A 65009-nucleotide genomic window follows, 5' to 3' on the forward strand; every position below is an offset into this window, starting at 1 on the left:
TGTGTGTGAGACAGAGAGTGAGTGAGTGTGTGTGAGACAGAGTGAGTGAGAGAGACAGAGAGTGAGTAAGACAGAGTGGGTGAGTGTGTGAGACAAGAGAGTGAGTGAGAAAGAGAGTGAGTGTTTGTGTGAGTGAGTGTGTGAGACAGAAAAAATGAGTGAGACAGAGAGGAGTGAGTGAGACAGAGAGTGAGTGTTTGTGTGAGTGAGTGTGTGAGACAGAGTGAGACAGCGAATGAGTGTTTGTGTGAGTGAGTTTGAGACAGAGAGTGTTTGTGTGAGTGTGTGAGACAGAGTGAGTGAGAGTGAGTGAGTGTGTGAGACAGAGAGTGTCTGTGTGTGAGACAGAGTGAGTGAATGTGCGACAGAGAGTGAGTGAGTGAGTGTATGAGACAGAGAGTGAGTGAGTGAGTGTGAGAAAGAGTGAGTGTGTAAGACAGAGAGTGTATGTGTATGAGAGTGAGTGAGTGTGTGAGACAGAGAGTGTGTGTGTATGAGACAGTGTGAGTGAGTGTGTGAGACAGAGTGAGTGTGTAAGACAGAGAGTGAATGTGTGTGAGACAGTGAGTGTGTGTGTGAGACAGAGTGAGTGAATGTGCGACAGAGAGTGAGTGAGTGTATGAGCCAGAGAGTGAGTGAGTGTGTGTGAGACAGAGTGAATGAGACAGAGTGAGTGAGACAGAGTGAGTGTGTGAGACAGTTTGTGTGTGCGACAGAGAGTGAGTGTGTGCGACAGAGTGAGTGAGACTGAGTGTGTGTGTGAGACAGAGTGAGCTAGTGTGTGCGACAGAGTGAGTGAGACAGAGAGTGAGTGAGTGCAACAGAGTGAGCGAGACAGAGAGTGAGTGAGTGTGTGTGTGTGAGACAGAGTGAGTGTGTGAGACAGAGTGAGTGAGACAGAGAGTGAGTGTGACAGAGTGATTGTGTGTGTGTGTGAGACAGAGTGAGTGAGTGTGAGACAGAGTGAGTGAGACAGACAGAGAGTGAGTGAAACAGTGAGTGAGTGTGTGAGACAAGAGAGTGAGTGAGACAGAGAGTGAGTGTTTGTGTGAGTGAGTGTTTGTGTGTGAGACAGACAGTGAGTGTTTGTGTGAGTGAGTGTGAGACAGTGAGTGTGAGTGAGACAGAGTGAGTGTTTGTGTGAGTGAGACAGAGAGTGAGTGTTTGTGTGAGTGTGTGAGACAGAGTAAGTGTTTGTGTGAGTGAGTGTGTGAGACAGAGTGTGTGAGACAGAGTGAGTGTGTGAGACAGAGAGTGAGTGAGACAGACAGAGTGATTGTGTGTGTGAGACAGACAGTGAGTGAGTGTGTGTGAGACAGAGTGAGTGAGAGACAGAGAGTGAGTGAGACAAGAGAGTGAGACAGAGAGTGAGTGTTTGTGTGAGTGAGTGAGTGAGACAGAGTGAGTGTGTAAGACAGAGAGTGAATGTGTGTGAGACAGTGAGTGTGTGTGTGTGAGACAGAGTGAGTGAATGTGCGACAGAGAGTGAGTGAGTGTATGAGCCAGAGAGTGAGTGAGTGTGTGTGAGACAGAGTGAATGAGACAGAGTGAGTGAGACAGAGTGAGTGTGTGAGACAGTTTGTGTGTGCGACAGAGAGTGAGTGTGTGCGACAGAGTGAGTGAGACTGAGTGTGTGTGTGAGACAGAGTGAGCTAGTGTGTGCGACAGAGTGAGTGAGACAGAGAGTGAGTGAGTGCAACAGAGTGAGCGAGACAGAGAGAGTGAGTGAGTGTGTGTGTGAGACAGAGTGAGTGTGTGAGACAGAGTGAGTGAGACAGAGAGTGAGTGTGACAGAGTGATTGTGTGTGTGTGAGACAGAGTGAGTGAGTGTGAGACAGAGTGAGTGAGACAGACAGAGAGTGAGTGAAACAGTGAGTGAGTGTGTGAGACAAGAGAGTGAGTGAGACAGAGAGTGAGTGTTTGTGTGAGTGAGTGTTTGTGTGTGAGACAGACAGTGAGTGTTTGTGTGAGTGAGTGTGAGACAGTGAGTGTGAGTGAGACAGAGTGAGTGTTTGTGTGGAGGAGACAGAGAGTGAGTGTTTGTGTGAGTGTGTGAGACAGAGTAAGTGTTTGTGTGGAGTGGAGGGTGTGTGTGAGACAGAGTGTGTGAGACAGAGTGAGTGTGTGAGACAGAGAGTGAGTGAGACAGACAGAGTGATTGTGTGTGTGAGACAGACAGTGAGTGAGTGTGTGTGAGACAGAGTGAGTGAGAGACAGAGAGAGTGAGTGAGACAAGAGAGAGAGACAGAGAGTGAGTGTTTGTGTGAGTGGAGGAGGAGTGAGACAGAGAGTGAGTGTTTGTGTGAGTGAGTGTGTGTGAGACAGAGTGAGTGAGACAGAGAGTGAGTGAGACAGAGTGAGCGAGACAGAGTGAGTGAGTGTGTGTGAGACAGAGTGAGTGTGTGAGACAGAGAGTGAGTGAGACAGAGAGTGAGTGTGACAGAGTGATTGTGTGTGAGACAGAGAGTGAGTGAGTGTGTGAGACAGTGAGTGAGACAGACAGAGAGTGAGTGAAACAGAGTGAGTGAGTGTGTGAGACAAGAGAGTGAGTGAGACAGAGAGTGAGTGTTTGTGTGAGTGAGTGTTTGTGTGAGACAGACAGTGAGTGTTTGTGTGAGTGAGTGAGACAGAGAGTGAGTGAGTGGGAGTGAGACAGAGTGAGTGTTTGTGTGAGTGTGTGAGACAGAGTGAGTGTTTGTGTGAGTGAGTGAGACAGAGAGTGAGTGAGACAGACAGAGTGATTGTGTGTGTGAGACAGACAGTGAGTGAGTGTGTGTGAGACAGAGTGAGTGAGAGACAGAGAGTGAGTGAGACAAGAGAGTGAGACAGAGAGTGAGTGTTTGTGTGAGTGAGTGAGTGAGTGAGACAGAGAGTGAGTGTTTGTGTGAGTGAGTGTGTGTGTGAGACAGAGTGAGTGAGACAGAGAGTGAGTGAGACAGAGTGAGCGAGACAGAGTGAGTGAGTGTGTGTGAGACAGAGTGAGTGTGTGAGACAGAGAGTGAGTGAGACAGAGAGTGAGTGTGACAGAGTGATTGTGTGTGAGACAGAGAGTGAGTGAGTGTGTGAGACAGTGAGTGAGACAGACAGAGAGTGAGTGAAACAGAGTGAGTGAGTGTGTGAGACAAGAGAGTGAGTGAGACAGAGAGTGAGTGTTTGTGTGAGTGAGTGTTTGTGAGACAGACAGTGAGTGTTTGTGTGAGTGAGTGAGACAGAGAGTGAGTGAGTGGGAGTGAGACAGAGTGAGTGTTTGTGTGAGTGTGTGAGACAGAGTGAGTGTTTGTGTGAGTGAGTGAGACAGAGAGTGAGTGTTTGTGTGAGTGAGTGAGTGCGACAGAGAGTGAGTGAGTGCAACAGAGTGAGCGAGACAGAGAGTGAGTGTGTGTGTGTGTGTGAGACAGAGAGTGAGTGAGACAGACAGTGAGTGAGGAGAGTGAGACAGAGTGAGTGAGACAGAGTGAGTGAGACAGAGTGAGTGTGTGAGACAAGAGAGTGAGACAGAGAGTGAGTGTTTGTGTGAGTGAGTGTGTGAGACAGAGAGTGAGTGTTTGTGTGAGTGAGTGTGTGAGACAGAGTGAGTGAGACAGAGAGTGAGTGTTTGTGTGAGACAGAGTGAGTGAGACAGAGAGTGAGTGTTTGTGTGAGTGAGTGTGAGACAGAGAGTGAGTGAATGAGTGAATGAGTGAGTGAGAGAGCCTGAGTGTGCAAGGTGGTGGCAAAATAAGAGAACATATACAGTCACATATGTCAACTATAGAGGCAATAAAAACAGCATATTTTGAGAGACCGAGCAAAACAACTCTCAGGACTTCTAGTCCACCTTAGCATTGACAGCTAATATTTGCATAACTGTGTGCAACATGATAATTTAACAAGACTATTTGAGGTAGTACAACCAAAAGGCAATCATTTTCTCCTTTTCATCCCACAAACAACTGACCTTACAAGTTTTTAAAAGACACACTTAAAAAAAAAAAAGAACAGTAACTCCATGACAACTATGTAGCCAAGATAACGGGTGGCACTTTTGAGTAATATAAAAAACAGCTATGACTGTCTAGTCCATCTGTCCATCAGCCGCACAGAGACCGGAGTCCATTAACTCTTGAAGAGCAAAGGTCTCCACCAATGTTCATTATCACCTTTTGTATTACCTCGAACATGTACTTGAGCCCTTTTGGGTAATGGATGTTGAAGACGTAGAGCAGACCCATCAGCAGGGCGAATGCGTTGGGCACATCCTTCAGGTCCCAAGAACGATATGCTTCTCCAGAATCAGTGCAATATCAATCATCTCCTTGGGGACAGGGCGTTGAGGATCCTCCTCTGTAAACACCAAGATTCCTACGTTCATTCCTTTCACTGCCTCACTCTCTTCGTTTGGCTAATGACACAACAAAGTAATAAGAATAGATTGCAAATCAGCATTATTTCCTCAACACATGAAAATTCAAGATGCATAGCAAACTTAGGTATGAAAATGTCTGATGCAAACTAATGTAAACCTATGTAAATGGAAGAAATTCAAATACATTACAATGTCAAATTAATTGAGCAAGGAATCCTGTCACTGCAACTTTGAACAATTCACTTGTTCTCCATTTAAGCAGATGTCTTTCCACGTCTAGATTTTTATAACAAGACATATTTTCTAGATATCCTATAACTACAGGATCATGACTTCATTTGGATCAAAAAGATTGAGATTAGCAAGTGATATGGATTCCAGAGTGGCATTGATTCCTCACATACCTTACAAATCTTGAAGAATTGGGAGGGATCCTCTTTCTGGAAATGGGCCAGGCCAAGGAGAACAACTGCTCTCTCTCTCTTTTAGTTCTGGACAACAGAAGAGGGATACAGACCAGAAAGGACATCAGTGCTTCATAAATAATAAAAAAAAAATGTACACAACTTTGTATATGCAGGGAAAGGGGCAAGTAGTTCCATTGAATCCATGCTGAACTTTGTAATGCCTTATTACTTTGCGTTGATTTGTTGAGGAAAAACTACAAAACTTACAGTTCCACTGCATCAGTCATGACACTGAATTAATCTTTGGTCAGTTGATTCTGAAGAAAGAAATAGAAACAAAAATACTGCATTAGCGTGGCTTAAAATACAAACAAATAGCATAGGTGTGTTGTCAGACAAGCTTGTTATTTCATGAAATGTAATGCAATTTAAGGACTATGCCCTATGTTGGAAGGCTATTTTATACCAATCAAAAATAATGCATTGGTCAGCCCTTTCCCTAGTGTACTAAGGCCTACATCTATCCAAAGAAAACAAAGCAAGTCAGTCTGATAACCCTCACTTCAACACACACACACACACACACACACACACACACACACACACACACACACACACACACACACACACACACACACACGTAGCGTGAGTAATGAATATTTCAGTTCAGATTGAGAACTATAAATAGTTCACTTCTTCAATATTATTATTATTGATAATATTCACGTTTACGTTTCACTTCATTTAGTTATTAAAATGACGGTTGGGGAAGAGGATATGAGAGACTATAAATCTTTAGCCAAAATAATCACAAACTCACTACGTGAATTTATATTACATTCTAAGTATTACTTAGGTAGCTCCCTCCGCCGTCCCTCCTACCTACCCCGACCCCTTCTAGCTACCTGCCTGATCAGTGCTGCTGCAGATGAGGAGAAAGCAGAGGGGGGCTGCGCCTCAGTCACAGACTGTTTTGGCGGACACAACAGAGAAATACCTTGCCTGCTCGCCGGACAATACTGGCGTCTTTTCAACAGAAAGTCGCCAGATTTGTGGCTAGTCGCTTTCGTGAAAAACGGGGGTTTGAAAAGTCGCTAAATCTAGAGCAAAAGTGGGCGCACAATTCATGATAAAAAAATAGTATATTGCTTGTTTAAACTAGTTAACGTGTTTCAACGTCATAGCTCATTTGCCACATCTGACCATATGCAAAAGATACGTTATCAGAACATGTTCGGACAAGCGTGCCTAAATTAAACCACCTCAGCCTGCATATTTAGCCATGACAGAAATTCAAAAGAAAACAACATTTCCCCATGCATGCCTTCATCCATAGATATACAGCCTTCATCGAACAAACCAGCTAGCTAGTCAACATAAGGGCTAACTAACTTAACTAACATTCAGAGGATTAGTTCGTTACTTGCATAACTTAGTTGAAGGCAAGTTCAGAATTTCTCCACATAATCATTACATAGCTAGCTAGCTACTACTAGCTAATTAATGAGCAATGTTTGTTCTTTTCCCGTAATTCTCTCTCTCTCTCTCTCTCTCTCTCTCTCACACACACACCTAACATATCACTTAGCTAGCTAAGTTTTTGAAACTAAGGGCTTGCACGTTATACTGTAGGTTTGAATGGTCAGTTCACAGTATTTCGTTAAAAACTTTAGCTTAGTAAAAACAAAACTCAAACTATGCTGAAATATTAGACCATAGAAAAAGTTAAAAGTTTACTTACGCCAACGGTCAGCTCGCTTCTCGCGCTCGGTCCTTCAATGGAGGAGACGTTGACTAACGTGGTCTGCCGCTCTGCGCATGTGCAAAATGACGTAGCGTGGTGAACCCTGGGTGAACTTCAACTTACATTTGAGAAGACAAGCATGACTCAGTTGTGTCAACTGTGCATTAGAATTTCTGAGCAAAACACAGATATGTGTGTTATCTTAACAAAAGTATTGAAAAGTTTTGAGTTGAAAGTTGACTTGACCCCAAAACAGAAGTTGAGACAACAAAAAGGGGAAATAATTTTTTACAGTGAGTTCATGGCATTAATATCACTCAGCATGAAATCACTATATTTAATTAATGGTGAATGTCAATCTGTATTTTTCTTCCAAATTCAAAGTCTGTAGATTTTTTTTATTGTTTTAATTGTGACAAGTTCTTTTGTAGGGTTTCTTTAGAGTTAGATGTAAGACTTTTGTAAGACCTTTTTTAATTCCACATTCAATTAACTTAAAGTGATGGTTCTGAGTAATTTCACCCTAGGGTCCTTTGCACCATGACCTCGAGCCAAACACCCCCCCAGAAGCTTTTTTCAGCTGGGTCGAATATTGGGAGAGTTAGCGTAGAGTAGCGTTATCAGCTGAATAGCTTAGCGCAGGGGCTAATGGACCCAGGTTTGTATCTCGTAAATGACCCCACTAATTATTGCCCGAAATGATACCAAACTTCTACACTAGTACAAATAGGTTATGCATTCATAAAACGATGGATTGGAAAGTTTGTAAGTACACCAGAAGTTTATGTAAATAACACTTGCCTGCTGGCTTCTGCTCTCTGCTGTTGTTGTTGCTGCTGCTGCCGGCAGTAAGACAAGTGCTTAGGGCCGTCTACAAATTACAACATCGAAAAGAGATACAACAAAAATATTTATTAATTTCACTTTTTTTTTAAAGTAAGTGCTGTAATATAACTAGCAGGAGACAAGTTATAATTGAGGTAAGTTTGGAGACATTACCTTATTTAATCATTAAATTAATAAATATTTTTATTGTATCTCTTTTCGGTGTTGTAATTTGTAGAACGCCCTAAGCACTCAGTAGCAACAGCAGCAGCAGCAGCAGAGATGAGAAGCCAACAGGCAAGTGTTATTTACATAAACTTCGGCTGTACTTACAAACTTTCCAATCCATCGTTTTATGAATGCATAACCTATTTGTACTAGTGTAGAAGTTTGGTATCATTTTGGGCATTATTAGTGGGCTCATTTACGAGATACAAACCTGGGTCCATTAGCCCCTGAGCTAAGCTATTCAGCTGATAACGCTACTCTACGCTAACTCTCCCAATGTTCGACCCAGCTGAAAAAGCTTCTGGGGGGGTGTTTGGTTCAAGGTCATGGTGCAAAGGACCCTAGGGTGAAATTACTCCAAACCATCACTTTAAATAACGTTTTTTTTTATGATTATACTGGCCAAAGTGATGGAAAACCAGTAGGCAAGAAACAGCCTAAATGATTTGACATGTTACACTTTTTCAATACTTTTCAGAAGTATATAAGAATACATTCGTAACGATAAAATGAATTAAATGAACAAAACTTGGACTCGGATTAGTGGCATTAAATCGATCGATGGTTCAACCAATGTAAAATCATGAATTTATTCAAGTTTATCAAAGCTTTTGCTTAAATTGACACTTGCCCATTATTGGTCAGTCAGCTTCCTGTCTACTCTATCTAGCTGTAGCCACAGTGTTTGCTCCAGGTTTAATGATGCTGACTGAAAGGTTGTCAAGAAGAAGGTACAGCAGCAACTACACTTTCTGACAATGCTCAGGAAAAACAGGCTGGGAAAAAAAGCTGCTTGTGGCCTTCTACCGCTCTTCCATCGAGAGTGTACTGGCGTGCTGCATCTCAGTGTGGTACGTCGGCTGCTCAGCATCAGACAGAAGAGCTCTTCAGAGGGTCATCAACACAGCACAGAAAATCACTGGCTGCCTTCTGCCCTCCCTGGTAGACATCTTCAGCTCTGGCGGCCTTAGCAAAGCTAAAAAACGTTTTAAAGGACTCTTCTAAATCAGACACTTCCTGTTTGACCTGTTGCCCTCTGGCAGGTGCAACAGGTCCATCAAAGTACGAACCACCAGCCTAAAGAACAGATTTTTTTTCCCTGGGCCATAAGCACACTTAACTCCTAAAAGTACTGAATCACGCATCTCACGTGCAATATGATGTCTTTCAATAATCTATTAATCTGGTGTAATAATTATAGTCATACCAGTGAAATGTTTACATTTATTTTAGTGCAAAACAAACTGTTATTCTAGTGCAAAATCACATTGGATTTGGATTTTGTGATGCTTTCAATATTTAAAACTTGTTCCATTTACTTTAATTAAATCCTGTTCACATCTGTAATACTGCAAACCTTTCACCTTGTGACAGTCCACATAGGCCATTAAGGCTTTTATATTGGAACAGAGTAAAGGCTAATGACGTGACTCATATTTTCAGAAATGTTCTTATCTTAGTGATAAACTAAGATAAGAACATTTCAAATCTCCGCATACAGACACTGTGTCACTTCCTTGGCTCAGTATAATGGCACACTCCCTTCTTTTGTCCTGGTGCAATCCACCTACGTATGTGAATGTTGAAAGGGGTTCGACCAGTGTGACAGTAAGTTATGACAAACAACTGAATATAGATTTGTGGTTAAGTAATAATGAAGTGAGTAGAAATGCAGAACAAAAATAATTGCATATTGAAACATACTGAATGAATATTGTATATGATATTTGGAGTTATTGTAGTAAATATAAAAAAGATGATACAAAACAATAATGTTGTGAATAATGTTCCATTCCACATTGCATTTTTTGTAAAAGTCAAAGGAAAGTAGTTGTCATCCGTTTCAGTTGTGTCCTAAAATGTGTGAACAGACCTTCAGAGACAATCCGCCCATCCTGACTCTCTAATCTTATTACACATCATCTAAATGAATGGAATGATTGATGGAAAATATGTACATCGTTGTGTGTCTCATTAAATCTTTAGAACATTGAACATTGTACCATTAACCATCAACAACAACAAAATGGAGACACGTTTTTTTAAGAGGAACCAAAGACAGGTGGCGCTGTAGGATCTCTGGTGAGCTCTAGGGCCCTATCTTGCACTCAGCGCAATTGCCTTTGTACACCGACGCATGTATCATTCCTATTTTGCACCCGACGCACAGCGGACTTTTCCCTCCACAGACGCACGTCGGTAAAATAGGGAATGTATTTGCGCTCCTGGGGGCGGTTCAGCGAAACGAGGAGGCGTGTTCCGGCGCAAACATTACTTAGTGCTATTTTGCAGTTTCAGAAAACAATTCCGCCACTGACCAGGAAAAACCTGGTCTAAAGTCAGTGGCGCTAGTCTAAAGTCAGTAGCGCGTTATTCAGATGCTTTAGGGACCATGCTTGGCCGTAATGTAGCGTGTGCACAATGCACATACACTTCTCTCAAATAAACGGACGCAGCAGTTCCCATTTTTGCAAACCATACATAATTACAAGGAAAAATATTACTGGAAATGCGCTTCAGGTGTTTGGATAGGTCAGAAGGCACTTTACAGTACAGTCCTCAAAAAGTTGCAGCATTCTTTGTGGGTTGTTGTGTTTTACACAACATTTCCATAAATCATGGATGTGTTGATGACATAAATGAGGAAATATTAGAGGACTTACGTCCTGCTGCATCCGCCGCATCCACCCATGCTCTGCAGCGCCACGTTTCATCCCGCAACGCCCTGCTGTGATGTTCATACGCACAGAGTAGTCAGGATCCGGTATAGGAGACTGCACTACTCAGTATGACACGATGTGCCCTGCTATGACATGAACTACAACGACTACCTTCAAAGTCACTGTTCCATTATCTTTAATGTGACTATTATCGCCACTGTTCATCACACCCCCAACCGGCCCCGTCAGACACCGCCTACCAAGAGTCTGGGTCTGCCGAGGTTTCTTCCTAATCCACCTACGTACATGAATGTTGAAATGGGTTCGACCAGTGTGACAGTAAGTTATGGCAAACAACTGAAAATAGATTTGTATATAAACTTAGTGACATAGAATAGACAATTTTTTATTATTATTGTATCCTGATCATCACAAAGACCAATTTTTTTTACTCAAGTTGTACAAAAAGGTAAGGTAAGCTCACAGAATACACATATGTATAATAATATAAATCCCTTTAAATAACAAATGTGACTGGATAATCATACAGGGCATTGTGTTCGATTTAAATGTTATTTGTTTCTACATCATATTATTATAGCACAATAATTTAAATATAGTGAACAGTTTACGTGGTATGTAATGGTGTGTCTGATATACAAGGTTTCAATTGTCATTACTCTCATTTTTAAGCCATTTATTACAGTGATGACTATTTTCTTCAGTGGGCCAAGTGCTTAAAGTTGTCTCTCTCATGGATGGACTTTCTGGGACGTCAAACAGAGAAATAAGGAAAAGTACCAGTAATGGCCTGCCCTATTAAGGTTGAATAGTGTGCCATTGCAATCAACATCCATTATCAGTGTGTGTGATCAACCCACTTTTGAACTTAATATATGGAAGTTCTTTCCAAGCCAAATATTGTGATCATCAGAAGTCCTCTTGAATTTTTAATGGGAGCAAAGTCCTTTATATATTAGTAAAAGAAGTCTTTTTCTTATGGTATTTCACATGGGCATGACCGCTGCACTATTGCTGGCTTGACAGTAGCCATGACAGCATTACAAGGAAAGATGCAGTGATGAGACTGATCTTGTGGCTTACTCCACTTGAAACTTCTGTAAATGTTGAAAGAGGAAAAACATTGAAAAGCATTGCTTTAATAAATAAAAATCAAATCTGGAATTTCTTTATGAACTAAATATTTAATATATATAAGGTAGCATTTAAAATTACTTACGTGTGCCATCCACAGAAATGGAGGTGGTGTCAACATTGAAAACTGTAATGTTCGAAGCTGCCCTAACCAAAACATTTCCAATCTGAGCGCCATTAGGAATGGATGTGGATGAAAATGCAAGGTCCAAGTTGTTGATGATTGATCCACTACTGCAAAAGGAATGACCAAAGAATATTGTTTTATTTGTATGAATTTATGACAAATACTCTTAAGCTTCTATCACTATAGCATGAACAAATTACCTGAATGAAATCACTGTCAAGAAGCGGAATGAAGAAAATGCTTTTTTGTAGAAAGGTTCAAGCTGCAGAAATTAAAAAAACAAATCATTTGTAAGTACATTTTATTGGCTTGTGTTTCTTCACTTGTGCCTTGATTTAATTATGGTATTTCATTTGGTAAAAAAAGTAATAACAATATCTTAATCTTAGACAACTACATAATTTATGTTCTATTTAATGTATATAGAAGAATGATTTATATAAGGTGTATATATAAATATATACATATATTTAGTGTGTTTACACCGGGCTATTTTAAATTTAAATAATTTAATTATATTTTAAATATGTATAATTAAAAATACGTTTGGATGGATTTTATTTATACAGTCTTGCTTCAGCACACTGATGGGAAATATACTTTGTGACAATTGTAAGTGAAAATCAAATAGATATTTAATATATATATATATATAATTAAATTAAAAAAAGATGGCATATTGCAGATTCTGTAAAATTATTGATATTTAGTCAGATGTTTCAAATTAATTAAGATGCATAGATTTTTCTCAGCTTTACTAAAAGAGTGACTTACTGTTGACTTTATTATTGAGGCTCGACTTGTAAATGCTGCAGTTGATGGATTCTGCAAGTCAATCGTAAATGTTTCTCCAGCAGATCTGAAAGTCAATAGCCTTATTGTGACTGCCTCAGTAGTTGTAGTTGTAGTTGCAGCAGTTGAAGTTGTAGTTGAGGCTGTTGTAGTTGAGATCATTGTATTTGTCGTTGTATTTGCAGCAGCTGGGATTGCAGCTGTAGTATTTAAAGTGGGGGTTGCAGTTGTTATTTCTGTAAAAATAAAAAAGGAAAAATAAATTATGGTAGCCAGATGGCCTTATTTTAAACAAACAAACATACACATCACTGTAGTCTAGTTAATGTTTCTCAAAGTGGACTTCATGGTTATTATGATTATGTATGCTCTTTGGCAAAACAAATTTAAAAAGCGATCAGGAAAGGAAAAAATAATAACTTGGATAAAAAGGTCAGTAATGGTATTGGCAGTGAAAAAAAATTATATTTAATGGTACTAGAATATGAAACTAGGGTGGTTCTTTTCAATGAAATTGGGGAGTATGTCAGATCATAAAAATACATATATACACACAGACAGTGATAAATAAATGACAAATAACAATGGGTATATGTCCTTGCTCTAACAACTACTGGAGTGAAATGTAGGGCTAGTGTTTACTTACGAATTACTGTGATGGATGTGGCCTCAACAGTGAGGTTGAAGGTATTGTTGGGGTTAGAGACAGCCTCTACTAAGGTTTGTGCTACAACATCAGCCTTTGGGATTTCTGAAGGTGAAGCAGTTTGATTGAACTCAATCCCGACGTCTGCTACAGTATTGTCTATTCGTGTTATGGCTTGGCTGCATCAAAAAACACACATGTTAATTAAATGATATTGACATGTATGCATGTTTGTAATTATTACATTTTTTGTAAATATAAAAAAATATAATATTGATCATCACAACCCAGAAAGTAAAGCAAATTCATTTGACTCTCAAAATGTATAAAATATTACCGAAACTGTATGACAAAGGTGCGGATGAAAAGATGGCCAAATCTCTTACTGTAGATGGAGTTATACTGGGGAAATAAAAAGTATAAACAAACTAAAAATACAGTATTCTCTTAATTAAAAGAAAAATTGCAAATGTAATACACAGACAAATAATAAGAATAAGTACTAACCACTGCTACAACTTCTGCCTCAAGATTCTTAAATTGTATGCTGCTTTTATTGGTGAGTTCTTCTACAAATTGTACCACCAAAACTGTTGCAAGAGCCACAACTGGTGGAGGAGCTGCAGTAGTAGTAGTAGTAGTAGTAGTAGTAGTAGTAGTAGTAGTAGTGGCGGTAATAGTAGTAGTGGTGGTAGTTGCAGTTGTTGTTGAACCACCTTTTGTTGTTGAACCACCGGTTGTTTTTGTTGTTGTACCTCCAGTTGTTGTTGACGCACCAGTTGTTAACTCACCGGTTGTCATTGGACCAACAGTTGTTGTGGAACCTACAGTTGTTGCAGTTGATCCACCTGTTGGTAATGTTGTAGGTACTGCAGTTGTTTGTGCAGGAGTCGTAGGTACAGGAGATGTAGGTGCAGCTGTTATTGGTGCGGCAGTCGTAGTTGTGGCTGTAGTTGGTGCTGCAGTTGTAAGTGTGGTTGTAGGTGCTGCTGCAGTTGTCGGTGCTGCCGTTGTAGGTGCGGATATTGTTGGTGCTGCTGTTGTAGGTGCAGCTGTCGTAGTGGCAGAGGTTGTTGGTGCTGCTGTTGCTGGTGTGGCTGTTGTAGGTGTGGCTGTTGTTGGTGCAGCTGTCGTAGGGGCAGGAGTTGTAGGTGCTGCAGTAGTTAGTGCAGCAGTTGTAGGTGCAGGAGTTGTTGGTGCAGCTGTCATAGGGGCAGGAGTTGTAGATGCTGCTGTCATAGGTGCTGCAGTCATAGATGTGGCTGTTGGTGTGGCTGTTGTTGGTGAAGCAGTTGTAGGTGCTGCTGTTGTAGGTGCGGTTGTTGTTGATGCAGCTGTCGTAGGGACAGGAGTTGTAGGTGCTGCTGTTGTAGGTGCAGCTGTCGTAGGTGCACCAGTTGTAGGTGCTGCTGTTGTAGGTGCGGCTGTTGTTGGTGCAGCTGTCGTAGGGGCAGGAGTTGTAGGTGCAGCAGTTGTAGGTGCTGCAGTTGTAGGGGCTGCAGTTGTAGGTGCAGGAGTTGTTGGGGCAGCTGTTGCAGGTGCAGGAGTTGTAGGTGCTGCAGTAGGTGGTGCTGCTGTTATAGGTGCAGCAGTCGTAGGTGCAGCTGTTGTTTGTGCAGCTGTCGTAGGGGCAGGAGTTGTAGGTGCTGCTGTTGTAGGTGCTTCAGTAGTTGGTGCTGCTGTTGTAGGTGCTGCAGTTGTAGGTGCAGCTGTCGTAGGTGCAGCAGTTGTAGGTGCTGCTGTTGTAGGTGCGGCTGTTATTGGTGCAGCTGTCGTAGGGGCAGGAGTTGTAGGTGCTGCTGATGTAGGTGCAGGAGTTGTAGGTGCTGCAGTAGTTGGTGCTGCAGTTGTAGGTGCAGCAGTTGTAGGTGCAGCTGTCGTAGGTGCAGCAGTTGTAGGTGCAGCAGTCGTAGGTGCAGCTGTTGTTGGTGCAGCTGTCGTAGGGGCAGGAGTTGTAGGTGCTGCTGTTGTAGGTGCTGCAGTAGTTGGTGCTGCTGTTGTAGGTCCTGCAGTTGTAGGTTCAGCTGTCGTAAGGGCAGGAGTTGTAGGTGCAGCAGTTGTAGGTGCAGCAGTTGTAGGTGCTGCAGTAGTTGGTGCTGCTGTTGTAGGTGCTGCAGTGGTAGGAGCGGCAGTTGTAGGTGCTGCTGTTGTAGGTGCTGCAGTAGTTGGTGCTGCAGTAGTTGGTGCTGCTGTTGTAGGTGCTGCAGTTGTAGGTGCAGCTGTCGTAGGTGCAGCAGTTGTAGGTTCAGCAGTCGTAGGTGCAGCTGTTGTTGTTGCAGCTGTCGTAGGGGCAGGAGTTGTAGGTGCTGCTGTTGTAGGTGTTGCAGTAGTTGGTGCTGCTGTTGTAGGTCCTGCAGTTGTAGGTGCAGCTGTCGTAGGGGCAGGAGTTGTAGGGGCAGCAGTTGTTGGTGTGGCAGTCGTAGGTGCAGCAGTCGTAGGTGCAGCTGTCGTAGGTGCAGCTGTTGTAGGTGCGGCAGTTGTAGGTGCAGCAGTAGTTAGTGCTGCAGTTGTGGGTGCAGCTGTCGTAGGTGCAGCAGTTGTAGGTGCTGCTGTTGTAGGTGCGGCTGTTGTTGGTGCAGCTGACGTAGGGGCAGGAGTTGTAGGTGCTGCTGTCGTAGGTGCAGCTGTCGTAGGTGCAGCAGTTGTAGGTGCCGCTGTTGTAGGTGCAGCAGTTGTAGGTGCTGCTGTTGTTGGTGCAGTAGTTGTAGGTACAGCAGTGGTAGATGCTGCACTTGTAGGGGCTACAGTTGTAGGTGCAGGAGTTGTTGGTGCAGCTGTCGTAGGGGCAGGAGTTGTAGGTGCTGCTGTTGTAGGTGCAGCAGTTGTAGGTGCTGCTGTTGTTGGTGCAGTAGTTGTAGGTACAGCAGTGGTAGATGCTGCACTTGTAGGGGCTACAGTTGTAGGTGCAGGAGTTGTTGGTGCAGCTGTCGTAGGGGCAGGATTTGTAGGTGCTGCAGTAGTTGGTGTGGCAGTCGTAGGAGCAGCTGTTGTTGGTGCTGCTGTTGTAGGTGCTGCAGTACTTGGTGCAGCTGTCGTAGGTGCTGCTGTTGTAGGTGCTGCAGTAGTTGGTGCTGCAGTTGTAGGTGCAGCAGTCGTAGGTGCAGCTGTTGTAGGTGCAGCTGTCGTAGGTGCAGCAGTTGTAGGTGCTGCTGTTGTAGGTGCGGCTGTTGTTGGTGCAGCTGTCGTAGGGGCAGGAGTTGTAGGTGCTGCTGTCGTAGGTGCAGCTGTCGTAGGTGCAGCAGTTGTAGGTGCTGCTGTTGTAGGTGCTGCAGTCATAGATGTGGCTGTTGGTGTGGCTGTTGTTGGTGAAGCAGTTGTAGGTGCAGGAGTTGTTGGTGCAGCTGTCGTAGGGGCAGGAGTTGTAGATGCTGCTGTCATAGGTGCTGCAGTCATAGATGTGGCTGTTGGTGTGGCTGTTGTTGGTGAAGCAGTTGTAGGTGCTGCTGTTGTAGGTGCGGTTGTTGTTGATGCAGCTGTCGTAGGGGCAGGAGTTGTAGGTGCTGCTGTTGTAGGTGCAGCTGTCGTAGGTGCACGAGTTGTAGGTGCTGCTGTTGTAGGTGCGGCTGTTGTTGGTGCAGCTGTTGTAGGTGCTGCAGTTGTAGGGGCTGCAGTTGTAGGTGCAGGAGTTGTTGGGGCAGCTGTTGCAGGTGCAGGAGTTGTAGGTGCTGCAGTAGGTGGTGCTGCTGTTGTAGGTGCAGCAGTCGTAGGTGCAGCTGTTGTTTGTGCAGCTGTCATAGGGGCAGGAGTTGTAGGTGCTGCTGTTGTAGGTGCTTCAGTAGTTGGTGCTGCTGTTGTAGGTGCTGCAGTTGTAGGTGCAGCTGTCGTAGGTGCAGCTGTCGTAGGTGCAGCAGTTGTAGGTGCTGCTGTTGTAGGTGCGGCTGTTATTGGTGCAGCTGTCGTAGGGGCAGGAGTTGTAGGTGCTGCTGATGTAGGTGCAGGAGTTGTAGGTGCTGCAGTAGTTGGTGCTGCAGTTGTAGGTGCAGCAGTTGTAGGTGCAGCTGTCGTAGGTGCAGCAGTTGTAGGTGCAGCAGTCGTAGGTGCAGCTGTTGTTGGTGCAGCTGTCGTAGGGGCAGGAGTTGTAGGTGCTGCTGTTGTAGGTGCTGCAGTAGTTGGTGCTGCTGTTGTAGGTCCTGCAGTTGTAGGTTCAGCTGTCCTAGGGGCAGGAGTTGTAGGTGCAGCAGTTGTAGGTGCTGCAGTAGTTGGTGCTGCTGTTGTAGGTGCTGCAGTTGTAGGAGCGGCAGTTGTAGGTGCTGCTGTTGTAGGTGCTGCAGTAGTTGGTGCTGCAGTAGTTGGTGCTGCAGTAGTTGGTGCTGCTGTTGTAGGTGCTGCAGTTGTAGGTGCAGCTGTCGTAGGTGCAGCAGTTGTAGGTTCAGCAGTCGTAGGTGCAGCTGTTGTTGGTGCAGCTGTCGTAGGGACAGGAGTTGTAGGTGCTGCTGTTGTAGGTGCTGCAGTAGTTGGTGCTGCTGTTGTAGGTCCTGCAGTTGTAGGTGCAGCTGTCGTAGGGGCAGGAGTTGTAGGTGCAGCAGTTGTAGGTGCAGCAGTTGTAGGTGCTGCAGTAGTTGGTGCTGCTGTTGTAGGTGCTGCAGTTGTAGGAGCGGCTGTTGTTGGTGCAGCTGTTGTAAGTGCAGCTATCGTAGGTGCACCAGTTGTAGGTGCTGCTGTTGTAGGTGCGGCTGTTGTTGGTGCAGCTGTCGTAGGGGCAGGAGTTGTAGGTGCAGCAGTTGTAGGTGCTGCAGTTGTAGGGGCTGCAGTTGTAGGTGCAGGAGCTGTTGGGGCAGCTGTTGTAGGTGCAGGAGTTGTAGGTGCTGCAGTAGGTGTTGCTGCAGTTGTAGGTGCAGCAGTCATAGGTGCAGCTGTTGTTTGTGCAGCTGTCGTAGGGGCAGGAGTTGTAGGTGCTGCTGTTGTAGGTGCTGCAGTAGTTGGTGCCGCTGTTGTAGGTGCTGCAGTTGTAGGTGCAGCTGTCGTAGGTGCAGCAGTTGTAGGTGCTGCTGTTGTAGGTGTGGCTGTTATTGGTGCAGCTGTCGTAGGGGCAGGAGTTGTAGGTGCTGCTGTTGTAGGTGCAGGAGTTGTAGGTGCTGCAGTAGTTGGTGCTGCAGTTGTAGGTGCAGCAGTGGTATGTGCAGCTGTCGTTGGTGCAGCTGTTGTAGGGGCAGGAGTTGTAGGTGCTGCTGTTGTAGGTGCTGCAGTAGTTGGTGCTGCAGTAGTTGGTGCTGCTGTTGTAGGTGCTGCAGTTGTAGGTGCAGCTGTCGTAGGTGCAGCAGTTGTAGGTGCAGCAGTCGTAGGTGCAGCAGTTGTTGGTGCAGCTGTCGTAGGGGCAGGAGTTGTAGGTGCTGCAGTTGTAGGTGCAGCAGTCGTAGGTTCAGCTGTTGTTGGTGCAGCTGTTGTAGGGGCAGGAGTTGTAGGTGCTGCTGTTGTAGGTGCTGCAGTAGTTGGTGCTGCAGTAGTTGGTGCTGCTGTTGTAGGTGCGGCTGTTGTTGGTGCAGCTGTCGTAGGGGCAGGAGTTGTAGGTGCTGCTGTTGTAGGTGCTGCAGTTGTCGGGGCTGCAGTTGTAGGTGCAGGAGTTGTTGGTGCTCCTGTTGTTGGTGCAGCTGTCGTAGGGGCAGGAGTTGTAGGTGCTGCTGTTGTAGGTGCTGCAGTAGTTGGTGCTGCTGTTGTAGGTGCTGCAGTTGTAGGTGCAGCTGTCGTTGCAGCTGTCGTAGGTGCAACAGTTGTAGACTGCTGTTGTAGGTGCTCCTGTTGTTGAAAACTAAATGTTGTAGGGGCAGGAGTTGTAGGTGCTGCTGTTGTAGGTGCAAAGTTGTAGGTGCTGCAGTAGTTGGTGCTGCAGTTGTAATATATAGCTAAGGTGGGTGCAGCTGTTGTTGGTGCAGCTGTTGTATCCACAGGAGTTGTAGGTGCTGCTGTTGTTGAGGTGCTGCAGTTGTAGGTGCAGCTGTCGTAACCAAAGCAGTTGTAGGTGCTGCTGTTGTAGGTGCAGCTGTCGGAATGGATGTGGTCGAAATGTAGCAGTTGTAGGTGCTTCTGTTGTAGGTGCGGCTGTTGTTGGTGCAGCTGTCGTAGGGGCAGGAGTTGTAGGTGCTGCTGTTGTAGGTGCTGCAGTAGTTGGTGCTGCTGTTGTAGGTGCTGCAGTTGTAGGTGCAGCTGTCGTAGGTGCAGCTGTCGTAGGTGCAGCAGTTGTAGGTGCTGCTGTTGTAGGTGCGGCTGTTATTGGTGCAGCTGTCGTAGGGGCAGGAGTTGTAGGTGCTGCTGATGTAGGTGCAGGAGTTGTAGGTGCTGCAGTAGTTGGTGCTGCAGTTGTAGGTGCAGCAGTTGTAATGCAGCTGTCGTAGGTGCAGCAGTTGTAGGTGCAGCAGTCGTAGGTGCAGCTGTTGTTGGTGCAGCTGTCGTAGGGGCAGGAGTTGTAGGTGCTGCTGTTGTAGGTGCTGCAGTAGTTGGTGCTGCTGTTGTAGGTCCTGCAGTTGTAGGTTCAGCTGTCCTAGGGGCAGGAGTTGTAGGTGCAGCAGTTGTAGGTGCTGCAGTAGTTGGTGCTGCTGTTGTAGGTGCTGCAGTTGTAGGAGCGGCAGTTGTAGGTGCTGCTGTTGTAGGTGCTGCAGTAGTTGGTGCTGCAGTAGTTGGTGCTGCAGTAGTTGGTGCTGCTGTTGTAGGTGCTGCAGTTGTAGGTGCAGCTGTCGTAGGTGCAGCAGTTGTAGGTTCAGCAGTCGTAGGTGCAGCTGTTGTTGGTGCAGCTGTCGTAGGGACAGGAGTTGTAGGTGCTGCTGTTGTAGGTGCTGCAGTAGTTGGTGCTGCTGTTGTAGGTCCTGCAGTTGTAGGTGCAGCTGTCGTAGGGGCAGGAGTTGTAGGTGCAGCAGTTGTAGGTGCAGCAGTTGTAGGTGCTGCAGTAGTTGGTGCTGCTGTTGTTGGTGCTGCAGTTGTAGGAAAAATCTGTTGTTGGTGCAGCTGTTGTAAGTGCAGCTATCGTGGGGTGCACCAGTTGTAGGTGCTGCTGTTGTAGGTGCGGCTGTTGTTGGTGCAGCTGTCGTGGGGGGCAGGAGTTGTAGGTGCAGCAGTTGTAGGTGCTGCAGTTGTAGGGGCTGCAGTTGTAGGTGCAGGAGCTGTTGGGGCAGCTGTTGTAGGTGCAGGAGTTGTAGGTGCTGCAGTAGGTGTTGCTGCAGTTGTAGGTGCAGCAGTCATAGGTGCAGCTGTTGTTTGTGCAGCTGTCGTAGGGGCAGGAGTTGTAGGTGCTGCTGTTGTAGGTGCTGCAGTAGTTGGTGCCGCTGTTGTAGGTGCTGCAGTTGTAGGTGCAGCTGTCGTAGGTGCAGCAGTTGTAGGTGCTGCTGTTGTAGGTGTGGCTGTTATTGGTGCAGCTGTCGTAGGGGCAGGAGTTGTAGGTGCTGCTGTTGTAGGTGCAGGAGTTGTAGGTGCTGCAGTAGTTGGTGCTGCAGTTGTAGGTGCAGCAGTGGTATGTGCAGCTGTCGTTGGTGCAGCTGTTGTAGGGGCAGGAGTTGTAGGTGCTGCTGTTGTAGGTGCTGCAGTAGTTGGTGCTGCAGTAGTTGGTGCTGCTGTTGTAGGTGCTGCAGTTGTAGGTGCAGCTGTCGTAGGTGCAGCAGTTGTAGGTGCAGCAGTCGTAGGTGCAGCAGTTGTTGGTGCAGCTGTCGTAGGGGCAGGAGTTGTAGGTGCTGCAGTTGTAGGTGCAGCAGTCGTAGGTTCAGCTGTTGTTGGTGCAGCTGTTGTAGGGGCAGGAGTTGTAGGTGCTGCTGTTGTAGGTGCTGCAGTAGTTGGTGCTGCAGTAGTTGGTGCTGCTGTTGTAGGTGCGGCTGTTGTTGGTGCAGCTGTCGTAGGGGCAGGAGTTGTAGGTGCTGCTGTTGTAGGTGCTGCAGTTGTCGGGGCTGCAGTTGTAGGTGCAGGAGTTGTTGGTGCTCCTGTTGTTGGTGCAGCTGTCGTAGGGGCAGGAGTTGTAGGTGCTGCTGTTGTAGGTGCTGCAGTAGTTGGTGCTGCTGTTGTAGGTGCTGCAGTTGTAGGTGCAGCTGTCGTAGGTGCAGCTGTCGTAGGTGCAACAGTTGTAGGTGCTGCTGTTGTAGGTGCGGCTGTTGTTGGTGCAGCTGTTGTAGGGGCAGGAGTTGTAGGTGCTGCTGTTGTAGGTGCAGGAGTTGTAGGTGCTGCAGTAGTTGGTGCTGCAGTTGTAGGTGCAGCTGTCGTAGGTGCAGCTGTTGTTGGTGCAGCTGTTGTAGGGGCAGGAGTTGTAGGTGCTGCTGTTGTAGGTGCTGCAGTTGTAGGTGCAGCTGTCGTAGGTGCAGCAGTTGTAGGTGCTGCTGTTGTAGGTGCAGCTGTCGTGGTGCAACCGTCGTTGGTGTAGCAGTTGTAGGTGCTTCTGTTGTAGGTGCGGCTGTTGTTGGTGCAGCTGTCGTAGGGGCAGGAGTTGTAGGTGCTGCTGTTGTAGGTGCTGCAGTAGTTGGTGCTGCTGTTGTAGGTGCTGCAGTTGTAGGTGCAGCTGTCGTAGGTGCAGCTGTCGTAGGTGCAGCAGTTGTAGGTGCTTCTGTTGTAGGTGCGGCTGTTGTTGGTGCAGCTGTCGTAGGGGCAGGAGTTGTAGGTGCTGCTGTTGTAGGGGCTGCAGTAGTTGGTGCTGCAGTAGTTGGTGCTGCTGTTGTAGGTGCTGCAGTTGTGGGTGCAGCTGTCGTAGGTGCAGCAGTTGTAGGGGCTGCAGTTGTAGGTGCGGCTGTTGTTGGTGCAGCTGTCGTAGGGGCAGGAGTTGTAGGTGCTGCTGTTGTAGGTGCTGCAGTTGTCGGGGCTGCAGTTGTAGGTGCAGGAGTTGTTGGTGCTCCTGTTGTTGGTGCAGCTGTCGTAGGGGCAGGAGTTGTAGGTGCTGCTGTTGTAGGTGCTGCAGTAGTTGGTGCTGCTGTTGTAGGTGCTGCAGTTGTAGGTGCAGCTGTCGTAGGTGCAGCTGTCGTAGGTGCAACAGTTGTAGGTGCTGCTGTTGTAGGTGCGGCTGTTGTTGGTGCAGCTGTTGTAGGGGCAGGAGTTGTAGGTGCTGCTGTTGTAGGTGCAGGAGTTGTAGGTGCTGCAGTAGTTGGTGCTGCAGTTGTAGGTGCAGCTGTCGTAGGTGCAGCTGTTGTTGGTGCAGCTGTTGTAGGGGCAGGAGTTGTAGGTGCTGCTGTTGTAGGTGCTGCAGTTGTAGGTGCAGCTGTCGTAGGTGCAGCAGTTGTAGGTGCTGCTGTTGTAGGTGCAGCTGTCGTAGGTGCAGCCGTCGTAGGTGTAGCAGTTGTAGGTGCTTCTGTTGTAGGTGCGGCTGTTGTTGGTGCAGCTGTCGTAGGGGCAGGAGTTGTAGGTGCTGCTGTTGTAGGTGCTGCAGTAGTTGGTGCTGCTGTTGTAGGTGCTGCAGTTGTAGGTGCAGCTGTCGTAGGTGCAGCTGTCGTAGGTGCAGCAGTTGTAGGTGCTTCTGTTGTAGGTGCGGCTGTTGTTGGTGCAGCTGTCGTAGGGGCAGGAGTTGTAGGTGCTGCTGTTGTAGGGGCTGCAGTAGTTGGTGCTGCAGTAGTTGGTGCTGCTGTTGTAGGTGCTGCAGTTGTGGGTGCAGCTGTCGTAGGTGCAGCAGTTGTAGGGGCTGCAGTTGTAGGTGCGGCTGTTGTTGGTGCAGCTGTCGTAGGGGCAGGAGTTGTAGGTGCTGCTGTTGTAGGTGCAGGAGTTGTAGGTGCTGCAGTAGTTGGTGCTGCAGTTGTAGGTGCAGCTGTCATAGGTGCAGCTGTTGTTGGTGCAGCTGTTGTAGGGGCAGGAGTTGTAGGTGCTGCTGTTGTAGATGCTGCAGTAGTTGGTGCTGCTGTTGTAGGTGCTGCAGTTGTAGGTGCAGCTGTCGTAGGTGCAGCTGTCGTAGGTGCAGCAGTTGTAGGTGCTTCTGTTGTAGGTGCGGCTGTTGTTGGTGCAGCTGTCGTGGGGCAGGAGTTGTAGGTGCTGCTGTTGTAGGTGCAGCAGTTGTAGGGGCTGCAGTTGTAGGTGCAGGAGTTGTTGGTGCAGCTGTCGTAGGTGCAGCAGTTGTAGGTGCTTCTGTTGTAGGTGCGGCTGTTGTTGGTGCAGATGTTGTAGGGGCAGGAGTTGTAGGTGCTGCTGTTGTAGGTGCTGCAGTAGTTGGTGCTGCAGTAATTGGTGCTGCTGTTGTAGGTGCTGCAGTTGTAGGTGCAGCTGTCGTAGGTGCAGCAGTTGTAGGTGCTGCTGTTGTAGGTGCAGCTGTTGTTGGTGCAGCTGTTGTAGGGGCTGGAGTTGTAGGTGCTGCTGTTGTAGGTGCTGCAGTAGTTGGTGCTGCTGTTGTAGGTGCTGCAGTTGTAGGTGCAGCTGTTGTTGGTGCAGCTGTCGTAAGTGCAACAGTTGTAGGTGCTGCTGTTGTAGGTGCGGCTGTTGTTGGTGCAGCTGTCGTAGGGGCAGGAGTTGTAGGTGCTGCTGTTGTAGGTGCTGCAGTTGTAGGTGCAGCTGTCGTAGGTGCAGCAGTTGTAGGTGCTGCTGTTGTAGGTGCAGCTGTTGTTGGTGCAGCTGTTGTAGGGGCTGGAGTTGTAGGTGCTGCTGTTGTAGGTGCTGCAGTAGTTGGTGCTGCTGTTGTAGGTGCTGCAGTTGTAGGTGCAGCTGTCGTAGGTGCAGCCGTCGTAGGTGTAGCAGTTGTAGGTGCTTCTGTTGTAGGTGCGGCTGTTGTTGGTGCAGCTGTCGTAGGGGCAGGAGTTGTAGGTGCTGCTGTTGTAGGTGCAGCAGTTGTAAGGGCTGCAGTTGTAGGTGCAGGAGTTGTTGGTGCAGCTGTCGTAGGTGCAGCAGTTGTAGGTGCTTCTGTTGTAGGTGCGGCTGTTGTTGGTGCAGCTGTTGTAGGGGCATGAGTTGTAGGTGCTGCTGTTGTAGGTGCTGCAGTAGTTGGTGCTGCTGTTGTAGGTGCTGCAGTTGTAGGTGCAGCTGTCGTAGGTGCTGCAGTTGTAGGGGCTGCAGTTGTAGGTGCAGGAATTGTTGGTGCAGCTGTTGTTGGTGCAGCTGTCGTAGGGGCAGGAGTTGTAGGTGCTGCTGTTGTAGGTGCTGCAGTAGTTGTTGCTGCTGTTGTAAGTGCTGCAGTTGTAGGTGCAGCTGTCGTAGGTACAGCTGTCGTAGGTGCAACAGTTGTAGGTGCTGCTGTTGTAGGTGCGGCTGTTGTTGGTGCAGCTGTCGTAGGGGCAGGAGTTCTAGGTGCTGCTGTTGTAGGTGCAGGAGTTGTAGGTGCTGCAGTAGTTGGTGCTGCAGTTGTAGGTGCAGCTGTTGTAGGTGCAGCTGTTGTTGGTGCAGCTGTTGTAGGGGCAGGAGTTGTAGGTGCTGCTGTTGTAGATGCTGCAGTAGTTGGTGCTGCTGTTGTAGGTGCTGCAGTTGTAGGTGCAGCTGTCGTAGGTGCAGCTGTCGTAGGTGCAGCAGTTGTAGGTGCTTCTGTTGTAGGTGCGGCTGTTGTTGGTGCAGCTGTCGTGGGGGGCAGGAGTTGTAGGTGCTGCTGTTGTAGTGCAGCAGCAGTTGTAGGGGCTGCAGTTGTAGGTGCAGGAGTTGTTGGTGCAGCTGTCGTAGGTGCAGCAGTTGTAGGTGCTTCTGTTGTAGGTGCGGCTGTTGTTGGTGCAGATGTTGTAGGGGCAGGAGTTGTAGGTGCTGCTGTTGTAGGTGCTGCAGTAGTTGGTGCTGCAGTAGTTGGTGCTGCTGTTGTAGGTGCTGCAGTTGTAGGTGCAGCTGTCGTAGGTGCAGCAGTTGTAGGTGCTGCTGTTGTAGGTGCAGCTGTTATTGGTGCAGCTGTTGTAGGGGCTGGAGTTGTAGGTGCTGCTGTTGTAGGTGCTGCAGTAGTTGGTGCTGCTGTTGTAGGTGCTGCAGTTGTAGGTGCAGATGTCGTAGGTGCAGCTGTCGTAGGTGCAGCTGTCGTAGGGGCAGCAGTTGTAGGTGCTTCTGTTGTAGGTGCGGCTGTTGTTGGTGCAGCTGTCGTAGGGGCAGGAGTTGTAGGTGCTGCTGTTGTAGGTGCTGCAGTAGTTGGTGCTGCTGTTGTAGGTGCTGCAGTTGTAGGTGCACCTGTCGTAGGTGCAGCTGTCGTAGGTGCAGCAGTTGTAGGTGCTGCTGTTGTAGGTGCGGCTGTTGTTGGTGCAGCTGTTGTAGGGGCAGGAGTTGTAGGTGCTGCTGTTGTAGATGCTGCAGTAGTTGGTGCTGCTGTTGTAGGTGCTGCAGTTGTAGGTGCAGCTGTTGTAGGTGCAGCTGTCGTATGTGCAGCAGTTGTAGGTGCTTCTGTTGTAGGTGCGGCTGTTGTTGGTGCAGCTGTCGTAGGGGCAGGAGTTGTAGGTGCTGCTGTTGTAGGTGCAGCAGTTGTAGGGGCTGCAGTTGTAGGTGCAGGAGTTGTTGGTGCCGCTGTCGTAGGTGCAGCAGTTGTAGGTGCTTCTGTTGTAGGTGCGGCTGTTGTTGGTGCAGATGTTGTAGGGGCAGGAGTTGTAGGTGTAGCAGTTGTAGGTGCTTCTGTTGTAGGTGCGGCTGTTGTTGGTGCAGCTGTCGTAGGGGCAGGAGTTGTAGGTGCTGCTGTTGTAGGTGCTGCAGTAGTTGGTGCTGCTGTTGTAGGTGCTGCAGTTGTAGGTGCAGCTGTCGTAGGTGCAGCTGTCGTAGGTGCAGCTGTCGTAGGAGCAGCAGTTGTAGGTGCTTCTGTTGTAGGTGCGGCTGTTGTTGGTGCAGCTGTCGTAGGGGCAGGAGTTGTAGGTGCTGCTGTTGTAGGTGCTGCAGTAGTTGGTGCTGCTGTTGTAGGTGCTGCAGTTGTAGGTGCACCTGTCGTAGGTGCAGCTGTCGTAGGTGCAGCAGTTGTAGGTGCTGCTGTTGTAGGTGCGGCTGTTGTTGGTGCAGCTGTTGTAGGGGCAGGAGTTGTAGGTGCTGCTGTTGTAGATGCTGCAGTAGTTGGTGCTGCTGTTGTAGGTGCTGCAGTTGTAGGTGCAGCTGTTGTAGGTGCAGCTGTCGTATGTGCAGCAGTTGTAGGTGCTTCTGTTGTAGGTGCGGCTGTTGTTGGTGCAGCTGTCGTAGGGGCAGGAGTTGTAGGTGCTGCTGTTGTAGGTGCAGCAGTTGTAGGGGCTGCAGTTGTAGGTGCAGGAGTTGTTGGTGCCGCTGTCGTAGGTGCAGCAGTTGTAGGTGCTTCTGTTGTAGGTGCGGCTGTTGTTGGTGCAGATGTTGTAGGGGCAGGAGTTGTAGGTGCTGCTGTTGTAGGTGCTGCAGTAGTTGGTGCTGCAGTAGTTGGTGCTGCTGTTGTAGGTGCTGCAGTTGTAGGTGCAGCTGTCGTAGGTGCAGCAGTTGTAGGTGCTGCTGTTGTAGGTGCAGCTGTTGTTGGTGCAGCTGTTGTAGGGGCTGAAGTTGTAGGTGCTGCTGTTGTAGGTGTGGCTGTTGTTGGTGCAGCTGTCGTAGGGGCAGGAGTTGTAGGTGCTGCTGTTGTAGGTGCTGCAGTAGTTGGTGCTGCTGTTGTAGGTGCTGCAGTTGTAGGTGCAGCTGTCGTAGGTGCAGCTGTCGTAGGTGCAGCTGTCGTAGGTGCAGCAGTTGTAGGTGCTTCTGTTGTAGGTGCGGCTGTTGTTGGTGCAGCTGTCGTAGGGGCAGGAGTTGTAGGTGCTGCTGTTGTAGGTGCAGCAGTTGTAGGGGCTGCAGTTGTAGGTGCAGGAGTTGTTGATGCAGCTGTCGTAGGTGCAGCAGTTGTAGGTGCTTCTGTTGTAGGTGCGGCTGTTGTTGATGCAGCTGTTGTAGGGGCATGAGTTGTAGGTGCTGCTGTTGTAGGTGCTGCAGTAGTTGGTGCTGCTGTTGTAGGTGCTGCAGTTGTAGGTGCAGCTGTCGTAGGTGCAGCAGTTGTAGGGGCTGCAGTTGTAGGTGCAGGAATTGTTGGTGCAGCTGTTGTTGGTGCAGCTGTCGTAGGGGCAGGAGTTGTAGGTGCTGCTGTTGTAGGTGCTGCAGTAGTTGGTGCTGCTGTTGTAGGTGCTGCAGTTGTAGGTGCAGCTGTCGTAGGTACAGCTGTCGTAGGTGCAACAGTTGTAGGTGCTGCTGTTGTAGGTGCGGCTGTTGTTGGTGCAGCTGTCGTAGGGGCAGGAGTTGTAGGTGCTGCTGTTGTAGGTGCAGGAGTTGTAGGTGCTGCAGTAGTTGGTGCTGCAGTTGTAGGTGCAGCTGTTGTAGGTGCAGCTGTTGTTGGTGCAGCTGTTGTAGGGGCAGGAGTTGTAGGTGCTGCTGTTGTAGATGCTGCAGTAGTTGGTGCTGCTGTTGTAGGTGCTGCAGTTGTAGGTGCAGCTGTCGTAGGTGCAGCTGTCGTAGGTGCAGCAGTTGTAGGTGCTTCTGTTGTAGGTGTGGCTGTTGTTGGTGCAGCTGTCGTAGGGGCAGGAGTTGTAGGTGCTGCTGTTGTAGGTGCAGCAGTTGTAGGGGCTGCAGTTGTAGGTGCAGGAGTTGTTGGTGCAGCTGTCGTAGGTGCAGCAGTTGTAGGTGCTTCTGTTGTAGGTGCGGCTGTTGTTGGTGCAGATGTTGTAGGGGCAGGAGTTGTAGGTGCTGCTGTTGTAGGTGCTGCAGTAGTTGGTGCTGCAGTAGTTGGTGCTGCTGTTGTAGGTGCTGCAGTTGTAGGTGCAGCTGTCGTAGGTGCAGCAGTTGTAGGTGCTGCTGTTGTAGGTGCAGCTGTTATTGGTGCAGCTGTTGTAGGGGCTGGAGTTGTAGGTGCTGCTGTTGTAGGTGCTGCAGTAGTTGGTGCTGCTGTTGTAGGTGCTGCAGTTGTAGGTGCAGCTGTCGTAGGTGCAGCCGTCGTAGGTGTAGCAGTTGTAGGTGCTTCTGTTGTAGGTGCGGCTGTTGTTGGTGCAGCTGTCGTAGGGGCAGGAGTTGTAGGTGCTGCTGTTGTAGGTGCTGCAGTAGTTGGTGCTGCTGTTGTAGGTGCTGCAGTTGTAGGTGCAGCTGTCGTAGGTGCAGCTGTCGTAGGTGCAGCTGTCGTAGGAGCAGCAGTTGTAGGTGCTTCTGTTGTAGGTGCGGCTGTTGTTGGTGCAGCTGTCGTAGGGGCAGGAGTTGTAGGTGCTGCTGTTGTAGGTGCTGCAGTAGTTGGTGCTGCTGTTGTAGGTGCTGCAGTTGTAGGTGCACCTGTCGTAGGTGCAGCTGTCGTAGGTGCAGCAGTTGTAGGTGCTGCTGTTGTAGGTGCGGCTGTTGTTGGTGCAGCTGTTGTAGGGGCAGGAGTTGTAGGTGCTGCTGTTGTAGATGCTGCAGTAGTTGGTGCTGCTGTTGTAGGTGCTGCAGTTGTAGGTGCAGCTGTTGTAGGTGCAGCTGTCGTATGTGCAGCAGTTGTAGGTGCTTCTGTTGTAGGTGCGGCTGTTGTTGGTGCAGCTGTCGTAGGGGCAGGAGTTGTAGGTGCTGCTGTTGTAGGTGCAGCAGTTGTAGGGGCTGCAGTTGTAGGTGCAGGAGTTGTTGGTGCCGCTGTCGTAGGTGCAGCAGTTGTAGGTGCTTCTGTTGTAGGTGCGGCTGTTGTTGGTGCAGATGTTGTAGGGGCAGGAGTTGTAGGTGCTGCTGTTGTAGGTGCTGCAGTAGTTGGTGCTGCAGTAGTTGGTGCTGCTGTTGTAGGTGCTGCAGTTGTAGGTGCAGCTGTCGTAGGTGCAGCAGTTGTAGGTGCAGCTGTCGTAGGTGCAGCTGTTGTTGGTGCAGCTGTTGTAGGGGCAGGAGTTGTAGGTGCTTCTGTTGTAGGTGCTGCAGTAGTTGGTGCTGCTGTTGTAGGTGCTGCAGTTGTAGGTGCAGCTGTCGTAGGTGCAGCAGTTGTAGGTGCTGCTGTTGTAGGTGCGGCTGTTGTTGGTGCAGCTGTCGTAGGGGCAGGAGTTGTAGGTGCTGCTGTTGTAGGTGCAGCAGTTGTAGGGTCTGCAATTGTAGTTGCTTCTGGTCTTGTAGCTAAAAAGCACCCCAAAAAAAGAATTAGCAAATGAGCTTACCTTTTGCCTGTATTAACTAAATTATATATTATATATTTCTATAACAAATATTGTATGCAGTGTACGCAAAAACTCTTCCTTAACTTTATAGTAAGCTACGCCTTTTCCCTTATTTTCTATCAAGACCTTTTAAAGGCAATCTGTTCAACATTACTCAGCTTACCTATAAGAATCAGGAACATTAATATGATCCTTCCAACAGCCATCTTGTCTTGCTTTAAATCTATAAAATGAAAAATTTTAGAGACTTATTCACAGAAGTAGTATATGGAAAGCCCTTGTCCTACAGTAAGTACTTACCATATTTACTTTTTAATACTGCACACAGTAGTCAATCTCCAAATGATAGTAGTCATTATATCGGTACTTATAGCATTTATAACTTAGGGCACAGAAAACATCCAAAGGGAAATAGTGTGATGCAAATAACAATTATAATACAGTATTTTAAGGCAGCAACCTTAAGGTATTTATTTTTCAGACAATTTACATCTCTTTTATGTAAATGTGACTCTTGTATGAGCGCCACATCTATGTTCTTCCTTCTTAAATAGTCCAGGAATTTAGTTTGATCGGCCCGTTTAACCCCCTGATGTTAACTGAAAGGATTGAAAGCTCAGCCATATTCAAAATGTACATGCATACATGTCTTGAGTACCCTACCGTAATTTGCTGCACATGTCCGGTTATATAGTTTTTGGTTTAGAAGCTTTTATTGGTGATTTTTCACGGTACAAAGTCCTGCTATAAAGCAACTCCGTTGCAGTAGCTCCAGCTGCTACTAGTGTAACAACTAGTGTCATTGTCTTTTTCATTAAATATAAAGTAGCATTAAGTCCTGTATGTCCTAATCTCAACCCTTGTGTTGTCTTCCCGTCAACCTTGAAAAAAACTTTTTTTCCAACGTTTTTGACGCCTGTTTTTGCTTTTTCCAACCTTTTAAATTGTAAAATTTTTCTTCTACACATTTTCAGCGCTTATTTCTACGTCCCATATTTTATGACATAACACGAAAATTGACAATTGTCAATTTGACCTGAAGTCAACACAAGTGTTAATCTAGCAAAAATGTTATCTTTTTTCCTACATTTACCTCTATTATTTCTTACTTTTACCTACTGGGCTTTGTTGGGAGGAGAGATTAAAGGGACAAGCGCTCCTACAGAGCGTCTCACACAGAGGGTGAATACAGGTGCAGCAGCCATGTGCAGTATGAGAAAAATAAAGTGTTTCTTTTTTAACATTAAAGTATGTAAACATGTTCTAGTACAAACAAGTAACAACTAATACAAGTATTATCCTGAACATGCTATATAATAGTTGCCCTTTAAGATAATTAAGTTAGAGAGTACAATGGAAATATAGCAAAAATAACTGAATAAAATAATTTCGAACATTAAAGTAAAAATATATTTATGGAAAAATATCGAGGCATGGTTATATAGATATGGAACAACAATTTTGTCTTATTACTTTAGAAGCTTGAAAGCAATCTCAGCAATGAGTATTTTACATTGTAAGATAAAGCAGGTTATACTTATGTATTTGTACCTACTGTAGATACTTAGTATCTTTGTACTTACAAACATACAAAAAGAGGTTCCTCCAAGAACCAATTCTTGCATTGATTTCTTTTGGATGGATGGTATCAAAATATGATGAAAAAAATAAGATTGTAAAATGCTTTACAAAGCAAGATTTCACACAAAAATGCAAAAACAATACATATAATGCAGTAAAAACACACAGTGAAGCATATTTTACAGTTTCATAAACAATACCTCTATATAGGGTATAGACACAAAAATGTACTTACCCCAAGCAATTGTCAAAAAAAAAATTATGTTTTTTTTTCAGATTTGTATTATTTTAAAACTTATTCAGAAGCTCCAACCCTGGTGAAATTATCTTGTGATCCCACCTGGTTGTTCAGGTCTTATATATATTGCTGCAAAGTAAAAGGAAGTGTTATGACACAAGGGCTAAAAAATGGAACCAGGAAAATAAACACAGCCCACACCTACAGATTGTCTAGTGACTAAACGATGAAAATTACAGACAATCCTGAGTGCTGTTGTTTATGCATTCCACTCATAAGATAATCTTGTTTATTGTGGGTGGGGATTACTGCAACATGCACACACTTTCTGTGACTTCAACATAACTACATAAAGGATCCCTTCAAGCCAATATCTGATCTTGCCCAGGACAATAAGATCATACTGACATATTTAACAGTATGACATATTCATAAGTCAGTTATAAGACATTGACCTTACCCTTATAACTAGAATCCTCCTGAATACAAACTCCACACAACAAGAACAGAAAGAAAAGAAAAAGAATAAAAAGTGACAAATGACACAGCATTTATAGGCATGATAACTATTTTATTGGAAATGCAATTAATTGAAGTGTCCTAAACAACAAATGATGTATACTGGTTTCAGGAGTCTTAAAATATAGTAAACATAGGACAAACAGAGAAAGAAAATAAGGAACAAATTGTGCAGGTGGATAAATTCGCAAAAGATCACCAAACTATTTGAATGGCAAAGTGAATAAATAAAACTTAAGTCACATCAAATCTTTTGTGAAAATAACATGGACAAAGGCATATTTTCTAGGTTAGATAGGAACTATTGATATCATTTGAGATACAGACAACAAACAAACAAAAAATCTTAAATTTTCTGAGTCAGATAGAAATCGCAATGGGCCTTAAACATATCACACCTCACGTCTAAATAACAACCTTAATTGAGCTGGAAATCAAATAGCAATGGAACCCAGAAACAAAAAAGAAGAAGCAAATCTTAAAAAACTAAAAACCTTTCAATTTCAATCGTGCTTTTTGAATATTGTTTTTAAATAAAGGACTTAAGTGTATTATAAAAGGACATACAGACAAAGAGAAATTAGGGTGTAACTGTAACCAGCACAAACATAGGAATAAACTCTATGGACGTCATTCAGTGCCTGGCTTGTTATAACAATCCAAGCATTGGTAGCTGAGTGATATATCTAGGTTATTTGTGGCTGCAGCTAATGTTTAAACTATTTAACAGTTGGCTGCACATAATCAATAGACAGCTGTACTAAGAAAACTAATATTCAGAGTGAGAAACCTCAAGTGTATCAGAGACATCACCTACATTACATCTGCTTATCTTGGGATGTATTTAGCAGGGGTTGTAACATGTGACAGGTAAGTTTCACAAGCATTTTTTGTATTGTTTGTTCAAAATAAGGATTTCAAGCCTTCAGTGTCTACTTCACACTTCTGGTGGCAATGTGGGAATCTGTGAAATTGAAAGAGAAAGATAATTTACTACAGTGAAAAAACTAAACACAAATAAAAACATCAACTTGTCAGTCCAGGATTTGTAATGGGTTGTAACTGGATGTAATAGGTGTAAACACTTAGCAAATTGCTGGAACACGTGTATTCTAACAGATATACAGTAAATTAAAGCTGCAAGCAGCATTGGACGGGCCCTCGCGCCTCTGCGCTCGTCAGGGTTACTGGCGGATGCCGCTCCTTGCGACCGTGCATTTGTGCGGCACTCAGACACCGGAAATCGTCACCAATGACAAGGGAACTCCCTGCTGAGTTCAATGATACCTCACACAAGACTCTACCTTAAACGGGTCACCAATTGTGAAAGGGGGCGTGGCTTAAGCATATAGGACGGGGCTGGTCAATCGTGAGAAATTTCGGGCAGATATGACAACGTACACCCAAGTTACAAGAACTTCTTTGTTCATCGCTAAACAATCAAAATGGCCGCCATGCCACGCCCACACCGTTTGACGAAAAGTTTTTCTTTCAATAACTTTTCATCTTTAAGGTGTTGAGATGCCACTAGTGGGCGCTATGACTTTGAGTCAATTTTGTCTGGTAAATGTCCTCAGAGTTAGTCTTATGAATCCTGAAAAGTTTCGAGCCAACTGGAAAATGTACACTCAAGCTACACCCACTTCCTGTTCTGATGGCGAAACGCACAAAATGGCTGCCCCGCCACGGCCATGCCCTATGATGAAAAGTTTTTCTTTTAATAACTTTTCATCTTTAATGTCTTAAGATGGCACAGACCAAATTTGAACTTGATCGGATGAAATCTCTAGGAGGAGGTCATTAAAGTACGACATGTAGAAATGGTCAAAATCGCACAAATTTCTAACTTTCAATTCAAAATGGCAGACTTCCTGTTGGGTTTAGGGTATGGCTCCGATGAGCTTTTTTGTGCGTCTTGAGATGATACATATGTGTACTAAGTTTCGTGAGTCTACGTTAAACGTACTGCAGGGGCTCAATTATTTTAATTTTGTAGGGGGCGCTAGCGAGCCATTTTTGTGCGCCTATTCCCGAAACCCTTAAAATACGTACATTTTCACCAGACTTGATGCAACCGCCAATTTTGGTGAGTTTTTGAATATGTTAAGCCCCTCAAAAAGGCAATTAATTTGCCTGGAAAATAATAATAATTCCTTCAGTTCCAATAGGGCCTTCGCCGCTGTCGGCGCTTGGGCCCTAAATATAGCCTATGAATAGCATATCATCACTGTCTGTATATTATTATTAAATATTACTTCCAAGATGACATCACATTTTCTTATATAAAAACAAGATATAACATTTTAATTACATGTAGCCTTTATGTTAAGCTCATCGCCCGCAGGGAGAAGCTTCATATTTATCGTACAGATGAGAGTGGTATCAATCTTCTCATCTAAAGATGTTTCCCAAAATGTCAAACTATTTAAAGGGGTGATAGAATGATTATATAGGGTATTTTACACTGTTCCGTAAGGTCTCCTAATGGGGTATGTAACATTGGTTGGGCTGAAAATTGCCCGAATGCTATTTTATTAGGCCCTTAACTACCCTGTGAATATGGCTCTATTTGGAACAAGAGCTTTTCTTCCAAATATGGTATGCTCATGAATATTCAGAATGAGCTACGCGCTGATTGGTTTGAGCAAACTACATAGAAACACATGGGAAACTGACAGCAGGTCTCATTGCAAAGTTATACATTGTTTGTCGGGCTATTACGTTATTAAATTCACTTCTGAGTCTTTTTTAAGCGAGAAATCAACTATATAAAGCTCAAATACGGGACGTTTTTCGAAAATTGATGGCCTATTGCAAATTTGGTAAGACTGTGTGTCGGAGTTCAGCTGCTGGTGCTGCCTGTGTTGCTGCCTCGCTGCACGGCCTGCCTTCCTCCACAGACCCCGGCCTGAAGGTTTCGTTATCTAGCTATGACTGTCCCTTCAATCCTAGCTATGTGTAGCTAGCTACAAATCACGGATAGTTAGCTTCATTTTTGGCGTAATTTCTGTATATTTACAGTTTGAATTTCATCACGCCACTTATACAAGATCTCCCTAAAGGTCTTATAAAGCTAACAACTGTGTCTGATTTCAAGTTAATGAATTTTTGTGAACAGTGGGGGTTTCGTTAGCTATGACTGTCCCTTTAATCCTAGCTATGTGTAGCTAGCTACAAATAACGGATAGTTAGCTTCATTTTTGGCGTAATTCCCGTATATTTACAGTTTGAATTTCATCACGGCACTTATACAAGATCTCCCTAAATGTCTTATAAAGCTAACAACGGTGTCCGATTTCAAATTAATGAATCTTTGTGAACATTGGGGGTTTGTTAGCTATGACTGTCCCTTCAACCCTAGCTATGTGTAGCTAGCTACAAATAACGGATAGTTAGCTTCATTTTTGGCATAATTTCCGTATATTTACAGTTTGAATTTCATCACGCCACTTATACAAGATCTCCCTAAATGTTTTATAAAGCTAACAACGGTGTCCGATTTCAAATTGATGAATTTTTGTGAACAGTGGGGGTTTTGTTAGCTATGACTGTCCCTTCAATCCTAGCTATGTGTAGCTAGCTAGAAATCACGGATAGTTAGCTTCATTTCTGGCGTAATTTCTGTATATTTACAGTTTGAATTTCATCACGCCACTTAAACAAGATCTCCCTAAATGTCTTATAAAGCTAACACGGTGTCAGATTTCAAGTTAATGAATATTTGTGAATTTCAGAGGAATTCTAGGAGGAGCTAGCTAGCTCTTATTGATAGAGCTCTATAAGGGTTTCGTTAGGTGCGACTGTCCCTTCAATCCTATGTGTACAGATTGCGGCTAGTTAGCTTCATTTTTGGTCGCAATTCGAGTATATTTACAGTTTGAATTTCGTCACGCCACATATAAATAATGAATATTTGTGAATTTCAGAGAAATTCTAAGAGGAGGCTAGCTAGCTCTTATTGATAGAGCTACATCCAGCAGCAGGCTCTATCAATGAGACTCGCGGACAAGCGGCGTTTATTTCCCCAATCGTTTGTTTAAATAACTCAACACATTATAATCACACACATTAAAAGATTAACTGGAACCTGTGGTAACAGATTGCTGGCGTAACAAGCTCGCTGACCGTGCTCTCACTCACACACACCGGGCATTTAGCTAGCAGGAAGAGGGGAGCTGCAGACCCTGGAGCTCTGTCAGAGCACCAGCGTTTAGTAGTCCATTATCCTAAAACCGGTGACTTTGAGCGGGTATGGAGTACTGTGGGCTGCCAGTCGTGATGGAGCTCCAAGTACCTCAGAGCAGGCCGGGGTGTGTAAAGGAAGGCAGGCCAGGCAGTGAGGCAACAACACAGCCAGCACCGGTGCTGAACTCCGACACACAGTCGGACAAGATTTGCAATTAGCCATCCATTTTCGTAAAACGGCCCATATTTGAGCCTTACATAGTTGATTTCTCGCATAAAAAATTTCAGGAGTGAATTTTGTAATGGAATAGCAGAGATCTGCGCAACCTAGATTCAGAAGACTACCTGATCTCAGGTCAGTTGTGTAGCCTATGTAAATGTTGGGGCGTGACCGTTCTCTTAATACACCCATGGGCTGACAAAGGTTCCGGTTTTTGGGAGGTTGACGTCAACTTCCAGCTTTGTTGGGATTCGCCCGTTTTCAGCGGCAGTTTCAAAATATGAAATTTTCATAGTAAAGGGGTGTCAGTGGGACTTTGATCTTCTATGTATTTCCTATTTACCCACCGAACTGTCGTTATTCAACTATGACAGGGTAAAATCGGTTTTGCATTCTATCCCTCCTTTAAGTAATTACCTCAACTGTGTTGTGCTCAGAGTCTGCACTGAAGGCATTCAAAACTGGGAAAGAGGTCCAGATCACAGTTGGATATTCAAAGGTAAGGGACCTCACAGCAGCAACTTTGGGGCTATGATGGAAGAACACTGTATTTTTCCAGGATAAGGGAACAGAATTAGGATAATGATGCAGCTGCGTTGTGTAGGCTTTGGCAGAATTTATGGTTGATGCATCAGAGGAAAATGACGAAGGCTGCAGTGTTGTTGTGGTCACTGTTTCACTATGTGTTGATGTGCTATTAATTGCTGTTGATACAGCAGTTGGCTCTGATGTCACTGACTTGGTTGATATGGATGGTAGAGCATCTGCTGGAGTTGCTGATTGTGTGGTTACAACTGTAATTTTTGTCGGTCTTTGTGCTTCTGAAATCTCTGATGCTGTAACTTGTGTTGGTGTTGTTGTTGATTCTATTGTGGGCAGAATAGATTGTGTTGGTAAGGTTGCAGAAACTATATGTGTTGGGAATGCTGTTGTCATAGATGGTGTAGTTTGTGTTGTTGTGGTCACTGATTCACTGTGTGTTGGTGTTGTGAGTTGAATTGCTGTTGATTCAGCAGTTTGTTTTGCAGCTGTGGGTTGCTCTGTTACTGTTGCTGATGTTGATGGTTGTGAAGTCACGGATTTGTTTGTTACAGATGGTGCAGCTTCTGTTGAAGTTGTTGATTGAGTGGTTACAACTGTAACCTGTGTTGGTGATGTTGCTGATTCTTTTGTGGGTGGAAAAGATTGTGCTGGTACGGTTGTAGAAACAGTTTGTGTTGTGGATGCTGTTGTCATAGGTGGTGCAGTTTGTTCTGTTGTAGTCACTGATCCAATGTGTGTTGCGCTGTGAATTGCTGTTGATTCAGCAGTTTGCTCTGTTGTTAATAATGGTGATGTTTGTGAAGTCACTAATTTGGTTGTCACAGATGGTGCAACTTCTGCTAGAGTTGCTGATTTTGTGGTTACAACTGTAATTTGTGTCGGTCTTTGTGGTGGTGAAATCTCTGATGCTGTAACTTGTGTTGGTGTTGTTGCTGATTCTATTGTGGGTGGAATAGATTGTGTTGGTACTGTTGTGGAAACAGTTTGTGTTGTGAATGCTGTTGCCATAGTTGATGTAGTTTGTGTTGTTGTGGTCACTGATTCACTATGTGTTAATGTGCTGTGAAATGCTGTTGATTCAGCAGTTTCCTCTGTTGTTAATGAGGTCGATGGTTGTGAAGTCACTGAAATGGTTGTTACAGATGGTGCAGCTTCTGCTGAAGTTGCTGATTGTGTGGTTCCAACTGTAATTTGTGTCGGTCTTTGTGGTTGTGAAAGCTCTGATCCTGTAAATTGTGTTGGTGTTGTTGTTGATTCTATTGTTGGCGGAATTGATTGTGTTGGTAAGGTTGCGAGAACAGTTTGTGTTGTGGATGCTGTTGTCATTCAGGGTGTAGTTTGTTCTGTTGTAGTCACTGATCCAGTGTGTGTTGTGCTGTGAATTGCTGTTGATTCAGTAGTTTGTTCTGTCGTTAATGATGCTGATGTTGATCTTTGTGAAGTCACGGAATTGGTTGTCACAAATGGTGCAGCTTCTTCCGAAGGTGCTGATTGTGTGGTTACAACTGTAATTTGTGTCAGTCTTTGTGGTGGTGAAATCTCTGATGCTGTAACTGGTGTTGTTTCTGATTCTATTGTGGGTGGAATATATTGTGTTGGTATGATTGTGGAAACAGTTTGTGTTGTAAATGCTGATGCCATAGGTGGTGTAGTTAGTGTTGTTGTGGTCAGTGATTCACTATGTTTTAATGTGCTCTGAATTGCTCTTGATTCAGCAGTTTGCTCTGTTGTTAATAATGATGATGGTTGTGAAGTCACAGATTTGGTTGTTACCGATGGTGCTGTTTCTGCTGAAGTTGCTGATTGTGTTGTTACGACTGTAATTTGTGTCAGTCTTTGTGCTTCTGAAATCGCTGATGCTATAACTTGTGTTGGTGTTGTTGCTGATTCTAATGTGGGTGGAATAGATTGTGTTGGTAAGGTTGCGAGAACAGTTTGTGTTGTGGATGCTGTTGTCATAGGTGGTGTAGTTTGCTCTGTTGTAGTCACTGATCCAATGTGTGTTGTGCTGTGAATTGCTGTTGACTCAGCAGTTTGGTCTGCTGTTAATGATGCTGATGATGTTTGTAAAGTTACTGATTTGGTTGCTACAGATGGTGCAGCTTCAAATGAAGTTACTGATTGTGTGGTTACAACTGTATTTTGTGTCGGTCTTTGTGGTTGTGAAATCTCTGATGCTGTAACTTCTGTTGGTGTTGTTGTTGATTCTATTGTGAGCGGAAAAGATTGTGTTGGTAAGGTTGTGGAAACAATTTGTGTTGTGAATGCTGTTGCCATAGGTGGTGTAGTTTGTGTTGTTGTGGTCACTGATTTACTGTGTTAATGTGCTGTGAATTGCTGTTGATTCAGCAGTTTGCTCTGTTGTTAATAATGATGCTGATGGTTGTGAAGTCACAGATTTGGTTGTTACAGATGGGTCAGCTTCTGCTGAAGTTGCTAATTGGATGGTTACAACTGTAATTTGTGTCTGTCTTTGTGGTGGTGAAATCTCTGATGCTGTAACTTCTGTTGGTGTTGTTGATTCTATTGTGGGCAAAATAGATTGTGTTGGTACGGTTGCGGAAACAGTTTGTGTTGTGGATGCTGTTGTGATAGGTGGTGTAGTTTGTGTTGTTGTGGTCACTGATTCACTATGTGTTGGTGTGCTGTGAATTGCTGTTGATTCAGCAGTTTGCTCTGTTGTTAATGATATCAATGGTTGTGAAGTCACTGAAATGGCTGTTACAGATGGTGCAGCTTCTGCTGAAGTTGCTGATTGTGTAGTTACAACTGTACCTTGTGTTGATCTTTGTACCAGACGGGGTATTAATAGAACACATTGCTGTGTGCACCGGCGGGGTACGAATAGCATTATTTTCTAACTGCACCAGGGTACAAATAGCACTTCTAATTGCACCAGGGTACGAATAGCATACACTACTAATTGTACCAGGGGTGCAAATAGCCTCACCTTAATTATTTTTTGATCCCGTTTGAATTGAGCCATGGATTACAAATATGATGTTCGTCAATTTAAAAGATAATTTTTCAACAGAAGAAAGTCTCAGTTAGGTTTGTCATATGACCACTTAGTTTTGTGTGAAACCGCTCAGTGAACTACATCTCTCGTCTCACACAATTTACGTCACCTAGCTTGATGCTCAACTTGCTCGCTAGCTAGCTAGCTTAGCTCTGTTCCACAACATGTAACGTTATCTTACCTGATGTGTTTTATCCAGTGAAGTGTTTTTAGCAGGTTAGCAAAAGAACAAGCAAGATCCTCTGCTCATTTGAGTAATGTTACATCGCCGGTACGATACACACAGACATTGTAGCTTCAGTGAGACGTCATCCATGCTACATTTAAGTGTGTAGTCTTTATAATTATGTATTTTCACAGTCTTATACTTCAACAGTTTAACAACAAACCAAGACTTTCTTCGGTTGAAAGATTATCTTCTAAATTGACGAAAATCATATTTGTAATCCATGGCTCAATTCAAACGGGATAAAAAATATTATTATTATATCTACATTGGCTCTCGTTCATATTTTTTCAAAAGATAGGTCCCGTTGGCCGGAAGTAGAAAGGCGTGACTTCGGCTCTCTATAGAGTCCTCAAGATCACCAATGTACAACAAAATATCATCTGCAAATAATGATATTGAGCTGCTACTGGATTTAATCTGGATATTACAGATTTTATTTTGCCTTATGGCTTGGGCTAACTGTTCAAGAGAGATTGCAAATAGCATGGAGGAGAGCGGACATCCCTGTCTTGAGCCCCGCCTAATTTAATTAGCATATAAAGTACGCACCATGTCAATGAATTTGGCCCCCAAACCAAGCCTCTCCATTACTTGCCACAAGTAGTTCCACTCTAGGCGGTCAAAAGCCTTTTCCGCGTCCACTGATAAAACTGCTGCCGTTGTTGGAAGGTTTTTGGTTTCTTCTATTACATGAAATGGTCTGTGTATATTGTCTGCAGCATAACGCTTGGGTATAAAACCTGATTGGTCGGGGTGGACTAGCTTCTTGATAAAGCGCTCTAAGCGGAGAGTCAGGACTTTGGAATAAAGCTTAATATCAGTCCCGATGAGGCTGATGAGCCTGTAATTTGAGCAATCCATAGGATATTACCCTTCTGTGGCATAACGGAAATCAGCGCGGTGTTGGTTTGTTGGTGGAAAGTACCCTTCTCTATGGCTGAAGTTAAAGCTTGTAAAATGGTAGGACCTAATATGTCAAAATACTGTAGAAGAAGGTTTTGATCCTTTTTTGAGAACTGAAAAATGTTCACAATAGCTGCAGTATCATCCATTTCCTTCCACAAAAAGTGAGGAGAATTCAAATTTTAGTTTGGCTTTAGGTTGCTAAGTTACATGGCTATTTATGTTGGGAATGAATATATGTATGTATTATTATAACAGAGGATAAATGCAAAATATTGAACATATGAAAAAACGACAAAAGTCCCGTTATGGACTACCAGAACCAAATGAAAAGATAATGAGGTGTAAACAATAAATAAATAAAAAATAAAACTTTCCTTGACTGGGTTACAGGTGCATAGCATTGTCGACAGCAACAGTGACACCAGATATTAAACCTGTTTCTTTGAACCTGTAATTGTTTGCCCTCTGTCACTGACAAGTTCGCAAACTCTATCTTGAAGCACTAAAATTGATTAAAAAAATATAAATGTATTTGTTTTTTATTAGTATAATTTTTAGGGGGGCTGAGATGAAATTTAGGGGTTGAGCCCCCCTAAAAAGGGTCTAAAATCACCGCTGCAATGTACACTGACTCACCTGTAGGCTTAGAAAAAATCCAAAGTTCATGTTGCGAGTGATGGCTATCCATAAGCAGCAAGCATATCTGATAACAAAAAACAAAACAAAAAGCAACACATTTCAGGCATTTGCCTCCTATTATTTGTAGTCAAACGCAACATACCTACAACAGCATATTGTGTCTTGTATACATGCGCAAATGCCTTGTATTTTGTATGTACCCTGCTTACGTAGTTTGATTTTTCAAACTACATAAGCAGGGTACATACAAAATACAAGGTATGAGATGATGTGTTGTAGAGGGCATTCCTCCACACACTGGTACTGTTGAAATTAATCACTATTTTTTTTTTACACAATTTCTTAATCAATCCCTATACTGTTTTTCTGTTTATACTATTTGGGTTTTTGTTTTGTTTTTGTTTTTACATTATTCCTAATGCTGTCTCTAGATAGCATACAGATAGCAACCAGGGCTAATTTCTCTCTTAAAAAAAAAGATGGGGAAAAGGTTAATTTACAGCAAGATTCAAAAGCACAAAATTTGTATTTAAAAAGCAAATAAAAATGGCATGCATGGCAAAATTACTGTTGAAATGTGTAAAGCAGACTCTGCAAGAATGAGGATAAGTATTCTATGTTATTATATTATTTCTTAATTATTGTAGCTTAATATGCATGAATAATAATCTAATTATCTCACCTGAACTGCTGACATTTTTGTGCTATGGTAGCTATGAGATTATATTTAATAGGTTATATATATATATATATATATATATATATATATATATATATATATATATATATATATATATATATATACACATATATATATATATATATATATATATATATATATATATATATATGTATATATTAATATGATGTTAACACATAAAGCTAAATAGTTTCTTTAAGTTTGATAATTAAGCCTGCTATGGCATATTTATGACAAGGTTGTATTGTTTTGCTTAATGTCACGTTGTCATAACACAAACATCTCAAACAATGCTAACTTTGCGTTAAAAGAGTCATAATTTGGGGTGCCCTGGTAGCTTACCGCACAGCCACAGGTTCACCCCTTCAAATAAAGTGTTACCGCAAGCACTGAGTCATTTAGGCTGATCAAAACATGCTATATTTAGACAATCAATTGATACTGTGTAAATGTGCATAAAAAGTGGGAATAGAAACACATTTAATGTTATTCCTATTAAAAAAAAAAGCCAGACAGGATTGTACATATGTACATCAACATTGACACACAATTTCATAGACTGGAATCTGATTTGGGACAGCCATCCATTTGTCCATTCTTTCTTTTTCTTTCTTTCTTTCTTTCTTTCTTTCTCTCTTTCTTTCTTTTTCTCTCTCTCTCTCTCTCTCTCTCTCTCTCTCTCTCTCTCTCTCTCTCTCTCTCTCTCTCTTACAACAGAAGTAGTGTTCTACTTCAACAAAAGCAACACCTCCACAAGTTTGGGAGTCCTAAAATCTAAAAACCACACTAACCTTTCATCTCCATTGACCTGATACGTTGCGTAAATCTTCAGTACACTGATAAGCGTAAACAAAACTACCAGTTCTACCTGCTATAAGCACACCTCATAGCAGTGACGAACAACAGGAAGGAATCTGTAAAGCAATAGCTGCTGTATGCATGTGATAAGTCAGATTTGTCAAAGTGATCACAATGTAAGATGATCTGACAATTAAGCCTGTTTGGATGAGTATGACTTGATTTCCATTGGTAAAAAATGACAAAACAACAAGTAGGTATTGTCTTGAGGAAGCTGTAACCATTCCTCACTGCTGAAAATAGTTCAGTTTGCTGGACACATGTTCTGATGGTAGCTGACAGTAGTGAGCAGAAAGAGATGCATTCTTTTTCTACTTTATTTACCAAGGGGAGTTTTTGTTGAGAAAGAAATGCTCCCTTTCCAATACCTTGCATACACTCACATGGGTATCATTCACTCCTATAAGATGCCTATTGCAAGCACAATCTGATCTGTTGGCAACTGAGCAGCTCTACTGGAGCAGATTGTTGTTAATATAAGATTAAAATATATGATAATATAAAATGACACATAAATAGGATTAAAAATAATAAACAATGAACAGAACAGTAAATCCAGGGATGCTACAGTGCAGTTAGGGACATGAATAAATAGCCACAAATTACATTTAGTAAAAGGCAGTGGCAAACAGAAGCTTTAGGTAACACTGAGCAAACCTGTCTGAACAGTTCATATTATAGCAACAGATCATAAATGTAATTTGTTCTTAAGCCATTTAATGAATCAATAAATCAAATATGTGACACACAAGGAGCCAGTGCAGGGATCTGAGAACAGGAGTGAAGTTTTACACTTTTCAATAAATCTTTCTAAGACATACATTCTTAAATGATTGCTTTCCAGGTGAAAATGGGCCAATTTGGCAGTAGTTTTGATGTGGATATTAGAATGATGTCTGGCTAGGTTTGAGGTCTTTAACATTGAACACTGACTTTTAATCGTTCTTTTTTTGAAACCAAAAAGTATTTCATGTTGTATCTTTAATTGGAAGTTTGGCACATCCAATCACTGATTTGTTCATAAGGGCCTGGCTCAAAGGCCCACAGTCAAAACTTTATAACCTGCAGTGAAACCCATTCAAATATGTCTAATTGTACAGCGGCATTGTGATGTAAATATAATGTAACTTTGAGAAAAATAAATGGCAGACATTGTGATCACTTTAATGAATTGTACAACTAACTCAAGCAAGGTTCAGGTTTCTGCAAATTGATTTTATACCCATAGGGGAATGAATGGACAACGAAAAATAAAACAGGCCCGCATATTCATAGTTTTAGTTTGGTGCTCTGACTTAATTAACCAACTATTTTATTTATTATACCATGATTAAATTATTTACTTCTGTGCCAAGTTTTACCAGATGACAGTAGCCAACTCCAAAGAGGGAGTGTTCAAACTTGAAAAACGAGTGGTCACACATTTTCTGAAAAGGCAAATCTCAGCCTGTCAGTTTTTACCACCTAACGATACAACATTTTTGTCACTCGTGTATGCACAGTACTTCTTTATCATTTATATCATTCATGAAGGAGACATGTCACATAGTCACAGTGTGATCTTTTGGCCATTAAGCAGCTCTACTGGAGCAGATTGGAGTTAATATAATGTAAAAATAAATAATATAAAATGACACATAAATCCAGTGTTGTTACAGTGTTGTCACATGAATAAATAGCTGCATATAAATTTAGTAAAAGGCAGCGGCAAACAGAAGCTTTAAGCCAAAAAACAACTGAACACTGCTTTTTTTTAAACTGTGGTAACACTGACCTAACCTGTCTGAACAGTTCATATCACAGCAACATATCATAAATGTAATTTGTCCATAAGCCATTTAGCTCTTAATGAACCAATAAATCAAATATTGTATTTATTTATTTATTTGATTTAAGAAGCTAGTGCAGGGATCTGAGAGCAGGAGTAAAGTTTTAGACTTTCTTAATCTTAGTGAGGACTTACGCAAACATCTTGCTGAGCAGGCTTGTGCACAATTCAGAATTTAATTAATTAATTTAATTAAATTCTTGGATTTGAATTGAATTTGAATTGATGTCAAAAACAGGATCTAGAATTACAATTCAAATTTTAATTAAAGGAAGCAGAATTGCAATTCAATAAAAATTCAAAGAAATTCATATACATAATTTAAGTGAAGTGTTTAACAATGAAGCTTTGCAATATATGTCAGATATGATTGCATTACATATTCTATGAATTATATTAGTTTGAACTACATTACATTAACAGGAAATGTTTTCCCCCAGGAATGAATGTTAAAAGCTCTAGTCACAGAACAAATATTTATGTTTGATTTATTGTAATTGTAATCTTGTGGAACATGATGGAACATTACTCCATTTCCCAGAATGCTTTACTTTAACCAAGTATTTAAAATGGTTGCCAAACAATTTGAGGTGGACATTTATTTGAAAGCTTCTTTTCTACACAATTTGATGGTCAACACTGGACTTTTTAAGTTTCAGAAGTCTCTTACAACTCCCTTTCAACGTTTATAGATTTGTCACCTATAATAAAAGCGACATGGAAAATAATAGCAAGCCTATAAGGTCATCTGTACTAGTTCCTTTTGAAGAACTAATACGTAAGTTAACAGACAGTCTTTTATTTTGAAAACCCTCTCATGATGGTATTATGCTACTGATATTTGATATCATCAGTATCCCAAAGGGTGACTTTGCCCTGGTTATGGAGCCCAGCAGGCTGCCGCTTTTTCATCAGACTGTGTGGAGCTCCTAAAGTTCGACACGTCTTACCAAATTTGCAATTAGCCATACGTTTTTTGTAAAACGGCACATATTTCAGCTTTATATAGTTTATTTCTCGCATAAAAAAGTCTCAGAAGTGAATTTGGTAATGAAACATTGCAGTGTCTGAAATATAAGACCTACTGTCTCGTCTCCAATGTGTGTGTATGGGGATTCGCTCAACCAATCAGCGCGCAGCTCATCTAAATATTCATGAGCATACCATATTTGGAAGAAAAGCTCTTGTTAGAAATAGGGCCAAAACACAGGGATGCATAAAGGCCAATAAAATATCAACCAGGCCATTTTCAGCCCAACCAATGTTACATACCACATTAGGAGACCTTAAGGAACAGTGTGAAATACCCTATATAATCATTCTATCACCCATTTAAAAGGAAATTGCTTTGCATTGATAAAGTAATCCAAACCACATTTATAAAGGGTAACTTATAACAGTAAGCAATTACATTTCCTAAGACATATACATTCTTAAATGGTTGCTTTTCAGGTGAAAATACACCAATTTTGCAGTAGTTTTGATGTGGATATTAGAATGTATGACTACACCAAGATGTCTGGCTAGGTTTGAGGTCTTTAACTTTGAACACTTACTTTTAAGCATTTTTTGACACAAAAAAGTATTTTATGTTGTATCTTTAATTGGAAGTTTGCCACATACAAGTACTGTTTTGTTCAATAAGGACCTGGCTCAGAGGCACTTCAGCATTGGTATTGCCTTTAAAGTATTATCCCTCTACAGCAGCAGGACGAGAACTTTATAATCTGCAGAAAAAACTGTTCAGATATGTCTACCTGTACACCTGCATTGTGATGTAAATATAATGTAACTTTGAGAGAAATAAATGGCAGACATTGTGATCACTTTGATGAATTGTGCAACTAACTCAAGCAAGATTCAGGTTTGAGCAAACTGATTTTAAACCCATAGGGGAATGAATGGACAATGAAAAACAGGTATGCATGTTCATTGGTGCTCTGAATTATTAAGTCATTGCCTTGTGATTAAATGATGTACCTCTGTATCATGACAATAGCCAACCGTTTATAAGGGGCAGTGTTCAAACTTTTAAAAAATCAACAGTGGTCACACATTTTCGACAAACGGTAATTGAAATGTTTAAATCAGAATACTGGCACAGAACAAGTTACTTTCTGCCTCTTCATAATCTTCAAATCTCAGCGTCACAGTCTGTGCCACACCTAACAATACAACTTTTTTGTCACACGTGCACAGTACTTTATCATTTAATTTACCATGAGAGGGACATGTCACATTGCATACTCATAACAGTCGTGACACAGCCACACCTGGGATAAGACTGTCTACCAGTGACCACATGCTACATTGCACAATATTGGTTTGTATAGGTGCCATATGCCTATAATAAAAGAAGAAAAAAAAGCACAATTATTTGTAGTAGGCTACTTAATTAATTTAGATTGTTTATCAGTGCAATGTAGGAGGCAATAACGCTAAAAGAAGTAATAAAGCTTAGCCAAAGTTCAATCATGAAGACTCCCTTTACTCACTCACTTACTTACTTACTCATTCATTCTCATCTCTCTCTGCCTCTCTCTCTCTCTCTCTCTGACTTCTACTCGGTGAGCGTTCACTCTAATCAACCAGATGTTGCTGCTGTCAAACTTTAAAACCCATTTTCGTCTCTGCCGCTGTCATTTCAGAACGAACAGATGCTTCACCTCACGTCTTCATCATATCAGTGACCAGTCCTGCTCTACATTCCACCATCCATGTCTTTGGCAACTCTCTTCACCACCACCACCAGTGTCTAGACCACAGGGGGATATATCCTGAACTTATCACGGCATCACTCACTACCCCCTAAATATACCACGTTGCGATGGGTTTTAATAGCCAAAGACACTTCAATTCTTTTTACCATGCACTTGAATAAAATGTGATTGTTCACTCTAAATTAGGTCTCTCCTGATTGATATAGTAATATCTAATTAATTTAAATGAGTGCCATATGGAAGGCTATAATAAATCTAAAAGATATTTTTTTTAAAGTAATACTTAATAGTAGTATTTATTCATAAGAACAAAATAACTGAGATAGATTCATATTTTAAGGGCTTACGCACAATTACATAAACCTAAATGCATAAATCCAAGTTATAACTACATTTCCATAACGACCCTTTTCAATCAGTATGGAAGCCCGTGAGTCCAAACATATCATTGTCGCATATCCGCTGCTGCTCTTAAAGGAGACGCATCCTAAACGGGCCTATTCTCGGTTAAAGAAATAAGAGGTTTGCTATAGCTTTAAGAAGTAAATAATGCTGAATGTTAGTAAAATTATATTCATCATACAACGTAACTTTTTTTTATTCATTAATAAGCTAGTTGAATGAAATGCTTGCGTAGTGACTAAATATTTACTCTTGAGCGGGCTAACAAAACTTGGTCCCAACTGGGCCTTTAACGTCAACGTTACGTTTGTCTTAGGCTACGTTTCTGTTCACAACTGACGTTAACTAGCTAATTACAAAGGTCTGTAAGGGTCATAACAGTTAAATAAGAGCAGCATGGACTCAGAAGTAGACGAGGTTTCAGGTACTCGTCCTGGGATTGAGATAACCGGAGACTCAACGGAGGCCACCAAACCATCACCGGACTCGACTGAACCGTCAAGCGGGAGAAGGGGAAGTAAAAGGCTAGTGAAAGCCGCAGTGACCACCCCGGACTCCGGTGACTCTCAGTCCGGTGTTCGTGTTTTGCGAGCCAGGGGAGCTGAAGCTGGCAGGACTAACGTTAATGAGTCCAAGAATGCCACTAATGAGTCCAAGAATGCCACACAATGCAAGCGCAAGCCTACGATTATGCTCCGTGGACGTGGGAGACCTGCGGGATCACGTTCCAAAAACACACCGGCCATGCAGTAAGTGCTTGCACAAACGCTCGTCAACTACTTTGCTGTAACGTTACACTACTGTTGCAACAAGCTTACTAACGTTAACTAACTGCATCACTCACAGAGTGAGTCTAACTTTACTAGTGAGATTGTACTGCAAGGAGGCTTGGGGCTATAATTGTAGGATGTGTGCTATATCACTGGGGTTTCTTAAAGCTATAGCTAGGTTTACTAGATCTTGAAACCAAAACAAATGAGTTGAATGTTTGAATGTAAGTTGGTTGTGTTGTCCTGTCTGTGCTTTTGTTACCCTATTCCTGTTCATTGTCAAAGGGGCAGTAAAGTTAAAGCATACTGTGCATTTTCCAAGGTATATCCTACTACAGGTTAATTTTGATTTGCGCCTGGCTGTCATTTACTGTAGACTTTCTTTCACACAGACCACAGATAAAGAAATCCACTGCCAAAAAAGGTAAAATGCATATACTACTACAAGTCATTTTCACTAGTAGGATTTTTTTTCTTGTAATTTATTACATCTGTCACTAATACCTGGGCACTCTGACTTCCTCAGCATCCAAACACACTCTTGGACCAAAGCTGTCCAAATCTAAAAAAGGCAAAGGGAGACCTCTAACCCAAGCTTCTCACATCCCACCAGCAACAACATGCAAGCCTGAAGCAGAGATGGAGGCTTCATTGTGTGGTAAGACAAAGAGCACTTGCAATATTTTTACTACAACACTACAAACAACAGCAATCATCTAAAACTGAAATTACATTATTCATTATCTCTGTTTTTCAGAAGAGGAAACGGGTTCTTTCAAAGGAAGCAATGACGGGTGAGTGGTGTACAACTTATTGAATGAGCCTCAGAGAAAATTTTGAAATTCATGTATTAATTGCTGATGTAAATTTAATTGTGGCCAGTGTGGTGTTGATGTACATATTAGTGTTGCAGATCCGGATGCAGCTGTTGACGAGGATCCCTTATTCAGAGATGACCCAAGTGACCTCATCTATAACCCTGAGACTAAGACGTATGCTGAGCTCACTGCCTTTCCATAATGAGTATTATTAATGAAAACTTCCAACATGATGAATGTTAAAATGTTAGTTTCAATAGTAAATTAAACTTTATCTCTTAACTCCTTAGGGAAAGATCAAGGCGCTATACAACGTTAAAACAAAAGGAAGTCAAGAAGGAGGAGTCAGAAAATGAGGAGGAAGCAGATGACATTAAAAAGGAAGAATCAACAGAGATTGTTGTGCAGAGTGAAGTTGGAGTGGGCAGTAACACAGAGCCACCCAGGAAGTAAGCAAAACATGGGTTCATGATTAGTTAAAGGATTGCACAGGACTGATGGCTGATCACACTGACAATAGATATAGACATAGTGAATTTCATGTGTCAGTGGTACCTGAAGCTACACACCCTCACCAATGGTGTTCGGTCTGACAGCCTGCTTACTGACAAAAGGTTTGCTTAGTGCACCATAAAGGAAGTGAACAATATAAATATGGTCATATTTTTCCTATGATATAAAATAACTGAATAATTTAACATTGGTAATCTTTTTTTATTATTGTATAGTTAGACCAAACTTATCCGGGGCCAACATTAAAGCCCAGAACACATTTTTTCTGACTAAATTGACTTCTTGGATTTGGAAAATGAACACATGAAGTCAAGTAACTAGAGCTCGGCAATATGGAGAAAATCAAATCTCACAAATTTCTTACCAAATACCTCAATATTGATATTGCGGCGATATTGTAGAGTTGACAATTGGTGCTTTCACAAAATTTTTAATAAATTATCGTCAGTAACATGGACAAATGTATCACTTTAATGTGATGTAGACTTTAAAACCAGGAAAAGACAACACGTGTCATAATGGCATATCAAAAATCTAAGATGATATATTGCCCAGCCCTACAATTGACGCACAAAATTACAACCCTGCCTAGATAAGGAGTTAAAAACAACCTTTTGTAGTTGTCGTCAAGTTGTCCTTATACCAGCACACAGTACAGCTCATTCACAATGTTAAAAATATGCTGTACTGCTCACAGAGCTGTATAGTAGTGAAGTAACTACTTCACTACTCTACTTAAAGGAACACGCCGACTTATTGGGAATTATTCACCGTAACCCCCAGAGTTAGACAAGTCGATACATACCCCTTCTCATCTCCGTGCGTGCTGTAAGGCTGTCTGACGGCTCCAGCATTAGCTTAGCCCAGCACAGATCCTAATCCTAATTCAATTAAAATCAAATTGTGCCGTACCAAGGGATGAAGATTCCCGCCTGTAACAGCCAATTAAAAGTTTGGGAAGAAGGATTAAAGTATTTGTCGACATTTCAAATTTAGTTTTGCAATCTGTTTTCATTTTAGGAGAGGTAGACAACAAAAAGATGACAAAGTCCCTCGGCTGCCAAAACAAAGGTAACAGTCTTAGTTGTATTATGCACTGTAGATGACTAGTACTATTTGCATACAGTATGATTATTATACAGTTTCCCTTTTTCTGTCTTCATAGGAAAAAGCCCCCAGTGCAGTACGTCCGCTGTGAAATCGAGGGCTGCGGTACTGTATTGGCCCATCCACGCTACCTACAGGTTTGCCATCCTGTCAGCTGTAACCATGACAGCCCCAAATATTTTAAAAGGCACTGTCTTAAATTTGGCACTGTACGATAGCAACAATATTAGCTTTGCCTTAGAAACTAAATTGGTACAGTGCATTTTTACATACTGTTTTAGATCTGTGAAGTTACCTTAAGGTGCAGAACATCAGAGGTTGGGTGTGTTTACTGTAATATTCACTTATTTTCTCTCCTTTCTTTATTTCAGCACCATATCAAATACCAGCACTTGCTTAAAAAGAAGTATGTGTGTGATCACCCCTCCTGTGGGCGCTTGTTTCGTCTGCAGAAGCAACTGTTGCGCCATGCTAAACATCATACAGGTGACCGATGTTTTTTACACCGTGTTAAGACTGGCACCATACCTAATGTTTGATTATGAAGCTAATTATATAATTTCTGAGATGCTTGAAAGGCCAAGGCAAAAAAAATCAAAACCTTTCATTTTCTTTGCCTATCCTGTGTTTGTTTACTCTGCTTGTCATTTGTCTTTCAGATCAAAGAGACTACATCTGTGAGTTTTGTGCTCGTGCCTTCAAGAGCTCTCATAACCTGGCTGTGCACAGGATGATTCACACAGGAGAGAAGCCAATACAGTGAGTAGCCACAACACTTTGCCGTATCATGTCACAATGTGTGCTGGGAACAAGGAAGAACTTATTATGTAATAGGGCTGACTTGTGTCCATTATTACAAGGTTCAGTCTTATTTATGTAGAAAGTATCCCTTTAAAATAACCCCATAAGACATACATTCTTACTTTAATGTTAACTACAAACATTCTTAGTGTTTAGTTTTTATCTTTGTTTTTTATAAAAGACTAAATACAAAAAAATTGTTTCCTTGTTAGTTCTTGTAAGCGATTCCTGTCACTTCCCTATGTATCCCAGCTAAGTAGAGCTCAGTTACTTGAATCCTTTACAGTTCACAGAATTAACAATATAATACATACAGTTTATACTGTAAAATAGTATATCTGGGTTTGAATTAAGAAATGGATTATAAACCATGTTTATAAACAACTTTCTTAATTGTACCCTTTGAGTCTGCATCATCCTAAGTGAAATGATTAGTATGTTCATTATTTTATTTCATATAATTCTATTTTGATAGCAGTTTTTTGTCATTTCAGTATGTGATGCAATATTGGTGAAGTACAGTTTTGAAGTACTTGTACTTCCCTTGAGTGTTTGTTTGTTATACTTTTAACCTATTTTTTAACTTCTTAAGTTCTACCACTGCTCCTGAGTAAATTGTAGTAAAAGTGAAAGTAAAGCGTCACAGATGAAACTCAAACGTCAAGTCAGTTCATACTAGACTATAACCTGGTCTTTGTCTCCGCCCTGTGGCAGGTGTGAGATCTGTGGCTTTACCTGCCGTCAGAAGGCCTCCTTAAACTGGCACATGAAGAAGCATGATGCAGAAGCATCTTACCAGTTCTCTTGCTCCATTTGTAGCAAAAAGTTTGAGAAAAAGGACTCCGTCGTTGCCCACAAGGCCAAGAGCCACCCTGAGGTGCTCATAGCTGAAGCCCTAGCAGCTAATGGGGGCTCAGTAATAAGCAGTCCCATCCCAATCCCAGAAACTGTCCCAGTACTCACCCCAACCCCAGAGACTGTCCCAGTGCTCACCCAGTCCGACCGAACCTCTGTCAGCCAGGGGAACCATGAAGTGGTGAATAGTACACTCACTCCACTGCAGCAGGTGGTGCTCCCGCTCGCTCCACAGACTCCGTTAGATGTATCTCAGGGCCAGTTCCTCCAGCTGCCCACGCAACATGTGGTGCAGGTGGCACCTCAGCAGCAAGTCCCTACCTTGCTGCACCTCACCACTGCTTCTCCTGCTCACCTCTCCAGCATCAGCCATCCTCAGCTCATCCACCTCTCCACCGTTCCTACCAGCACTGTTGCATCCATGACCCTTGCTGACCCACAGAGCACCCTCCTTACCTTAAGCTCCGTCAGCACACTGGCCCCCACAGCCTCCTTGGCTTCCCAGCAGGCTCTACAGTGGAGCAGGGAGACTCATGAGGATACACAGCTACCTGGGGAGGGGGAGCTGTGGGACAGGGTGGTGGTGGGTGGCGATCATCAGGATGTAGAGGAAATGATGTGGGAGGGAAACGAACAGAGGAGGAAGGAAGATGAGGGAATTGTATGGGAAAGAGAAGGAGGAAGACAGATTATTTTACAGTGTGCCGAAGTTCATGAAGATAGTTTAATCTAGCTAGAAGGCCATAAAATGATCTGAACAGAAACGTTATGCACAGTAATGTTTTTATTTAAGAAAGGAACAAAAGACTTGAAGGACCTGTCAAAATTTTAAAAGCTGACATTTCAAAAATTAAAGACTTTATCTCCATGGAGTGTAACACAGTAGTCATATCAAGTACATAGCTACAAGGAGCAACTTATATCAGGGAGTATGATTTATAATATTATAGATCACATACACTTCTTTTTCCACTTATTGAATATTTTGAAACCTTTTGGTTTTGTCACCCTTGTGTTTGAATGTATGTGTATGTTAAAACGTTTTTTTTTTTAAAGACTGCAAGAAGATTGCACATATTGTACAAGAAAGTTATAAATTACATTTATATCCCTCATTTCCACATGTGAATGTATGGTGATATTGACATAATTGGGTCAACTCTAGTAGTTACTTTAAAGTTACAAAACAAATTAACTGTGAGCAACAACTACAACCAAATGAGGTTATTGGTGTAAAATAATATTTGTTGTGAGATTACAATAAAATATAAAAAAAATGTAATAAAATTTTTAGTCTGGACCTTTTAGACTATTCTATTTTGAAGAATAAAAAATAACACAAAATCAATATTAGGACGTTTTTGAAATCCTTTGAGAAATGCGAGATCTTGTGTAACTTTCACAGTAGACATTTTGAATTGTCATAGTAGGAAAAGCATATATGTTACTATATTAACAATGACTCTGTTCTATTCAAGTGTCCCGGTAAGTCATGACAGTGTGACAGTAAGCCTGCATGCTATGCAACATGTTAAAATGTCTTGTGAAAAAAAGCACATTACCTCATTCATTTTTTGAAGAAAAGATTTAAATTGCCTTCTGTGTTTGATTGTATTCACTTTCCAGGACCTGAGTAGTGTCACTTCCCTTCCAAATTGTACTGAACCATCTGATTTAATTTGTTACAGACATGACTATGCAGGCAGCAGTAATATGATGGAAATAGTTTTTGTCAGCAATTTTCTTTTCAATCAATATTAGATACTAAACACTGCCACTATTACTGAACACTCGGAATCCTATCATCTTAATTTATCAGAAAATGTGTTCAGAATAACTATAATAAACAGATTGTGTTCTAAGGTTTTTGTTTATTGTTCTTGACACATCATTTAAACATGGTGATACAATTCTAGTTGATTTATGTATCAGGGACATAACACACGTAACATCAATATGATGTAAATTTTCCAGCTTTAGCCATAGGACAACATTTTATCAGCAATCCGTGGACAGGTTGATGTCAACAACACGAACAAGACAAACAGCCTTGGCCAGCAGGGGGCGACTCCACTGGTTGCAGAAAGAAGTCAGATAGTACAGAAGTCTCATAGATATACAGTATGTCAGTACAATATATCTATGCAGAAGTCTAAGAGAAAATGGTTTTGCTTCTGGGACAGCTCCGTTGCTGCAGGAGATTTCGCCGGATTTCAGTCTTTTCGGCCGGATGTCCAGTACCTTCCGCTTTCTTTGTGTTGGAATTTCAAACTCTGGTCGATTTATGAGGACTAATGGATAACTGCTCTTCAGATCTCTGCAGGATAAATCCAGTGCCTTTACAAAACAAAACATCCACACACAAAATAACCATAAAAAAAAAAAATCCATTGAAAAGGCTTTAATTTTTACAGTATATTTAGTTTTGTGGAAATTTTATTTTGCTATTACATTAATTAAGTACATGTTTGGTCATTTTTATCAACATGATAAAAAATAAACAATGCCTTGTAATGTTATAAACCAAGTGACACATTTTCTAAACAAGTCTTAGAGTCAGAGACGATCAGTTATGAATCTTGTAATAAGGAAAAAGTGGACAATGCAAACGTGTGTAGTTTCTGATCTCTATACAGATCCGTGTACATTGTTTTTTAATGAAAATATTTAGTCAGAAAATATTGTGTATGGTGATTTTCAACATTAGCTTACTGAAATAAAACAGAGTTTACATTATTTGTAGAAGGATGGGTGGGCCACATGGTGACGTTTTTTTGGGGGGAGAAAAAGGAAAAAAGACCCTCCTGTGCGTCCGCCTAAAAACGCCCCTGTGTCTTGCGGAACCAATTAAATCCCCTCTAGTTGCGTGCATGCCAACATGAACACCGACATAAACACGCTTCATTGGCACTCGCGGTGACGATCTCCGGTCCCTGTACAAACCGCTAAAGTATCCAAAAAGCATTCCGCGTGTTAAACGTTGTTTCGGTGCCAACATTTACGACGTTGGCTGGGGGCTTGGCTCTCTGCTCGGTCCTCATCCAGCTCGCTGCTAACCCACCAAACGTTAAACAGGGCTGGAGTGCAAATGGCAGAGCAGGAGGAGCAGCAACAGCAGATAACCGCGCTGGACACGCCGGTGCCCGACCCGTCGCAGACGGAGAGAGCAGTGGCCCTTGCCCGGCTACTGCACTACGAATGTACTCGTCTGCTCCAGCTATACGTGAGTTATCACTTTACACAGTCGTTATGCTTACCTCATACGTGTCAGTCGGTGTGAAACACTCCCCTTACCGTTACTTGTGGCTTGCTTTAATGTGAGCATGTTTTGTTATTGTACGCAGGCAGCTAGCTACCTGTCGCATTTGAGTTATATGTTTTACTTTTACTGTACAGTATACACGTTAACATTCACCAGTATGCACTTGTGTGTTTTTGAAAGAGATTATGTGTTGCAGTGTAATCATACTAAAAGACCCCACCCCCCCTCACCCCATCTCCATTTTTCCTGGGGTGCCTAATGGATAGAGTGCATTGGATTGCTTTTCCTGCTGTCATGCTTCTGTGCCTCATCTTCCTTTGAGACACCTTTTAATTGATCAATATGGCTGTCACTTAGTGTTCAATTTGTAAGCTAAAATAAAATGAAAGGCACAAGTGCAAGGCCAAGAAGCACCTTGTATCTGCTTTGCACTCGGCATCAAGTGGATACAAATCTCTTTTCCTTGCCCTTTTTAGAAAGAGAAGGAGACATTCTTGGCGGACCACACCCCTGACGGAGGACGTATCGTGTCCCTGTCCCCAGACTCGGAGGAGCCTAGCACGGAGCAGCAGGTGCAGTTGCTGCATTCAGCTCTGCGGCAGTGCCTGGGGCTGATCCACTGTGTCATCCTGAAGGAAGAGGAGGAATGGGGTGAGCTGGAGGGCGACTATGAGACCATGAGGAAGAACGTCCAACTCCGGCTGGAGCACTTGCTCCATAGCACCAAAGGTCTGGTGGAGACCGAGAACACGACTCTAGAAGTTACCCCAGACCACCGGTGTAATGAGGTGCAGTATTTGTTACAGAAAGGAAAAACATTGCTACGAATCCAAAGTTTATCTGACAAAGGGCATTTTTCTTCAACTCCTAGGCTTTCTCCAAGGATCTAAATCTGATGTAAAGGTTTCGTATGTGAACAGCCAACTCAGACTTTGTGCATTATACATGTTTACATTTTTCAAATTTTACTAGCAAAAATGCCCCTATGATGCTATCATTCAAGTGGCCAAGCGACCCTGCTTTTCTCCATGAAATTCAGTTTTGTCTCCCACATGAGTCACGTATATGCATTTATTATAATATCATGTAGAATTAGCTCATCTACATCGAATCTGTTAGACATTCAGCACAAAAGGGATCCACAAAGTAGGGTATTTCCAAGCCTCTTTTATGCCCTCTATTATGTCTTAATAACACAACAATTAAATGGGAAAACTTAAAGGTCCCATGGCATGAAAGGTTTTTTAACATTAATATGCTTTCCCCCAGCCTGTCTATGGTCCCCCAGTGGCTAGAAATGGCGATAGGTGTAAACCGAGCCCTGGGTATCCTGCTCTGCCTTTGAGAAAATGAAAGCTCAGATGGACCGATCTGGAATGTTGCTCCTTATGAGCTCATAAAGAGCAAGGTTACCTCCCCTTTCTCTGCTTTGCCCGCCCAGAGAATTTGGCCCACCCATGAGAGAGAGACATCATGGCTTTCAAACGAGCAAAGTGGCAGTTGGTCAAGGTCACACCCCCACCCTCCACTTTGCCCCCCACCCTCTCTCCTCCTTAATAGGCTCATTCGAGATGAACTGCGCCTCGCCTGTAAAGTAGACGAGAGCAGGCGGTAGCAGCGGGGGGCGGTGACAAAAGTCCGCTCTCAAGTCGGACAGTTTTCAGCTGATTCCAGCAGCCTTCAGGCTCAATAGGAAGTGACGCAAACACTGTGGTCCGATTCCGATTTAATAAAATGTTATCAAACCCATATATCAGCTCCTACACAGTCTCCAGTTGATTTTATTATGACAGAGTAGCTGTCAAAATTCTCTACATGTGATCTGTTGCTGATTTTAATTACCAACAGTGTACATGATCCGTAATCTGAACAGATTTAGTCTCTCTGACTTCTAAACGTAACTATCAGCCTCACAACAGGTGTTCTGTACAGAATAAGCCTTTAAATCAGACAAATCGCAGTTAAAATCCCTCCGATTCAAAATCAATAAAAAAGTGTATATAAAACTTCATCATGTTGAGTTGATTCTGAACCAATCAGCTGTTCGATCAGCTGAGAGGCCGGCGTTTCCCAGCATGCAGTGGGTCCACCTGCGTCCGCCTTGCTCTTGCAGTTGGTGAAAAGCAACTGCGCTACCTGCGTCTCAGAACTGCGGCCGCCTTGGTCTCGTGAGATTATCGTTGCCCACATGTGCATGATGTCAGAGCAAGTCGGGATCAAGTCTGACACAAATCTAACCGGCATGCATTGGGCGGCGATCGCCGGTGATCGATTCTGCGCAGATCTGGCTCATCTCAAACGAGCCTAATAGCTACAGACAGAAATGGCACATCCTAAGGAAAGCTCATTGTTGGACTGGCTCTAGTGGCTGTAATCCAGCACTAAGGCTGAATTTTGGGAAAAATACTTCAGATACAGTATTAGGGGACCACTAAGGCCGATATAAAGGCATCCAAAGAGCACCATGTCATGGGACCTTTTAAAGCTTTAGCAAGGGTGTGAGTAAACCCTGTATTATATGAATAATACCTTTATGTGAATTTGACTAATGCTGGGAACAAAGATTTCAATCATTAACTTAATTGCTTACATATCCATGAAAATATTTTGATTGAGTTTAAAGCTCCACCAATCAATATTTTTATATTTACATGGATGTACAATTAATTATCATCCAACTCTGCAATTCCTCATAGCATTGTTTTGGTTTTCAGACCAGCAACTTTACTATTCTGTTCTCTCTCATAGTGTTGTTTTTAGCCACAGCAGCCAGCTGCTTTTAGTGAAAAAGCCATTGTACACTACCTGCTGAGCAACAAACAGCAGACAGACAAAGTTAGCAACTAGCTGGTTTACATTGTGGAGAATTTAGCAGCTAAAGAGATATATTTCACTCAGGAGTTGGAGGAGACCAAATTGGATCTAAAAGGAACGTTAATAATATTGTGTTTCATGAACAGATTAACATAAATACAACTACAAATTAATAATAATGTTGCTCAAACATCAGTTATTTGCTTTTGTGAACATATTTATCTAGAAATGGCCAAATAGTCTCTTGATTTCATATTTCCTTCCTTCCTACTTCAGCCTACCCATCCACCAAACAGCAGCTTGTCTTTTTCTATTGTACTGTATCTAGGTATAATGAAAGGCAGTGGATGTTAACTTGCTCTCTTCTGTGTAGGAAACCGATGGCGCTGGGGGAGTTTTCGGGCTCAAGATGTGGACCTATCGAGTGCTGTTGGAGCTAGTCCATTGGGCTGACCATGCTGCGCAGACCCTCCATGTCTTACACACAGAGAGGGAAGAAACCGAAGAGATCTAATTTTTTTTTTTTTTTTTTTTTTTTTTCAATCCAACAATATGTATGAATGAACTCACTCAACACTAACAGCCAGCTTTCCATTTTATGTATTTCAAATTGAATATTAAGCTGTGTGGAATATACTCTGTGAACACTAGAGGTTAAAAATGTGCTGCTTAACTAAAATCACACCTAAGCTCCTTTAACAAAGCCCTGTAGACAGCTTTTCCCAGACGTTGGTATTTCCACAGCAAGTGCTAAAATGACCTCTAGTTTGCTACAGTTGCTATTTCCTTTGACAAATAATTGAGTGCAGACTTTCGACTGTATAACGATTGGTTTGTTTAGTGAAGTGGCAGACTTGGACTGTTTCAAAATGTTTTTTTTTTATAAATTGTGTTTAAATTTATTTAAGTGGATTTAGCTTTTGATGACTACTTTTTTTCTGTTGTTAATAACACTCTACTCACTGCTAGAATGTAGCCAAAAATACATGACTGATAAACTGTGACTGATGTGCAGCTGAATCTGTAGACATTTGCTTTTTTAATAGGTCACTTAGCTTTTAATGTACCACCTTACTAACATATCTTATCAAGATATTTCCATATTAAATGTCATGTTGTTGTGTATACTGTAGACCGAATGCTTGTATTGTTTATGGTTTAGCAAATCTGTGATGATCAATTGTCATCTTTGCTGCTCTGGCCACCAAGTTCTCTCCTGATGTTATACTTGAATATGCTGCTACACTATATATATATATATATATATATATATATATATATATATATATAGAGAGAGATATAGTGGTTCTCAAATCTTTTCTGTCAAGCCCTTATTTAGAAGGTAAAAACATGTTTGAGAACTACTGTTTTAGACGAATAGTTTACGGTAGGATTGTACTGTCTGTAGCCAAAAGTATCAAACACTGCACCACAACAACTTCACTGTAGTGTTCAATGCCTGACGCAGTATAGACTCGCTGAGGGAATGAGCTGTGACTTCCAGACTTGTTGGTATGGTGGATTTCTTAATGGCATGCTTTTTTTTGTTTTTATCTCTGATGATTAACTGGATGTGCATTGAAGATTAAAACTTAGATTGTTCACCTTAGTGCCACTGTCTTGTTTTTTTTTTTTTTTTTTACACCCACTGCTGTGTGTGTGTGTAAGAACGACTTGACCTGACATATACTTAGACTGTTTTTTTCCTATAGACCTTCAACAACTAATGATAAAGGTATCTTCAGCAAAGCCATCTACCTGTCTCTTAGACCCCATCCCAACGAGGCTACTCAAAGAAGCATTACCCGTGGTTAACACCTCTCTACTAGATATGATCAATATGTCTCTATTAACAGGTCATGTACCGCAGTCATTTAAAGTAGCTGTGATAAAACCTCTTCTGAAAAAACCCACCCTCGATCCTGAGGTCTTAGCAAACTATAGACCTATATCTAACCTTCCCTTTCTCTCCAAGATCCTTGAGAAAGTAGTTGCTAATCAGTTATGTGATTTTTCTCCATAGCAACAGCTTATTTGAAGACTTTCAATCAGGATTTAGAAAGAATCATAGCACAGAGACGGCACTGGTGAAAATTACTAACAACGTTCTAACTGCTGCAGACAAAGAACTTGTCTCCATACTTGTTTTATTAGATCTTAGTGCTGCTTTTGACACTATTGACCATACAATCCTGTTACAGAGATTAGAACACTTAGTCGGAATTAAAGGAATTGCACTAAGCTGGTTTATTAACAAATTGAGATCGATCAGAGAAATAAATCGATCTCAATTTGTTAATGTTAATGATAAATCCTCCAAGTACGCGAAAGTTAAACATGGCGTTCCACAAGGCTCAGTGCTTGGACCAATTTTATTCTCCTTATATATGCTTCCTCTTGGTAATATCATTAGGAAACACTCAATTAACTATCACTGCTATGCGGACGACACCCAATTATACTTATCAATTAAACCAGACGAAACAAGTCAGTTAGCTAAACTTCAAGCATGTATTAAAGATATAAAATCCTGGATGACCTATAATTTTCTGATGTTAAACTGTAACAAAACTGAAGTTATTGTGCTGGGCCCTAAACACCTCCGAACTTCATTATCTAAAGATATAGCTACTCTGGATGGTGTTGTCCTGGCCTCCAGCACTACTGTCAGAAATCTAGGAGTTAGTTTTGATCAGGATATATCCTTTAACGCCCATCTAAAACAATCATCGAGAACAGCCTTTTTTCATCTTCGTAACATTGCCAAAATTAGGAATATCCTGTCTCAAAACAATGCTGAAAAACTAGTCCATGCATTCGTTACTTCCAGGCTGGACTATTGTAATTCCCTATTGTTAGGTTGCTCAAATAAGTCCCTTAAGACTTTCCAGCTGATCCAGAATGCTGCAGCACGTGTTCTGACGAGAACTAAGAAAAGAGATCATATTTCTCCTGTTTTAGCTACTCTGCATTGGCTTCCTGTGAAATTCAGGATTGACTTTAAAATCCTTCTCTTGACCTACAAAGCCCTAAATGGTCAAGCACCATCCTATCTAGAACAGCTCTTAGTACCTTATTGTCCCACTAGAGCACTGCGCTCCCAGAATGCAGAGTTACTGGTGGTTCCTAGAGTCTCCAAAAGTAGAATGGGAGCAAGAGCCTTCAGCTACCAGGCTCCTTTCCTGTGGAACCAGCTCCCAGTCTGGGTTAGGGGGGCAGACACCATCACCTCATTTAGGAATAAACTGAAAACTCTCCTCTTTGATAAAGCTTATAGTTAAGAAGTGAGGAGTTGCAGCGTCCGCCTAACCCGGCCCACCTGCTTCTCTTCGTAGTCATCAGATTTATTGATCATATAATCAATAATATAGTGTGAGTAAAGGGAGGCAGGCCAGTACAGCCTCTCATCAATGTTTTCATTCGTTTCCTTTTATATGCATCCTGTCCCAGAACTGCTTGTTACTAACCTAGCTCTGGGGAGTTTACTTCCCGGAGTCCTTATGTTTCTTCTTCAAATGCCCAGCCGCGTCCTACTGCGTCTGCTGCACCCACCCATGCTCTGAAGCGCCACGTTTCATCCCGCAACGTCCTGCTGTGACATGAACTACAACGACTACCTTCAAAGTCACTGTTCCACTATCTTTAATGCGACTATTATCGCCATCACTCACACCCCAACCGGCCCCGTCAGACACCGCCTACCAAGAGTCTGGGTCTGCCGAGGTTTCTTCCTAAAAGGGAGTTTTTCCTTGCCACTGTCGCAATAGCCACTGCTAATGCTTGCTCTTGAGGGAATTACTGTAATTGTTGGGGCTTTGTAAATTATAGAGTGTGGTCTAGACCTACTCTATCTGTAAAGTGTCTCGAGATAACTCTGTTATGATTTGATACTATAAATAAAATTGAATTGAATTGAATTGAATTGAATTGAATTGAATTGTGTGTGTGTGTGTGTGTGTGTGTGAATTTATTTCAGACGTCCCTAATTATCTAATGACTTCCTAGACGTTTTTGGAAAGAGCTATATAATGTAGTATATATTACAAGGTTGAACTGGTAAACTCCCAATTAGGTAATTCTATTTAATGGTTAGCATAGGCTAGAGAGTCTTTTAGTCGTGCATGCAAATATTCAAAAATATATGAAGAATAGTTTCTATAATAAATTAATAATTTCTTGGGTTTAAATTGAACAGTCATTTTAAGGAAATGTCTGTTCCCTATAATTAGAACCTAATTAAATAGGTATTTCTAGGAAACTTACAAGGACATTATTAGGAAATTACAGACAAAAATAAAGCGTTGACCAATTTTTTTATTCTTCTGACGTTATTGAAACCTTATGTAGAAAAGTATTGAAGTGGTAATTCTTCCTTTTGTCACAAACTTGGCTTGCACATTTGATGAAGGTGACAGAATATATAGAAATTACCATAAATCATAGTTATTACTCCAAATAAGGAACTATTTAATTTTTTATAAATTACATGGGCTCATTTTGTTTCCCAAATTTCCCTATCAGACATACATTTATTTGTTGTGCTGCAAAAACTACTGTCAACACCAATCACAGATATAGAACATTTAATTATACATTCAACCATGTTTTACACAGTGGTGAAAAGTAACTAAGTGCATTTACTCATGTGTTTTGAGGCACTTGTACTTTAGTATTGCCATTGTGTGTTACTTTATATTTGTACTCTAGTCCACCACATGTCATAGGTAGGCTAGTTTTTTTCTTTTTACTCCACCACATTTAATTGACAGCTTCAATATCTACTTTTCAGATAAAGACTTTGCAAAAAAAACATATACCTTTATGGAATTCAACACCCAGACCACAATAGGTTGGGAGGCACTAGACTAAAACCACTTAGCTGCAGTGGTGTAGTTTATGTGATACGTATACCCATACGTATACCCACTAAGAATGCTCCAGTATTTATATATATACCCACTTAAAAATACCCAATAATACGCTATAACATACTTTCCATTATATTTTTGATATATTTTGAATTGTCATCTGTGCTTTTCTTCTTCACATTGGCTAAATAAAGGTAATTCCACCTTAAATTGGTGCATTAAAGTGTCTCCGAATACAGGAAATGAAGTCATTGATGTTCAAAACTTTCCTTGGGGAGGACGCCCAGACCCCCCACTATGATATGATATATGACATTTCTTTTTTTGCAAAATATGTATTTTACTCTTGATGCTTCAAGTACATTTTCTTGATAATACTTGTACTTTTACTTCAGTACGATATAGAATGCAGGACATTTATTTGTGATGAAGAAATAATTATGAAACATACTTCTGAAACATGTCAGATTAAAATCATGTTTATAAGCAATTCTCATGAAATTAAGAAAAGTTATTAACTATCAAGCTGGTAAAGCAGTGTTCAGCTGTGAAAGAGGACCCCCACCCCCAAACAGAACATCAGGGTATCGATTTGACTGCACTTCCACGTGAATGCATGAAAGATAACACACCATATTGAATAGATACAATACTGTATCAATCAGTGCATCCGCTAAATTTGAATCTTGAGGTTGTAGGTCTATTTTCTTCAGAGGAGGATGCACCCCATTTTACCATTAGAACCCCAAGGATGTTGTGCACATGCGCGTTGTGCAATCTACCGGAGCGCGAGAGGTAGGGAAGGAAGTCCTAATGGCGGAGAATGTACGGTCGCCTTTTGACTACCGGGAGCCACCGACCCTCGACAGCGACGGGGATGGGAGCAAACCGCCACCGCCACGGGGGTGAGTGAGGACAGCCGACCTCCGGTTTGTCCCCGCGCGGGGTTGTTTTCACCGGGGTTTTGTGAGCAAAATGCAAGAGCCTAAGACGCACGCGCAGCGAGCGTGCACATTTGTTTAGTTAACGTTCGAAGCCTTTATTCGCGTGCATGATTTCAGCGTTATAATGCAGAAAACGCAGCAGGGGAATTGATTTTTTTCTTTGATTTTTGGTTGCGGCTGTTGTGTACTGTGAGGTTGTGTCTTCCCCTACCCGCCTGAGCTTGTATTTAATCGCCAGCCTTTTATTTTTGATGTTTTGTCGGGACACAAGTCTCAACGTTAGCTGCTGGGAGCTAACAGGCTAGCTTTGGTTTAGCATAATGTAACGTTAAGCATGGACCCAGCAGGAATCATCGGCATTGTATCTAGCTGGCCAGTGACCTGCTCTCTTGTCGATAACCCCTGTCGTGTCAGGTTTTTTAGACTGCAGATCCCGGAACATAATATCCAACAAACCACCGTCACGTCAGTGTTATTATGCTCTTAACACTGCTTGACTCATCGTGGCCAGTTTTGCTTTGAGTAACAAAGTTGCTGACCATGACTAAAACCCATAAAAAAAAACTGTTGACAGTCACCAGGCTCAATGAATTAGGGACGCCTTGTTGTGCTAATCAGTTCTCTGTTAATGCATTTACAGTCTGACGTGATTGGACAGAGGGGTGGGGCCATTTCCAATATTTAGAAACAAAATTATTATGATAACTAAGATAGCTAAAATCAGCTGTCACACTAGCTGCCTGTTTACAGTAGATGTGTGTTTCTTAATCATGGTCATTGATCACCACATCAAACCAGGGACTGATTTACACCTGGATTGCCAAGTAAACCTGCTAGAAACAAGCAAGCACCAC

At 42.6% G+C, this 65009-nt stretch overlaps 4 protein-coding genes and 1 long non-coding RNA gene across 5 annotated transcripts in view; 2 read left to right on the plus strand and 3 right to left on the minus strand.

Annotated features, from left to right (window-relative positions):
- Positions 1-4255: 4255 nt before the first annotated feature.
- On the minus strand, positions 4256-6722 carry LOC114545905 (uncharacterized). Its single transcript, XR_003690954.1, has 4 exons — positions 6494-6722; positions 5020-5069; positions 4750-4836; positions 4256-4381 (listed from the first exon to the last, which is right to left on the minus strand). It is a non-coding gene; the product is annotated as an uncharacterized LOC114545905 (long non-coding RNA).
- A 5658-nt stretch (positions 6723-12380) lies between these two features.
- LOC114545405 (mucin-5AC) lies at positions 12381-23406 on the minus strand (the record flags this gene model as incomplete). The annotated part of the gene is made up of 8 exons (XM_028563677.1): positions 12381-12519; positions 13721-14056; positions 14193-14263; positions 14940-15448; positions 16272-16402; positions 18276-18307; positions 18567-18647; positions 22834-23406. Coding segments are annotated over 8 exons (1872 nt in total), but the record flags the coding sequence as incomplete, so codon positions are not given.
- A 1989-nt stretch (positions 23407-25395) lies between these two features.
- On the minus strand, positions 25396-26664 carry LOC114545406 (gamete and mating-type specific protein A-like; the record flags this gene model as incomplete). Its single annotated transcript, XM_028563678.1, has 2 exons — positions 25396-25449; positions 26614-26664. Coding segments are annotated over 2 exons (105 nt in total), but the record flags the coding sequence as incomplete, so codon positions are not given.
- Positions 26665-47444: 20780 nt separating this feature from the next.
- Positions 47445-54129, plus strand: LOC114545699 (E3 ubiquitin-protein ligase ZFP91). Its single transcript, XM_028564144.1, has 11 exons — positions 47445-48152; positions 48566-48597; positions 48700-48831; positions 48931-48967; positions 49079-49165; positions 49282-49440; positions 50525-50575; positions 50670-50748; positions 50983-51097; positions 51271-51370; positions 52127-54129. The coding sequence occupies exons 1-11, from the start codon at positions 47800-47802 to the stop codon at positions 52998-53000; spliced, it is 2019 nt and encodes a 672-aa protein (XP_028419945.1). The 5' UTR covers positions 47445-47799; the 3' UTR covers positions 53001-54129.
- Positions 54130-63955: 9826 nt separating this feature from the next.
- Positions 63956-65009, plus strand: part of LOC114545589 (uncharacterized) — a 12338-nt gene continuing 11284 nt past the window's right edge. The window contains exon 1 of the mRNA XM_028563971.1: positions 63956-64116. Within this exon, the coding sequence (XP_028419772.1) occupies positions 63974-64116 (143 nt within the window). The 5' untranslated portion in view covers positions 63956-63973. The remainder of the gene's footprint in view (positions 64117-65009) is intronic.

Source organism: Perca flavescens, chromosome 19 (genome assembly GCF_004354835.1).
Source record: "Perca flavescens isolate YP-PL-M2 chromosome 19, PFLA_1.0, whole genome shotgun sequence".
Classification (NCBI taxonomy): Eukaryota; Metazoa; Chordata; class Actinopteri; order Perciformes; family Percidae; genus Perca; species Perca flavescens.

Coding starts and splice junctions, on each gene's coding strand:
- LOC114545699 (XM_028564144.1), top strand. CDS start 47,800: ATGGACTCAGAAGTAGACGAGGTTTCAGGTACTCGTCCTGGGATTGAG. Junction 48,153..48,565: donor AAAAACACACCGGCCATGCA/GTAAGTGCTTGC, acceptor TCTTTCACACAG/ACCACAGATAAAGAAATCCA. Junction 51,371..52,126: donor ACAGGAGAGAAGCCAATACA/GTGAGTAGCCAC, acceptor GCCCTGTGGCAG/GTGTGAGATCTGTGGCTTTA.